The 71,569-nt window shown below is 41.8% G+C and overlaps 3 protein-coding genes and 2 pseudogenes across 3 annotated transcripts; 2 read left to right on the plus strand and 3 right to left on the minus strand.

Annotated features, from left to right (window-relative positions):
- Nucleotides 1–7,832: 7,832 nt before the first annotated feature.
- Nucleotides 7,833–8,140, plus strand: LOC118830676 (annotated as a pseudogene).
- Nucleotides 8,141–28,540: 20,400 nt separating this feature from the next.
- LOC118832001 (cathelicidin-1-like) lies at nt 28,541–35,396 on the plus strand. The gene is made up of 4 exons (XM_036739480.1): nt 28,541–28,752; nt 33,024–33,131; nt 33,776–33,859; nt 34,439–35,396. The coding sequence occupies exons 1-4, from the start codon at nt 28,567–28,569 to the stop codon at nt 34,574–34,576; spliced, it is 516 nt and encodes a 171-aa protein (XP_036595375.1). The 5' UTR covers nt 28,541–28,566; the 3' UTR covers nt 34,577–35,396.
- A 2,787-nt stretch (nt 35,397–38,183) lies between these two features.
- Nucleotides 38,184–43,630, minus strand: LOC118832206 (annotated as a pseudogene).
- A 1,496-nt stretch (nt 43,631–45,126) lies between these two features.
- On the minus strand, nt 45,127–48,371 carry LOC118832207 (cathelicidin-related peptide Bf-CRAMP-like). The gene is made up of 4 exons (XM_036739608.1): nt 48,186–48,371; nt 47,222–47,329; nt 45,753–45,836; nt 45,127–45,222 (listed from the first exon to the last, which is right to left on the minus strand). The coding sequence occupies exons 1-4, from the start codon at nt 48,369–48,371 to the stop codon at nt 45,127–45,129; spliced, it is 474 nt and encodes a 157-aa protein (XP_036595503.1).
- Nucleotides 48,372–57,897: 9,526 nt separating this feature from the next.
- On the minus strand, nt 57,898–61,167 carry LOC118832208 (cathelicidin-related peptide Bf-CRAMP-like). The gene is made up of 4 exons (XM_036739609.1): nt 60,966–61,167; nt 60,008–60,115; nt 58,548–58,631; nt 57,898–57,996 (listed from the first exon to the last, which is right to left on the minus strand). The coding sequence occupies exons 1-4, from the start codon at nt 61,149–61,151 to the stop codon at nt 57,898–57,900; spliced, it is 477 nt and encodes a 158-aa protein (XP_036595504.1). The 5' UTR covers nt 61,152–61,167.
- Between the last annotated feature and the right edge of the window lie 10,402 nt (nt 61,168–71,569).

A 71,569-nucleotide genomic window follows, 5' to 3' on the forward strand; every position in this document is an offset into this window, starting at 1 on the left:
TACAACACTCAGTTCCACAAGCTTTTGAGTTCCAAATTTTCTCTCCCTCCGTCTTCTTCCCTCTCCCTCCCAAAATGGCATGCAATCTGATACAGGTTCTACATATACCTTCACATTAAGCCTATTTTCACATTAGTCATATTGTGAAGAAGAATTGTAACCGATGGAATGAACCACGAGAAAGAAGAAACAAAACAACAACAAAAAAAGAGAGGGCAAATAGTTTCCTTCATTCTGCATTTCAGCCTCCATAATTCTTTCTCTGGATGTAGATGGCATTTTCCATCATGAGTCTTTTGGAGCTGTCATAGAACCTTGCATTGATGAGAAGAGCGAAGTCTAACAAAGTTAGTCATTGCACAATGTGCCTGTAATTGTGTACAATGTTCTCCTGGTTCTGCTCCCCTCACTTAGCCTCAGTTCATATAAGTCTTTCCAGGTTATTCTGAAATCTGTCTACTCAGCATTTCTTACAGCACAATAGTATTTCATTACATTCATATACCACAGAAAAAACTCTTTATCTTGTATCCTTAGCCTGACATTCAAGGCCTTCTGCCCTATAGCCTTCTTCCATCTTTCCTGCTAGATCACCTCAGTACTTTAGATAATCCATGATATTTTTTGATGTGAGAAGACCCTTATAGACACACTTTGAAGTTCCTCAGCCAATGAGTTACTATGGCAAGACAAAACAAAGAAAAGGCCACCCAAACTTCTCTTGGTGGTGAGTTTTTGCATATTTGGCTCACCTGGTATATGGATGTTAGACAAATTATTCATTGCCTGGCCACAACACTCAAAGTGTTTCCTGCTTGATAAGACCAGACCAACTTCTGTAGAAACACTAAGTGAGTCAAGCTCTTTGAACTTAGACATAGAGGCAGTAACCTTCAGGCTGAGAACTGAATCCAGCCCTTACCTTAATTTCATTCAATTCAGGGGCAAATATCAAGTGGTGACATCATCACCACTTCTATCTTTAGTTATGAATATTTATACCTGTAATTGTGAAAACAAAACACATAATTAAAAGTCTTTTTAGCTCCAACCAGTCAATCAATCAAAAAACATTTATTAAGTGCCTAGTGCATGTCAGGCACTGCGTAAGGCACTGGAAACCCAAAGACAAAAATGAAACTTCCTGCTTTCAAAGAGCTTCCATTCTATTGAAGGAGACCTTGGGCATTTCTCACAGAGGCTGTAGATATCATTATTGAAGAGCCAAAGAGAGTGCTGAGAAAAGCAGTCTGTGTTGGAAGTTTTGAAGGGACAGTTTTAAAATGTTTTGCTGTGAAGTGTGTCTTTGTATGGAGTCAAGAAGATTGTGTTAAAAACACTATGATCTAGGAAGATGTATGAAAAAATCTGTGGAGAAGACAGAAAGAAGGTGAGTACAAACTTCTTTCTTGTGAGAAGTGTCCTGAATGATATTTCATGAGGAAATCCTATAAAGAGAAATTTATAAAGATATTTTCATGAAGAGTTTGTGAAGAGCTGGCAAGTACAGTGAATTTTGGAAAGATTGTTCTCAATGACTACTGAAGAGGGAACAAAAGAAAGAAGACTGATCAGGCAGCTAGGTGGCACAGTGGATAGAAGGCTGGAATTGGAATCAGTTCAATTTTGGCTTTGACATTTATAAGCCGTGTGACCCAGGGCAAATCAATTAACTTCTGCCTGCCTCAGTTTCCTCCTCTGTAAAATGGGTATAATAACAGCATTATATTCCAGGGTTGTTGTGAGGACAAAGTGAGATTAAATTAATAAAGTGCTTTGCAAATCTTAAAGCACTACATAATTACTAGCTATGATAAATTTATTTTCTGAAAGAAAGTCTAGCTTATTTCTCCTAAAGAGAAATATGAAGACTGTTCATAAAAGATTTAAATCAGTATCTAGAGTGAAATGAATGATTTGAGACTGTTTCCAGACAATTAAAGAGAAGTCATACTGTTATATTGAGAATTTGAGGTGACTCTGATTATGAATTTTTATATAGCCAAATTAACATAGTTCTATATGAATTTATATTTATTATCAATCACTTTTGCTAATAAATTGTATATATTCTGAGTTCATTTATTTATTCCAATATATAATAATAATTATTATTATAGTGAAAGGGTTCTTCCCTCCACTGAGCTAGGGGCTCAAGCTAATCAATCAATGAAAATGATGATAATTTTATTCATGAGAAATAAATTATCACAACATATACTTGGCTCACTTTAAAGCCTGAAAGGATTAAGGTAAATGAAAGAATAAAGCAAGTGTTAGGCTAAGGGGTGACAGACAAATGAGCTGTGATCAATCCTATCCATTTGCCTTACTATTCATGGGTGTGTAGCTTTCAAACCTGCCACATATACATATTTAAGCATATACAGGATAATTTTTTTAAAAAGTAATTTGGATGAGGAGAAGGAAAGCACTAGTAGTAGAGGGATTAGGAGGGGTTTCATGTTGAACATATACTAAATGTAGATGGTCCTAAAGGAACACAAGATAGGAAATAGCCCTGTGAAAGACCGCCCCCCTTTCTCTCTCTTTCTCTCTCTCCTTCCAACCCTCCCCATCCTCTGTCTGTCTGTCTATCTGTCTCTATCTTTTTCTCTGCTCCATTCCTCAGTCTCTCTCCCTTAACTGATCATCAGCAATGATGCTCGCCTGCTCACAAATCCTCAGTGGCTCCCCGTTGCTTCTTGAATAAAATGCAAACTCAGCTTTTATGAATCTCTATGATCTGGATCCAACCTACCCTTTCAGACTTATTTTACATTTATAAATTCCATCCAGACTGAACTATCTGTTCTCTGAACTCAGGATTCCAAGTCCTGCCTGTCTTTTCTCACAAGCCATCCCTCATGCCTCTCAGTATCCTGATACTCTTCCACAGACCAGCTCATGTGCCACCTCCTCTGCAAAGCCTCTTCCGATCCCTCTGTTGTGAGTGCTCTCTGCCACATCCTCAAGTTAGCTAGCATTTACTTATGCGTATACAAGTCATGTCACCCCAGCAGAATATGGGGCAGAGATAGATTCAATTTTGTCTTACTATCCCCAAAGCCTATCCTAGTGCCATACATAAAAGAGGTGTTTAATAAATGCTTATTGAACTGAATCAGCCATTTGTGCAAGTATTAAAGCATTGTAAATGCCTAACAAGTAGAAAAATGGATAGTCTGAGTAGGGGTTCATAGGAAAAAGGAACCAAAATTGGCTGGGTCAATACAGGTTGACTTCATGGAGCAGTATAAGCTTGAGCTAGGCCTTGAGAGATAGATAAAATTTGCTATTAGGTAACATAAGATCAGAATTAACACATACCTGTAAGGACACAAGATTTGTAAGGAGGCAAACTATCCTGCCAGCCACTCCAATAGGTTTTTTTTATTTTTTTATTTAATACATTTAGTTTTCAGCATTCATTTTCACAAGCGTTTGAATTACAAATTTTCTCCCCTTTTCTACCCTCCTCCCCACTCCAAGATGGCATATATTCTGGTTGCTCTGTTCCCCAGTCAGCCCTCCCTTCTGTCATCCCACCCTTCTGTCACCCCTCCCATCCCCTTTTCCCTTCCTTTCTTGTAGGGCAAGATAAATTTCTACGCCCCATTGCCTGTGTATCTTATTTTCTAGTTGCATGTGAAAACTTTTTTTTTGGTTTTTGAACATCTGTTTTTAAAACTTTGAGTTCCAAATTCTCTCCCCTCTTCCCTTCCTACCCACCCTCCCTAAGAAGTCAAGCAATTCAACATAGGCCACATGTGTATCACTATGTATAACCCTTCCACAATACTCGTGTTGTGAAAGACTCACTATATTTTGCTCCTTCCCAACCCATCCTTCTTTATTGAATTTTTTCCCTTGACCGTGTCCCCTTTTGAAAGTGTTTGGTTTTGATTACCTCTACCCCCATCTGCCCTCCCCTCCATCATCCCCCCCCTTTTTTATCTTCTTCCCTCTTCTTTCCTGTGGGGTAAGATACCCAATTGAGTATGTATGATGTTCCCTCTTCAGGCCAAATCTGATGAGAGCAAGATTCACTCATTCCCCCCTCACCTGCCCTGTCCCCTCCTCCCACAGAACTGCTTCCTCTTGCCACCTTTATGCGAGATAATCCACCCCATTCTATCTCTCCCTACCTCCCTCTCTCAATATATTCCTCTCTCATCCCTTAATTTGATTTTATTTCTTTTAGATATCTTCCCTTCATCTTCAACTCACCCTGTGCACTCTCTCTCTCTCTCTCTCTCTCTCTTTATATATATATATATACACACACACACACACACACACATATATACATACATACACATTCACTTATATATATTCATAAACATATATATGTGTATATATATATATATATATATATATATGCATATTCCCTTCAGCTACCCTAATACTGAGGTCTCATGAATCATACATGTCATCTTTCCATGTAGGAATATAAACAAAACAGTTCAACTTTAGTAAGTCCCTTGCAATTTCTTTTTCTTGTTCTTTTTCTTGATTACCTTTTCATGCTTCTCTTGATTCTTGTGTTTGAAAGTCAAATTTTCTATTCAGCTCTGGTCTTTTCACTGAGAAAGCTTGAAAGTCTTCTATTTTATTGAAAATCCATATTTTGCCTTGGAGCATGATACTCAGTTTTGCTGGGTAGGTGATTCTTGGTTTTAATCCTAGCTCCATTGACCTCCGGAATATCGTATTCCAAGCCCTTCGATCTCAATGTAGAAGCTGCCACATCTTTGGTTATTCTGATTGTGTTTCCACAATACTCAAATTGTTTCTTTCTGGCTGCTTGCAGTATTTTCTCCTTGATCTGGGAGCTCTGGAATTTGGTGACAATATTCCGAGGAGATTTCTTTATGGGATCTATTTGAGGAGGTGATCGGTGGATTCTTTCAATTTCTATTTTGCCCTGTGGCTCTAGAATATCAGGGCAGTTCTCCTTGATAATTTCTTGAAAGATGGTATCTAGGCTCTTTTTTTGATCATGGCTTTCAGGTAGTCCAATAATTTTTAAATTCTCTCTCCTGGATCTATTTTCCAGGTCAGTGGTTTTTCCAATGAGATATTTCACATTGTCTTCCACTTTTTCATTCCTTTGGTTCTGTTTGATAATATCTTGATTTCTCATCAAGTCACTAGCTTCCACTTGCTCCAATCTAATTTTTAAGGTAATATTTTCTTCAGTGGTCCGTTGGACCTCCTTTTCCATTTGGGTAATTCTGCCTTTCAAGGCATTCTTCTCTTCATTGGCTTTTTGGAGCTCTTTTGCCATTTGAGTTTGTCTATTTTTTAAGGTGCTGTTTTCTTCAGTATATTTTTCAGTATTTTTTTGGGTCTCCTTTAGCAAGTCATTGATTTGTTTTTCATGGTTTTCTCACATCCTTCTCATTTCTCTTCCCAATTTTTCTTCTACTTCTCTAATTTGCTTTTCCAAATCCTTTTTGAGCTCTTCCATGGCCTGAGACCAGTTCATGTTTTTCTTGGAGGCTTTTGTTGTAGGCTCTTTGACTTTGTTAACTTCTTCTGGCTGTATGTTTTGTTCTTCTTTGTTACCAAAGAAAGATTCCAGAGTCTGAGACTGAATTTCGGTGCGTTTTTGCTGCCTGGCCATATTCCCAACCAACTAACTTGACACTTGAGTTTTTCAGTGGGGTAAGACTGCTTGTAGACTAAAGAGTTCTATGTTCCATGTTTGGGGGGGATGCGCCAGCTCTACCATACCAGCACTCCTCCTTCCCCAAGAACCCCCAACCAGGACTGGACTTAAATCTTCAGCAGGCTCTTCACTCCTGCTCTGATCTGCCACTTAATTCCTCCCACCAGGTGGGCCTGGGGCCGGAAGCAACTGCAGCTGTACTTCTGTGGCTGCCCCACCTCTGCTGCCCCGGGGGTGGTGGCCGAACCTCGAACTCCTTCCACTCTCGCAGCTTTTTCCACCAACCTTCTCCGCTGTCTTTGGTGTTTGTGGGTTGAGAAGTCTGGTAACTGCTGCAGCTCACTGATTCAGGGCGCTCGGGCACGCTCCCCCCCCAACTCCTGGTCTGGTTGGTCCACGCCACTCATGCTGGGCTCTGCTCCGCTCCGCTCTGCTCCCAGCTCCGTGCAGGATAGACTTCACCCAGAGACCATCCAGGCTGTCCTGGGATGGAGCCCTGCTTCCCTCTGCTGTTTTGTGGGTTCTGCAGTTCTAGAATTGGTTCAGAGACATTTTTTATAGGTTTTTGGAGGGACTCAGTGGGGAGCTCACGCTAGTCCCTGCTTTCTAGCCGCCATCTTGGCTCCACCCCCTTGTGTCCCGCTACTCCAATTGTAAGGCCAGATGTAAGGGGGCTGATCTGTTCTGCCCTGATATGCCAATTTTAGGGATGCAGACCATCTGAGAGAATACTTGAGATACTGAACAAAGAGGGGCCCGCGCTAGCTTGGTTGTATAATAGGTTTATTAGGATTTGCTAGGTTAATTCGGTTGTTTAAGGGAATTTACTCATGAGACCCAGTCCTTGGCAGCAGGAAGATAGAATGGTGTAATGGATCCTTGCACCAACCCTAGGCCAGGTCTATAATATAGAAGCAGAACAAAGATGGCAGAGTTCCAGGGATGTCCCAGGGTCATATGCAAGTGTTCCTATGGGATAGTTGGATCTTCTTTTGCTGTTTGCATTTACTCAAGGTAGTTTGTATTCTCTATGAGATTTGAGGTCACATTCCTAGGCTCTGGCCTACTCCCATATAGTATTTGACTTTGGAGGTCCAGGTGGATTAGAGAAGGTGGAGGTTCTTTTTCACCAGGGAGCAGAGGATACTTGTGCACTCGGATTTCTCTTAGAGTAGGGGCAGCAAGTTCCTAGTTATATGGAACCTCTGGGCCAGGTTGTGGTGTTTGCCCACAATCATGCTGTTCTTCTAAGACAAAAGATGGCCCTATACCACCTCATCTGGGGTGTGTTGGAGCAGGAAAGAGACTGCGCTGAGAGCTTTTTCTTTAGGAATGATGTTTGAATTGTGTGCCCCCCACTATACACTCTGGCACTATATCATCTTTGTTCTTCTTCTATGTAATATATAACATATATATGTATATATATACACATATATAATCTATATAATATCTGGACTTGGCATGTTGACTCTGGTCTTGTATAACCCAATAGCAAACTCTATTCATCTTTTGATGGCTTCAATGTGGAAAAGCAGGCCCAGGGAAGATGATAAAAAAGATGCTGAAGAGACTGGTTCAGGACTGAGAAGTGAAAGAAGCCAAAGTCTTACAGAGTGTGTAGAAACATCACCCATGTATGGCAAGAATAGCTCCTTCCAGAAAAAGTTGGAAGGCCTTGGACATGATGAAGTAAAATTGACAATAGTTTAACAGCAAGAAAACCAAGAAATAAGTAGTTATCAGGCTCGCAAAACAGTGCAGGCTTTATAAGCTCTGGAGTTCTTCATCCCAGCTCCTACTCTCATATACTCGTTGAATATAGGATAAGTCTCTCCCTGATAGTTCTAGGGATATGCCTGGAGGCATGCTTCTCTAAAGCTATTGGCTTAATTCTCCAATCCAGTGTGATCTTCCCCATGTCAGCTGCCAGTTATTAGCACACCAGTATTATGGGCTAAGTCCAAATTTGGTCTAGTTCATCAGGTTTTATTATGGCAGTTATGGAGGGCAGGGGAGTGTGTCTCCCTGACCAGCCAATGGCTACTCTAGCTGTTGCAACTCAAAAATGTGCTTGGGCTCTCTTATCGAATCTGGTCACCAGCTTCTAGGTCCCTTGAACTGAGACAAAAAACGAGAGAGCAAATCAGCGTCCACAATGTCTTCGTCTACTGACAAGAAAGTAAAGACCAGGGCCGTACACCCTCCTCAGATAAAAGCTGGTGGAACGAGAATCATATGCAGAAGCACCCTCATGGTGGAGATCCCAAAGAAGAGAGAGATAAAGATGAACAAGAATGGGAAAGTGCCACCCCAACTAAACCAACTGTGTACATCTTTGGTATTATTGCAAAGGGTGACAAAGACTTCCCCTCTGCTGCAGCTCAGGTGGCTCAACAAAAAACATACCTCTCCACGGAAAAACATCCTTCCCACAGGACAACACTGGACATCCAACAGCCCTGACAGTGAAGGTCCTGCCCCGATCCTATTAGTCTTGTTCTTGGAGAAGAGCGCATGATTTCTCTGAGGTTCGACAAGCAATAAGAGGTCATCCATTTTTTTTTCTACCTCTGGCTCTGTAGAGAAATTTAAGACAAAGCAAATCAGTAGCTTCCTTTGCCTTAAATTTCTTTGTTTATTGCCTGCAAATAGATCAGATACTCATGTATCTTGTTCACCTAAACTCAAAGAACACTTGAGTCTCATTTCCCCCCTGATCTAGGATTCTTCCTCAATTGAGACCCATCTGCAGTTTTGTACAGGGTGCAAGGGGTAGCGAACCTGTGGCTTCGAGGCCACATGTGGTCTTCTAGGTCCTCAAGCACAGGAGGGCACTTGCGCGGGTTCCCCACCCCTGGTTTAGGGAATACGATGATGTTTTTAAAAGTGAGTTTTAGTAGTTCTAAAGTTGTCTTTGGTTTGTACAATAAAGTTAAGTATGATATTTACAGATAGTTGTAAACAAATTTTTGGAAAGGCAAGATAAAAGGAAAAAATGGGTCATTTTATAATCTTGTTTTTATCAGACACTAGGGTCTAACCTTGTAGTCCAGAGCAAAATAGGGAAGTCCGTTAAAATTTCGTACTGTTCTTTCAATGAATAACCAGAACAGTTACTTTAAGAGTCTTGTTGTTGGAGAACGAGAATCCAAGAAGGCTTATTCAACATGAGGCATCTTGCTTAGAGTCACAAGGCTGGGGAGTTTGCTGCATCAGAGAAAGTCCTGGCTTGCGAAATAGGAAAACTTAGGCATTTCGAGAATCATCTCATTGGCTTAGGATTTGGCTGGACCCATATTGTGGTGGTGGGGAACATTGCAGAGGGGGCTGGAAAGGGGGAGGGGAAGACATATGGTTAACAGTTAGAAATGTAAGCAGAGGGGAATAATAGGTAAAAATCCACCAAGTTCACAAAGAGATCCAGTTTTCTTCCGAAGAGAGATTAATCCCTTTGTCAAGAAAAGGTAAACACATTCCTTTTAGTAGGACCACTATGTTTGCAGACCTCACAACTGTGGTCAGACTCCCCTTTGTCTTAATTACATAATTACTCCTACTAATGTTCAAGTGTATGATGTCATTCTGAGTAATTTTGAGTATGCTTCTTGCCAGTTGACATTTTTAAGGCCGCTGCTGGAATGATTACTATGCTATTTCCCTATCGGAAAATAGATGCATCCTGTTTATTTGCATATGAAAAAAATTGTCTCAAACAATACAGTTTTATGGGGAAAGTATGGCTTTGTTAGTTGGATACTAGCAGTCTGTTTTGAAGCTATTTATTACTGCAGGTGAGCAATGAAAGGCCTGCCTACAACACCAATCATTCTCATATAAAATGATTAAATTCACACCTGCCTATTGGTAGAAATACTTGTAGCCCTTCCTTCATCAATGTCTCTCAATCCTCTTCTCAAGAAAGAATGCACACAGTTCACTTCATTTTATATTTTCAAGAAAACTTAGGATTTTCTTCGCTCCAGATTAACAACAAGCCAGTTTCCTATGGCAGTGTATCATCGATACTGTTTCTTAATGTCAGAAGTATTAATGGGAACATTTTCTGCCTCTGAAAAACATGCGTTTTCTCATTATCACATGGTCATTTGATATTCCTATGGAACATTTGCCTAAAGACTTGGCATCTCCTCTGAGCTCTGTTCGGAAATAAACATTTCAAATAGGAAGGGGAGAGCTTTATGCCACTTGGGACAACAATTGGTGGTAGATTAGATCTAGCACAATCACGCCCTTTGCTATAAGAATAGTACAGGAAAATTGGGAAATGTCCGAACAAATTGCAGCATATGATTGTGATGGAGTGCTATAAGAAATGGCAAGGGGGAGTGGTTTCAGAAAAATGGCAAGATCTGTATGAACTGATGCGAAGTGAAGTGAGAAGAACCAGGAGATTATTGTGCATAGTAACAGCAATGTTGTTGTGACGACCAACTGTGAAAAACTTGGCTACTCTGGTAAATACAATGATCCAACACAATTCCAAAGGACTCAAGATGAAAAAATGCCATCCGCCTCCAGAGGGAGAACTGATGAACTGAGTGCAAATTGAAGTATAATTTTCTCACTTTCTATATTTTTCTTGCTTTTTTTTGAAACACAGCTAATGTGGAAATATGTTTTGTACATATTTGCACATATAATTGACATCATATTGTTTACTCTCTCAGTAAGTGGGGAAGGGAGCAGGAGGGAGGGAGAGAATTTGGAACTCGAAATCTAAAACGAATGTTTAAAATAACACATTAAATACACATAAAATAAATGCACATTAAAGTGTGAAGAAAAGAATAGTTTAGGAAATTTCTTCTATCCTGTTTCAAATCTCCACTGAGAGAGATCTGGAAATGATAGCCTATTATGTTTCCAGAAATTTCATTTTACATGTATCTGAGACGTCGTATGTATACACATATTCCAAATCATTGGAAGAAACAATTATATTGAATGTTTCCGTTATAGTTAATCATTTGTGTTTTTCAGCATTAAAAATTATGCCTGACCTTTGGAAAAAATAAATAAATGGCAGTTGTGAACCACAAAAAAGTCCAATTAAAATTATTATCTGAAGTTTGGAAACACATAATATCAGACTGAAAAGGAAATGAAACACAACTTCCCTTTCAAAAATGAGGAACCAAAAGAAGCACCCCATGGACAATTGAAATTCTGGAAAACAATTCTGACCCCCCCCCCTTCCTGCCCTGAAGTCAATCCTTTTTATAATTCATTATATCAGGCCTGAAAAACACCAGATAGGATTAAGCCAACGTTGTGGCACCACAAGAGTCCTGGCAGTTATATCAAATTCCTATTATTTCCAGTATCATTTAAGCAATGAACATCAATGATGTTTTACAAAGGGATATTTCCTGAAAAGATGAGCAAGAACAGGAGTTATCAAACATCCCTCTGAACATTCTTCCTAATATTACCTTAGTCCCTAAGAAGAGTGGGCTCAAACTTCAAACAGTTTCTACAAAGCATCTGTCCCACCCAGTTCACTTCCAAATACAGCAGCATAGTTGATGGATGAGTCTGTGTTTCTGCTACAGCCAGTCTGGGTAAAGTACATCACTCCTCCGAGGCTTCCCCATGTTCAGATTCCTGCAAATACTCCTGGACTTCTGACACTCACTATTCCAACCTTTGGAAGCTGTCATAAATACTCCTTTACCTAAAAGCAAGAAAAAACAAATTCAAAAGCGAACAGAGGCCCATATTCGTTGGCCAGGTGTCAGTTTGGGTAGGGAGGTCCCAAGGCTTCTTCAGTTCCAGAGGCTTATAGCATCCCTCTCTCACATGAGGCAGGAGAGAATGAGAGACTTGTTTTGGCTGGCTGGTGCTTTCTGAAAGCACTCCATTTCCATCTTAGCGGCCAACTAAAAGTCTGTCTCTTCACCACATTGTTAGTGGACAGTAACCAGTTATAGAATGCCGACACATGCTCCAAAGACTGTGTGGGGATTGCGTCAGCCGTGCACACTCATAAGGACTGGGCTTGCCTGGTCCCCTGTTATACCAGCAAAAAACAAAAACAAAAACCAGTGGAGGGGGAAAGAAGTCTGCAGAAAGTTGGGGAAGATACAATTAAGCCAGATGATAGTAAGAGCATTTATACATGAAATTGGCAGGAGGGCAACAAATAGACAGAAAAGAGATTAGATGTACCAGTATTTCTATTATGACCTATTCTTTTCACTGATGACATCAGAAACATTCTATTTGATCTTTTATATGTCATTATCTTCTATGTTATTTGAAAAAGCAGAAATGACACTTAAGAACATGGAAAACCTGATGAAATGCTCACAGAAGAAATATTTGCTGCAGGCAAAGATTTTCAAGATATCTGAAAGAGGGAAATTTATCATGCAATTGAAAAAGATCACAGATGTTACTAAAAAAGAAAAAAAAGATGACAGACAATAATAGTTAGTGGTTTGGTACTCACACACCTATTTTCTCATCTCTACAACATTTTTACGGGAATGATCTTCATGTGTCTCACGGGTACCCTTGAAAATACAAAATGGGAAGATTTTTTTTTTCAGATTTTCTACAGCAGACATCTTCACAATCACAGAGTGGGAAACACACAGAGAGTACATGAAATATGGTTGTGTTTATTTGTATCCCCAAGACTTGGTGGGAAGGGAAATGTGTTTGGAAGATGGCTCTCAGAGAGAATATTTTAACCAAAATGATAAAGATAACCAAAAGTGGGATCAGAGTAGCATTACACACTAAGGAGGTATGCTCATATGAAACAATCCAAGGAATGGAAAAGGGAAGCCAGGAGGAGGATGTGGTAGAACAAGGTAGGGAACAAGGGGTAGAAGATCAACAAAGGAAGAAGCAGAAACTGTATTGTAATAGGAATATACTACACACCACTTGGGCAGAAAGAAGAAATAGATGAAGTGTTCAGGAGACATGTCACAGAGGCATGATATAGTGATGATGGAAGATTTCAGTTATCTGGACATTTGTTAGAGCTTGCTCTCTTTCCGAAACAGAATAACTAATACTTATTGGCTTACAATTTGGATTCATTGCTGGGACTAAGAAGGTATTTGCAGAAGAATTAGATAAACCAGTCTGTACTTAAATTAATAGGCCAATTTATTTGATATGTTTAAGAAAAGTCCACACATGTGCAGACACAGGATGGACACAGACTGGGATACAGGGCAACAAGGGAAGGATATTAGGGCAGTCCTCTGACCAGTTGTTACCTCCAAGCTAAGGCAGTCTGTCTATATACCACAATGGGGTTAGGAATGATACCTTTCAAACTAGACCAAGGAAGTGTAATGAAAAGATACAAGCAGGAATATGATCAGGTAGTCTTAGATAGAAGAGTTTCCAGGTCATGGCAGGAGAGAGAAGGAAGTCCATTATGATCTTTTGAGAGTTTGTTACGCAGAATTGGTGTATTTTTACATTAAATTCTCACTGGGATTCCTGGCTCCATCTAATTTACTCCATCCTTCAGGGCAGCTCAGACAGCTTTGGAATCAGAGCATCTCCTGGATCAGAGATATCCAGGTGTTTTAGAGATACAGTGAGTTCCTGCTCAGGCAAGCCTAACCTTCCAGCCTAGCCCAAGGCCTGAGCTGAGACTGGAGTTTGCTAGTATGAGTTGGTAGAATTTTTAGTTCAGTGACATTCCAAGGCCCTCAAGACCCCAAGAATCAACAGTTGCTGCTGGCTCTGGGTAGGAAGGACCCTGGCCTGTTGAAACTGGGGCTATTCAGCTCAGTCCTTCAGCCTGCCTTTCTGAGTTTTCTAGAAAGAATGGATTTGTGGTTGTGGCAGGGATGGAGTTCAGGGAGCAGTAGAGGAGCACTAATTATTTAGGATTCAGGCTTCTCAAGATATTACCAAATTCAAGAAAAGTTATCTAAAAGCCTAAAGACCACCCTTTCTCTTTCAAAACAGGACAAGCATTGCAGGAATGGAAGATGGAATCTGGGTAACCCTTCTTGGTTATGACTTCCTTTGAAAGCTCAGATTATCCAAATTTCACCAACCTAGAGGCCATACTAGGGTAAATCCTCAAGGGCCCTGAGCCAGTGAATAGCAGCTAAGAGGAAGCATGCCTGGACAGGGCAGAGCGAGGAGGGAGGGGAGTGGGGGGGGAGGGAGAGACTGAAGAGGATTCCCTACTTCCTCAAAACAGGCACCCACTGGCATTATGGGTAGGGTGACTAATCTAGCTGTAGGTATTTTTCCTGACATGGCCCAGATTTCTGGGCACAGTTAGATTGGGCAATAATAGACATTGCTAAAAGGAAAAGGAACTATATGTACAAAAAAATTTATAGAAGCTGTTTTTGTGGTGGCCAAGAACTGGAAATTGAGGGGATGCCCATCAATTGGGAAATGGCTGAACAAGTTGTGGTATGTGAATGTAATGGAATATTATTGTGCTATAAGAAATAATGAGCAGATAGATTTCAGAAGAACCTGGAAAGACTTATATGAACTGATGCAAAGTGAAGTGAGCAGAACCAGGAGAACTTTGTACACAGTATCAGTAACATTACATGATAATCATCTATGAATGACTTAGCTATTCTCAGCAATACAGTTATCCAAGACAGCTCCAAAGGACTCATAATGTAAAATGACCGCATCCAGAGAAAGAACTGATGGAGTCTGAAGGCAGAGCAAAACATGTTATTTTTACTTTTTTTATTTTTTCATGTTTTTTTCCTTTTGGCCCTTTTTTTATAACATGATTAATATGGAAATATATTTTATATGATTGCATATATATATATATATAGCGAATATCAAATTGCTTACTATCTTAGGGAGGGTGGAGATGAGGGAGGGAGGGAGAAAATTTAGAATTCAAAATTTTTAAAAAATGAATGTTAAAAATTGTCTTTACATGTAATTGGAAAAAAATAAAATACTGTTCAAAAAGAAAAAAAAAATAGTGGACATTGCTGAGTAACTGCTACACTACAAACAAGTTTAGTCTTCATGGGAAAGCCAGGGCTAGAATAGACCTCTGTTCATTCATATATCTGTTTCTTCTGCTCCCTAGCACTTGTATTCAGTTCAGCACAACCTTTTTTGTAAATAGAGCCCTGCATCCCTGGATTTGCGCATGGTTATTCTGGGTTGTGGATATAAAAACTGCCATGCCAAAAAAATAAAAATAAAAAACCCTAGTAACTTCATCCATCAAAAAATAGATGAAACAAGAGAGAGAACTGCTATTTCTGGACCTGAGTCTCACCAATGAGGAGAAACCAGTTGGTAGGAACATTGAGAACCTTCAGGAAAAGTGGCCACTCCATTTTAGAATTTGTGAGACACAAAGAAAGCTGGGCATGATCTTATATGCATCCTAGATTTTGAGTGAGCATATTTCAAAGGGTTCAGAGAAAGGATAGGTAAGATCCCATGGACTATAACTTTATTGGGACAAGTCTGCCCCAGTGGGAAACTTTCAAGAATGAAATAGAGAAGAAGGACAACAGTTGTCCAAAGAGAACAAGGTACATGCACAAGGAATTCACTGAACTTAGATTTTATTTTTTATAACAAATTTTATTGAAATCTTTCATTTTTATATTATCTGCATCTCCCAATATAGCCCTCCTTCTAACCCCTCCCAGAGAGTTATCTTTAATAACAAAGAATTTTTTAAATGAAAAAGAAATTACTTCCCCCAAACTAACCAAAGTCTGATATTATCGGCGGTTTAACTTAGATTTTTTTTTTGTTCTGTATCTATTGGTGATTTTTCAGGTTTATTCACTTTTTTTTTTGAGCTGGTTGTTGGTTTTTTTTTTTTAATTTTTTTTTTATTTAGTTTTCAGTATTGATTTTCACAAGAGTTTGAATTACAAATTTTCTCCCCATTTCTACCCTCTCCCCCACTCCAAGATGGCATATATTCTGGTTGCCCTGTTCCCCAGTCAGCCCTCCCTTCTGTCACCCCACTCCCCTCCCATCCCCTTTTCCCTTCCTTTCTTGAAGGGCAAGATAAATTTCTATGCCCCATTGCCTGTGTATCTCACTTTCTAGTTGCATGAAAAAAACTTTTTTTTGTTTTTGAACATCTGTTTTTAAAACTTTGAGTTCCAAATTTTCTCCCCTCTTTCCTTCCCACCCACCCTCCCTAAGAAGTCAAGCAATTCAACATAGGCCACATCATTATCATTATGTATAACCCTTCCATAATACTCATGTTGTGAAAGACTAACTATATTTTGCTCCTTCCTAACCTATCCTTTATTGAATTTTCTCCCTTGGCCCTGTCCCCTTTTGAAAGTGTTTGTTTTTGATTACCTCCACCCCCATCTGCCCTCCCTTCTATCATACCCCCTTTTTTATCTTCTTCCTCCTTTTTTACTGTGGGGTAAGATACCCAAATGACTATGTATGGTATTCCCTCCTCAGGTCAAATCTGATGAGAGCAAGATTCACTCATTCCCCCTCACCTGCCTTCTCTTCTCTTCCTACAGAACTGCTTTTTCTTGCCACTTTTATGCGAGATAATTTACCTCATTCTATCTCTCCCTTTCTCCCTCTCTCAATATATTCCTCTCTCATCCCTTAATTTGATTTTATTTCTTTTAGATGTCTTCCTTTCATCTTCAACTCACCCTGTGCCCACTCTCTCTCTCTATATGTATATACACATACGTATATACATACATACACACTCACATACATATACATAAAGATATATATGTATACATATATGTATATATGCATATTCCCTTCAGCTACCCCAACACTGAGGTCTCATGAATCATACACGTCATCTTTCCATGTAGGGATGTAAACAAAACAGTTCAACTTTAGTAAGTCCCTTGCAATTTCTTTTTCTTGTTCTTTTTCTTGATTACCTTTTCATGCTTCTCTTGATTCTTGTGTTTGAAAGTCAAATTTTCCATTCAGCTCTGGTCTTTTCACTGAGAAAACTTGAAAGCCCTCTATTTTATTAAAAATCCATATTTTGCCCTGGAGCATGATACTCAGTTTTGCTGGGTAGGTGATTCTTGGTTTTAATCCTAGCTCCATTGACCTCCGGAATATTGTATTCCAAGCCCTTTGATCTCTTAATGTAGAAGCTGCCAGATCTTTGGTTATTCTGATTGTGTTTCCACAATACTCAAATTGTTTCTTTCTGGCTGCTTGCAGTATTTTCTCCTTGATCTGGGAGCTCTGGAATTTGGCAGCAATATTCCTAGGAGATTTCTTTTTGGGATCTATTTGAGGAGGTGATAGGTGGTGATTTGAGGAGACTGAATCTGGGTGCGTTTTCGCTGCCTGGCCATATTCCCAGCCAACTAACTTGACACTTGAGTTTTTCAGCGTGGTATGACTGCTTGTAGAGTTAAGAGAACTATGTTCCATGCCTGGGTAATGCGCCAGCTCTGCCACACCAGCACTCCTCCTTCCCCAAGAATCCCAACCCGGACTGGGCTTAGATCTTCAGCAGGTTGTGCACTCCTGCTCTAATCCGCCACTTAATTCCTCCCACCGGGTGCACCTGGGGCAGGAAGTAACTCCAGCTGTAGTTCTGTAGCTGCCACACTTCCACTACCCCCGGGGTAGAAGTCTGGTAACTGCTGCAGCTCACTGATTCAGGGCACTAGGGCACGCTCTGCCCGGCTCTTGGTCTGGTTGGTCTGCGCCACTCACGCTGGGCTCTGCTCCGCTCGGCTTCCCTCTGCTCCCCTCTGCTCCCAGCTCTGTGCGGGATAGACCTCACCCAGAGACCATCCAGGCTGTCCTGGGCTGGAGCCCTGCTTCTCTCCGCTATTTTCTGGGTTCTGCAGTTCTAGAATTTGTTCAGAGTCATTTTTTTATAGGTTTTTGGAGGGGCTCAGTGGGGAGCTCACGCTAATTCGTGCTTTCCAGCTGCCATCTTGGCTCTGCCCCTCTGAAAGAGCTTAACTTAGATTTCTAAAAGACATAAGCAGAAGATGAAAGCAAAATCATAGCTTTGTGTTGTAAGAATAGTTGCAGGACTGCTAAAGCTTAGCATGAGCTTGGAGTGATGACAGCTAAGGAAAACAAAAATGGTTTTAAAATGGATATATTAGGGAAAAGAGGAGGATGGCTTAGCATGGAGGGGACAATAATTATCTACTTGTGATGGAGAGGAGGCAAAATTATTTGTGGAATCAGAGCTCTGCACTTGTCTTTTTGTTGTTCTTCTGGAGTTTGATGTTACAGCAAAGGACTATGGGGTAGACTACACATTGTTGCCCATGAATTATTATGGAAAAAATTTCTTTCCCATCAGAGTTTTGCTGCTTCTAGGCAAAACAATTAAAAGTATGCCTCAATTTGTAGTCAATTATCCGTTCATATATTTTTAGGAACCCACCTCCCACAGGACTACTATTTCACTGGTTCCCCCAGTGCTATACACATATATCAATCTCCTAAGTTTGTCCCTCCTTGACTTTGTACCACCCACACTGGATTTTCTCCAACTATGTTAAATTGGTTCATTATACTCATCATGGATGACAAGTTTGGCTAAGGCAGCTAGGAAGAATTTGTATGCAATTGTATCTTCACTTGTGCAAGAAATAAAAAAGCCTCAATGAAGCTGAATGCTCTGAATTAATTACTTGATATGTTCAAATTTCATTTTGCTTCTGTTTTCTTTGGCAAGAATCATCTTTGTATTGGAACAGTTAGAATGGAATACTTAATAAGGACTTATAAACCAAGATAGGTAGGGAAGCACCTAGTTACTCTTAATGAGTTCAAGATAAAAGATTCAAATGAACTGCATCTCTACTCTGAGGGTTAGTGAATGTGATTGCTGGGCCAGCATCAGGAGTATTTGAAAGAATGGAGGAAGGTCAAGATCTGGCAAAACTGGAGATATGCAAATGTCTCAATTTTCTAAAAAGTTTTAAAAAAAAGTAAGAGGGAGAGGTTGGGGAGAGAATGATGACTGAAAAATATAGACCAATGAGCTTGACTTTGATTTCTTGAGCATTCTAGAATGCATTATTAAAAGGATGATTACTGAATACTGAAAAAGGGAAGTGGTGATCACAATATGATTTCCTCAAGACCCAGGTTCTTAAAGGAAGAGGCACAATCATCTTAGGAAGGAATCCTCATTGAAACTGATTAGGGTAATAATCAGACTAAGAAGGAACGTCTTTTAAAAAAAAATTAGTTCAGTTAGGAGAATCATCTCTTGAGTTCACCTTTGACCAAATTGAAAGGGAAGTCCTTAGAGGAAGCAGCTAAAAAGGGATTGAATGCTTTTAGGGAAGTGATTCTCCAGGGTGCACTGAAGTTACTATTGTTCAGTTTAAGGAAATAAAAAAAAATCTAACCTTGTATCCTTGTTTAATCTTGACTGTGGAAATTTTTCTTTATTCTTGAATGCTATAAATGGCAAGTAGAAAAGTGGCTTGGATTAGAGAGATTTTCAAAGGCATGGGGAGAGTCTATTTTACTTTTTTTCTTTTTTTAAGATTTCTCTCTCTAAGCTATCAAAACCAGAATTCAATTACTAATTTTGTTTCTGATGTGACAAAAACACAGAGTACGTTTTTCTTCTTCACTAAGAAGATTTAGCAAAGACGGGAAAGCTGAGTTCAAGTATCTAGAGGACTATGATGTGGAAGAGGGAATAAGTTTATTCTGACTGGCTCCAGAGAACAGGACAAGAGGCAAAGTTCAAGAGTTTCAAAGAGGCAAATTTAAGATTGGTATAAGAAGAAAGGTCCTAAAAATTAGCGCTATCCAAAATCTTTGAGAGTTCATGGGTTTCCCTTCCAACACTGAGCTTCAGCGGTATAGCAGCCTTTAATTTATATGCACCAAACATTTCTACAGTTAGATTTGTGAAAGAAAAATTAACAACATTACAAGAAGAAATAGATTAAAAATAAGGGGCCACTAGGTGGCACAGTGGATAGTGCACCAGCCTAGGAGTCAGGAAGACCAGAGTTCAAAATTGGCCTCAGATACCTGATACTTACTAGTTGTGTGATGCTGGGCAAATTACTTAACCCTGAGTGCCTGGCAAAAAAATAATAATAGTTGAGGCATTTAGCATTCCATAGTTAGAATATGATAAATCTAGTAAAAAAAATTAAGAACAGAAAACCATCGATATGAACTTATTTAGTGAGCAGTATGTAATAGATTTTTGTTGTTCAGTCATGTCCAACTCTTTTCGACCCCATTTGGGGTTTTCCTGGCAAAGATACTGGAGTGGTTTGCTATTTACTTCTTTAGTTCTTAGAGAGAATTATATTGGAAAAAAGTGGGGAATATACTTTTTTAGTCAACTAGATAGCACAGGGAAAAGTATTCAAATCCAGTCTAAGACCCTGGGCAAATCAAATAATCTCTGCCTGCCTTAGGTGATTAATTTCATTGGCAAAACAGGGACAATAGTAGCATTTACCATGCAGCATTGCTTTGAAGATAAAACGAGATCATATTTGTAAAGTGTTTTATGAAGCTTAACTTATCTATTATCTTAACTTAACTGTCATTAATGTTGTTATTATTTTATTGTGAATTTAATGAAAATCAAAAAGAATGTTTCCATATGCAAAATAGAATAGAAAAACAGGATTATACGTGAAAACATGAACCTCTATTACACACAGCTCATTTTTTAAAAAAGTATATGATAAATTCAACATGTCAACATGCTTCTCCCTTTACTTATGAACTCTCTTTAGTTTTCTTCTGTGTGTTTAAAAAATGCTTGAATAACCCTCTTTTCTCTCTCTCTCTTCTTCTCCTCCCCAGCTGCATCCAACTCTTCATGACCCCATGGACTTATCCATGGGATTTTCTAGGCAAAGACATGGAAGTGGTTTGTCATTTCCTTCTCCAGTGCATCACCATTTTACACTTGAGGAACTGAGGCAAATAGGGGTTAAGTGTCAGGGTCACGCAGCTAGTAAATGTTTGAGGCAGGATTTGAGCTCAGGTCTTCTTGATTCTAAGCCTAGTGCTCTATCTACTTTACCACCTAGTTGCTCCCAAGTTTAACTCTTATAATCATTGATCACATCTGGGGCCTAAAAAAACCCTGGCTCAATTAAAAAAAAATAATACTCTATTTATAGACCATGATATACAAAACTAGAAATAAGTAATACAAATTTAAAAAAAAGGATATGAAAGCAAAATTCAATCTATTAAGCAATCACTGGGTTTCAGGAAGAGATTAGAAATACTATAACAAACTATTTAAACAATGTTGGTGATCAAAATTTATCAAACCCTGCAGAGCACAACCAAAGTGGTTTTTAGAGATAAATCTACAATACTGAATGCCTACCTTAATTTTTAAATAGACAAAGAAGGTCTAGATTAATTATGTCTGTGACTAAGAACATGGACAAAGTCCTAGCTAGTGTTATTAGTTACAACTGTAAGATCCTACAGCCCAGATTAGAAGTCAGGCCTGTGGGTTTTTAAACCAGCCAACCTTCCTATACCCCCCAGGGACAATTTCCTCCAAATTTTCACATGAGTTTGTCAGAAAAACTGCTACGTGAAATTTCACCAATTCAATATGCATTCATAAGGAGTCATTTCGATAAAGGAGGGGCAGAGCTAAGATGGCGGCTGGAAAGCAGGGACTTGTGTGAGCTCCCTGCCAGGTCCCTCCAAAAACCTATAAAAAACAGCTCTGAACAAATTCTAGAACTACAGAACCCACAAAATAGCAGAGGGAAGCAGGGATCCAGCCCAGGACAGCCTGGATGGTCACTGGATGAGGTCTATCAAGCACGGAGCAGAGGGGAGCAGAGACCAGAGCTGGCACGTCAGGACTAACCAGACCAGGAGCCAGGCAGAACAAGCCCTAGTGCCCTGAATCAGTGAGCTGTGGCAGTTAGCAGACTTCTCAACCCACAAACACCAAAGACAACAGAGAAGGTTAGTGGGAAAAGCTGCAGGGGACAGAGTGAAAAGAGTTTGCAGTTCGGCCACTGCCGGGGGTGAGGGGGAGAGGGGGGGTGCAGTTACAGAACTAGAGCGGCAGATGCTTCTGGCCCCAGGCCCACCTGGTGGGAGGAATTAAGTGGTGGATCAGAGCAGGAGTGCAGAGCCTGCTTAAGATTTTCACCAGGTATGGGCTGGCAGTTCTTGAGGAAGGAGGAGTGCTGGTGTGGCAGAGCTGGCTGTATAGAAATAGCTCTGAAATTAACTGCACATCCCCTCAAACTTGGAACAAAGTACTCTTTACTCTACAAGCAGTCATACCACGCTGAAAAACTCAAGAGTCAAGTAAGTTGACTGGGAATATCGCCAGACAGCGAAAATGCACTCAGATTCGGTCTCAGACTTTGGAATCTTTCTTTTGTGACAAAGAAGACCAAAACATACAGCCAGAAGAAGTCAACAAAGTCAAAGAGCCTACATCAAAAGCTTCCAAGAAAAACATGAACTGGTCTCAGGCCATGGAAGAGCTCAAAAAGGATTTGGAAAAGCAAGTTAGAGAAGTAGAGGAAAAATTGGGAAGAGAAATGAGAAGGATGTGAGAAAACCATGAAAAACAAGTCAATGACTTGCTAAAGGACAACCAAAAATATACTTAAAAAAATATTGAAGAAAACAACACCTTAAAAAATAGACTAAGTCAAATGGCAAAAAAGCTCCAAAAAGCCAATGAGGAGAAGAATGCCTTGAAAGGCAGAATTAGCCAAATGGAAAAGGAGGTCCAAAAGACCACTGAAGAAAATACTACCTTAAAAATTAGATTGGAGCAAGTGTAAGCTAGTGACTTGATGAGAAATCAAGATATTATCAAACAGAACCAAAGGAATGAAAAAGTGGAAGACAATGTGAAATATCTCCTTGGAAAAACCACTGACCTGGAAAATAGATCCAGGAAAGATAATTTAAAAATTATTGGACTACCTGAAAGCCATGATCAAAAAAAGAGCCTAGATATCCTCTTTCAAGAAATTATCAAGGAGAACTGCCCTGATATTCTAGAGCCACAGGGCAAAATAGAAATTGAAAGAATCCACCGATCGCCTCCTCAAAAAGATCCCAAAAAGAAAACTCCTAGGAATATTGTTGCCAAATTCCAGAGCTCCCAGGTCAAGGAGAAAATACTACAAGCAGCCAGAAAGAAACAATTTGAGTATTGTGGGAAAATAATCAGGATAACACAGGATCTGGCAGCTTCCACATTAAGAGATTGAAGGGCTTGGAATATGATATTCTGGAGGTCAATGGAGCTAGGATTAAAACCAAGAATCACCTACCCAGCAAAACTGAGTATCATGTTCCAAGGCAAAATATGGACTTTCAAGAAAACAGAGGACTTTCAAGCTTTCTCAGTGAAAAGACCAGAGCTGAATAGAAAATTTGACTTTCAAACACAAGAATCAAGAGAAGCATGAAAAGGTAAACAAGAAAGAGAAATCATAAGGGACTTACTAAAGTTGAACTGTTTTGTTTACATTCCTATATGGAAAGATGATGTGTATGATTCATGAGACCTCAGTATCATAGTAGCTGAAAGGAATATGCATATATGTGTATATATATGTGTATGTATATATATACACATATGTGTGTGTTAATGTATGTATATATGTAGGTGTGCATATATATACATATATATGTATATATATATACACACACACACACAGAGGGCACAGGGTGAGTTGAATATGAAGGGATGATATCTAAAAAAATAAAATCAAATTAAGGGATAAGGGATAAGAGAGGAAGATATTGAGAGAGGGAGAAAGGGAGAGATAGAATGGGGTAAATTATCTCACGTAAAAGTGGCAAGAAAAAGCGGTTCTGTAGGAAGGGAAGAGGGGGCAGGTGAGGAGGAATGAGTAAATCTTGCTCACATCGGATTTGACCTGAGGAGGGAATACTATACACACTCAATTGGGTATCTTACCCCACAGGAAAGAAGGAGGAAGAAGATAAAAAAGGGGGGATGATAGAAGGGAGGGCAGACAGGGGGAGGAGGTAATCAAAAACAAACACTTGCGAAAAGGGACAGGGTCAAGGGAACAAATTCAATAAAGGGGAATAGGTTAGGAAAGAGCAAAACATAGTTAATCTTTCACAACATGAGTATTGCGGAAGGGATTTACGTAATGATACACATGTGGCCTATGTTGAATTGCTTGCCTTCTTAGGGAGGGTGGGTGGGGAGGGAAGAGGGGAGAGAATTTGGAACTCAAAGTTTTAAAAACAGACGTTCAAAAACAAAAAAAAGTTTTTGCATACAACTAGGAAATAAGATACACAGGCAATGGGGCCTAGAAATTTGTCTTGCCCTACAAGAGAAGACGGGAAAGGGGGATGGTAGGGGAAGTGGGGTAACAGAAGGGAAGGCTCACTGGGGAATGGGGCAACCAGAATATACACCATCTTGGAGTGGGCGGGAGGGTAGAAACGGGGAGAAAATTTGTAATTCAAACTCTTGTGAAAATTGATTCTGAAAACTAAATACATTAAATAAATTAAATTAAAAAAAAGAAAAAAACTAAAAAATGTCATAAAGGAAAAAAAATAAGGGTTCAGTTCGTGTCTTATGTTCTTATTAGACTCCAAGCTTCTTGAGGGCAGGGGCTGTGCCATTTTTCATATTTTTTATATAACATCAAACACAGCCTTTGTGGCTGTGTAGCCACAAACAGAAGAATGCTCCTGATCAGCTTCATCTGGGCTCATAGTTACAGACACAAGAAGGGGCATTTTGAGTTCACTCAGAGAGCAAGGCAAAGCATGTCTGTTATGGCAGAACATGCAAAGCATTATGGTAGGTTGTGCTCAGAGTGGGCCAAAATGTCTCTCCTGATTGGCCAATCTGTGTTTTAGGTCCTTCTCAGGTTTTGGGAGTTCAAAATGGTTTGGGGAGTGGTCTACATAAGTTAAGTCTAATATATCATTAATAAATAAGTCCGGTAAGTATTTGGAGATGCAAATTTGGAGTTCAGGAGAGAGGACTGGATGATAAATCTAAGAGTCATTAGCATAGATATGGTAGTTGAATCCATGGGAATTGATGAGATCACCAAGTGAAATTGTATATAGAGAGCAGAGCCTTGGGGGACATCCTAATATGCATGACCTGGTTGAGGATCCAACAAAAGAGACTGAGAAGGAGCAGTCAGATAGGTAGGAGGAGAACCAAGAGAGAGCAGGAAAACCTAAAGAGAAGAGAATGACCAGGGAAAAGAGGGTGATTGATCATCTAATCCTCCTATAGATTTGGAAGTCTTCAGGCAGCCAGTGGCTGGATGACCTCTTGTGACTATGGGCCAAAGAAAACGTTTGTTTTCAGGCATGGGTTAGACTATCTGGTCCCTAAAGTTCCTTCCAAACCCAAAATTGTTCGATTTACTTGGTACTACGCTTAATACATAACACAAATATTGACTGCAATAGAGAGGTGTGAAGAAAGTTTCAGGTGAGCTCTAAGAAGGAAATACCTGTCCACACCTTGGAGTGAATCCTTTCAATTAAATTGCTTTTGCCTTAACATGCAATTGAGAGAGCCTCACCAAAGGGTGTGGACAAAGTAAAAAGCAGGTGTCTAGGATCTGGGCCCATTTTACCTTGGTTGGGGTGGTTTTCCTTAAAGGAAATAAGGAAGCTGCCTTCCAGATGTGGCTGCCTTCCAGATGCCCTCCAGAGAACTGGGGGTATAAAAAGCCCTACCTCTGGGAATTTGTCTTTGTTGAGGCTTGGCTCCACTGCCCGGTCAGATGTGACTCAGTGTTGCTGCCCTGAAGGTGGAGGATAACAACTTCTATTTTGAGTGAAATGTATCCTTTTAATCTTATTAAGAGTAAATTTATTGGTATTGTATTTTATGGTCCACAGTTGTATTCTACTTCAAAGTCTAAATCACTGCATTGGCCTGAAGGCCTGGCTCAGGACAAAGACTCTGGGAGAGCTATTTTTAAATTCAGGACCCCGAAATGTGAGGAGCCAGGTCTGAGCATTGGTCTAGGACTCAAGGGTGGGGAACCTGAGGCCACAAGGCCACGTGTGGCCCTCTAGAATAGACCCTCAAGTGTGGCCCTTTGACTGAATCCAAACTTCCCAGAACAAAGGCCGCAGGTTCCCCACCCCTGGGAAGAGATTGGGCAGCCAGGGGAGAGTCTGTGAGCATGGACTGGCACGAAAAGGGAGGTGGGAGTTGGGAGACATCAAAGATAAACTTCTTTGACTCTGCAGTTTGCCAGAGCTTAGGGTGGATTCTAGGGCAGCTAGGTGGCATAGGGGATAGTACACTGGGCCTGGAGTTCAAATCTGTCCTCAAGCACTTACTAGCTGTGTGATGTTGGGCAAGTCACTTCACCCTGTTTGCCTGAGTTTCCTCATCCGTCAAACAAGCTGGAGAAGAAAACGGCAAATCACTCCAGTATCTTTGCCAAAAAAACCCCAAATGGGGTCATGAAGAGTCAGACACAATTCTGCCCATCTGTTGAGACTCCTGAAACTTCCCTAAAGCTGACTCATGAACCTTACAAAAACCATTTCCCCATTCACATGGCCAGCCATCTGTGGAATACCCTGGGGTGGGGAGGTCACATGAAAGAGTAAGGAATTTTACCCCTAAGAGATTGTGAGGCTGAGAACATAAATGAATAGGCCAATTTTATATTCCTTAATGGACTACTGAGAAGCTATAGCCAATGCGGGGATCCACCCCAACCCCTGTACGGCGATCACTCTCGTTTTATTAAATGACATTTTGGGGTCATGCCCTGTGCTTTCTTCTGGGGGTGCTAAAAAGGACACAGTCTGTCTTCATGGAGTTCATTGTCTAGCAGGGGAGTAAGACGTACCCAGACTGCTGTAATGTAAGAGCGGATGTGTTCAATATAGAGACTGTCCATAAAAATTAGAGAATCACGCATCTCTGTTGGAAAAGGCCTTGGTGATCATCTCATCTAATTCCAATCTAATTTGGAAAGCCCTTGACATCCTCCATTACAACCCTGTTCATCCAACTTTCTCCAGTTGACCTCAAAAGAAGACGGGGAGCTCACTACCTCCCCAAGGCAGTCCATTCCACTCTGGGACAGTCCATGTTGTTAGGAAGTTTTCCCAACACTGAACAGAAGTCTGCTTTTCTTCAGCTCTACCCCACGGTTCTGGCTCTGCCTTCTGAAGTCAAGTGAAATAATTTCCCTTTTCTCTGACAGCCTTCAATTTACTTGAATACAGCTGCACATTCTTTCCCAAGTCTCCTCTTCTCCAGGTTGAACACAGCAGTGCCTTAAATCAGTCCTTGTGTGGCATGATCCCTGGTCCCCTTCCAGCCTTGTTGCCTACCTTGGAGCTGACTCCTATTGGGCTTACAATCCACTAAAACTCACGTCATTTTTACAGGAGCCGTTTGCTAAGTAGGTCTCCATGCTGATTTTGTATACTGAATTTGTATACCTGAGAGAGAAGTTTTACATTTATCCCAACTGCATTTAATCTTTTTTTTTTCTCTTTCATCAGTCAACCATCAACAAGGATGGAAGAATAAACCACAACAAGGAGATCCCAGAACAAGTCAGTTAACAAGCGTTTATTAAGCACTCACTATGCACCAGGCACTGTGCTAAGTGCTAGGGATATGAAGAAAGAAAAAAAGCTTGAACAATTCTTGCTTGCAGGGAGCTAATGGGTGGAAGACAACAGGCAAACAACTATGTACAAATGATAAATACAGGGTAAATTGGAGGTAGTTTCAGATGAGGTCAAGGAGGACTGGGAAAGGTTTCTTGAAGAAGGGATTTTAGGTGAAACTTGGAGGAAGCCCAGGAAGCTAGGAGGCAGAGATGAGGAGGGAGGCCATTCCAGACGTGAGGGGCAGCCAACGAAATGCTAATGCTTGGAATCGGGTAATGGCGTGTTTCCTGGGTAAATGTTGAGGAGGTTGGTATCACTGGATCAGAGATTGTGTAGGGCATAAGGTTTAAGAAGACAAAAAGGTAGGGAGTGAGGAGAACTAGGTTATAAAGAACTTTTAATGGCAAACAGAGGATTTCATATTTGACCCTGCAGGTAACAGGGAGATTCAGAAGCATCCAATCATTGAAGTATAAATAAATTTCATGTTATTAAGTCCATCTTTCCAATCTGTCCAAATCTTTTTCAACCCTCGTTCTGCCATTTTACTTTCCTTTGGAGGCAGAGGTCAGAAAACTCTCTGAGGCAGCCCGTAGAGTAGAACTACCAGTGGGTGTTTGCGAAGAGAAGGGACCACTGCTCATAGGCTCTTGACTTGGAGGAGCCCTAGCCCTGCCTCCAAACACACAGGGCTCTTGAGCATGGGACCCTGAGGATGCAGAGTCTGGCAGAGTTAGGGAGGGGTGGTCCTGTGTTTCAGGTCCTATTCCTTCTGCTCCTGCTCTTCTGATGGCACGGAACCCCAGATCATCTTAGTTGCAAGGGACCTGTCCTTTATGTCTCTCTTTCTTTTGCCAAAGCCCAATGTAGTGGCTAGAGATGGAGAAGCCACGACCAAAATTGGGGCTATTGGGAATGCAGGGAATATGTTGCAATGATCTGATTTGCCCCCACTCTCTGGGCCCAGCACTTGGCTCCCATTTCCCTGTTTGTTTAGTTCCCTCTTCAAGGGACACCTTTGAGCAAGAGGGTGAAGGCTTGGGCTCATTGTTGACCCAAACTGGGGCAGCTCAGCCCCTCCCTTGTTTCTGACACTGGATGGGAAATCGTTTCACAATGTCAGCTTCCCTCAGACCCTCCTTCTCTGCCCCTGCCATACAACAGGATGAAGCCCTAGAAACTGGATAAACATGTTGAGAACTCATATTGCGCAATAACACAGGGGAGACCAGACATATAAGGGGCTGGCTGAGAGTGAGTGAGGCAGAAGAAGGAACATGGAGCACCTCAAGAGGGTCCTACTGTTGGCCAGTGTGGCCATTCTCATCCCTGCACAGGCTTTACCCCCATCCAGCCTGAGTTATGAGCAGGCCCTCTCCACAGCCATTCATTTCTACAATGAGGTCCACAGAGGAGAGAATGCCTTCCGGCTTCTCCAAATCTACTCTACTTCACCCAATCAGGTGAGTGCTAGTTCTGTCCTCTTCCTGTAGAGGAAAGACAAGAATGACTTGGATCTTGTCCATCTTCCTTTTCCTTCCCTTCAGAATTAGTTCCAGTGTCTTGCTGGGAATAAACCAATCCTTTGCTCAGGAACTCAGGCTCTTGGGCCTATGGGTGACTTATGTCTCAAAGGTGTGGGGGTCACTCTCTCTTTTAGATTCCAGAGCAGGGGCAGGGTTACATGACAGGCTTGAACTGAATAGGTATTTGCTGTTGGCAAAAGGCTTTGCCTTAAATCCTTACGATTTAGGTACTACACCCTTCCCCTTTCTTAACTCAAATCTGTTTAAAAATATTATGACAACTCTCTATATGATTGCTTTCCTTTGTAATCCTATGTATTTTATTCTCAGAAGGGGCTTGTAGTGTCACAAGACTAACAAAGTTGTCACACAAAAAGGTGAAGAATCCCGCTCTAGGGGAAGTTCCAGGTGGGTATTCCACCTGACAGGAGGCAACCAGGTGGCACAGGGGATAGATCTCTGGTCCTGGAGTCAGGAAGATGAGTTCAAATCCAACCTCTGACATTTACCAGCTGTGTGACCTTGGGCAAGTCACTTAGGGGCTGCCTTGCCTCAACTATAAAATGGGGATAAAAAAGCACCCACCTCCCCAGGGTTGTTGTGAGGATCCCATAGGCATTTAATTAATTCTTGTTTCTTTCCTTTCTCTCATGGAAAACTTTTGGGCAGATAAAGAATCATAGGATTTAGACCTAGAGAGAAGGCTAGAGATTCGATTCATTCATATCATGGATCGTGAAACTGAGGCCCCAAGAAATGAGATAACTACACCTAGTTGGTAGCTAAGTGAAGATTTGATTTTAGATATTCAGATTTCCAAGCTACTCTTCTTGCTACCATGCCATATAATTCAATGCCATGCCATGCCATACCATACCATACCATACCATGCCATGCCACACCATATCATACTATGCCATACCATGCCACACCATATCATACCATGCCATGCCATGCCATACCATACCATGCCACATCATATCATACCATGCCATGCCATGCCATATCATATCATGCCACACCATATCATATGATGCCATGCCATGCCATACCATACCATGCCATACCATACCATGCTACACCATATTATATCATACCATACTAGTAGACTGAGTACACAAGTGCAGCTTCAGGGATCCCAAAGAGATGTTTATCTCAGGCTTTTGACTGGCTTTGAGTCCAGGGAGAGAATGGCATACAAACTATTTAAGTCTTCAGGTCACACCCTTTCCCACTGATTGCCTTCCAGTGCCTCTTGACCAGAAAAAGAACTGGTCTGCTATGGATGAAAGAGTCCCATGTAGGCTGGGAGGGCTTTGGTATGAAAGGTCAATGATAATACAGAGAGGAAACAGAATCCACTCACAGGCAGACCACTGACGTGAGTTTCCCAAGTTGGCTGTCCTGCAATGTTTCCCCTAGAATCCTTCACTACACATCATTGCAGACCAGAGGCCTCAAACACACTTCCTGCTGCCCCCTGGCCACTTTGTAGTGGGACAACATTCTTCAGTGTAGCCTGAACTAAGTTAAACTAGGTTAAATGTAAGTGTAAACTAGGTTAAAATGTAATTGGGAAATATTTAACAAAATAAATAAAAATACAATAGAACATAGATAATGTTAATATATGGTTTTCTAAGTCAGTATGCAGGCTGCAGGAATCCTCATAAACAATTTAGTTTCTGTTTGAGTTTGATATTGCTACTATAGCCTACCCTTTAGGAGCTGCTGTTCTCCCAGGCAGAGGAAGAAGCTGAAAGCAGTGCCAAAGGAGAGGAGACTAGCTTCAAGGCTTCTTTTCTCACCCAAGTCTCCTTTGCCAACTGAATTCCACAGATAAAGGAATTAATGGATTTGCTTGAGAGGGTCCTGGAATAAAGGAAGCTTTTTAGGGATCCAGGAGAATCTAGAAATGCAAAGGAAGATCATGACATTTGTGGAGCCCTGGAAGGTCATTGAAAAGTCTAATTTTATTGAAATTCAATTCAACAAACAATTATTTAGTGCTTACTCCATGCAGGGCGTGATTTCTCAGATGCAATCTAGCCTGTTATCTTCCTATTCAGTTCTGGGACCACCCCACTGCCTGGTTGCAATGACTGTCCAGGAGAGTAAATATTGCTGTTCTGGTTCAGTGAACTGGACATCCATCTTCATGATCTGTACAACAGGCACTGTTCATCCATTTGGTTTTTCCAACATGGGTTGTTAGGCTGATTTCTTTTGAGTAATCACGAATGTCAGGAATCTCCTTGAGGAGACCCTGTAATGGTCTGGGGTTTAATGCTATCAGCACGGTGTTGTCCAGAGGCAGGAGCGTAGGGAGGTCCTCACCATCTCTAACTAGGGAACCTTATTTCTCTTTGGATCCTGTGTGGAGCATTATCTATGGAAGCTGCAAAACCTTTTTGGAGAACCCGGATTTATGTCCTGTGTGGCGTGACGTGATGTGACGTGACATGATATGATGTTAATTAATCAGTTGGTAATCAAAGCTATCACTGAGATTGCATTCATGAAGGTATCCTGACAAAAGTGGAATGGATGATACCTAGGCAAATCACATTGTGCTTTTAACAATTCTGGGCTGACCTGGACACACTACAATTCCCTTGGTGACACTGTATCATTGCAAATCTTGGAAGAACACAAACTCTGAAAATCAAAGTTGATGCTGATCCAAATGGCAAAGGAGAGAGAAAGACTCCTGGAGAAGGAAAAGGAATGAATACGATTACCATGTGCCAGACCCTGTGCTAAGCACTTCATAAACACTATCTCATTCATTCTTCCTTAGCAAATCTGCAAGGTAGGGTGCTGTTTTTATCTTCATTTTACAGTTGAAGAAACTGAGGCAAACAGGTTAGTGAATTGCCCAGGGTCACATAGCTAGTAAGCATCTGCAGCAGGTTTTCTTGACTCCATGTCCAGTGCTCTTTCTATCCACATCCATACCCAGCTGCCCACTGAATGGATGTATCAGGTGTGGAAGGAGAAGGAAGAGTCCAAAATTACTGTGACAGTCCCTAGCTGGGGTGACTGTTGGCAAACGTGGAGAACTTGGGGTGAATTTGAAGAAGATGAGCTTAGTTTTGAACATGTCAAATCTGAGGGGATGGTGGGACAGTGAGGTACCACCTCACACCTCTCAGAAACAACAAATGCTGGAGGTGATGGGGGAAAACAGGTACACTAACGAACTGCTGGTAGAGTTGTGAACTTGTCCAATCAATATGGAGAACAATTTGGAACTAGTAGTATTCATCAGGCAGTTGGAGATCATACGGTTGTAGATTTAGAGCCGGGAAGAATCTTACAAGTCACTGAGTTCAACACTCATTTTACTTACGAGAAAACTGAAGTTCAGAGAGGTTAAGAGACTTGCCTAGGGTCACACGGCTAATGAATGTCGGAGGTGGGATTCAAACCCAGGTTTCCCTGACTCCTGGTCCACTATTGTGCCTTGTTGCTTCTCTGCCAGAATGGAGTTCAAAATGAAGGTAGTGATTTAGGAGCCATCCCAAAGAGCTCATAATGGGAGCCAGAGGAATGAATGAAGATTGTCAAAGGAGAGAGTGCCAGAAGAGAAGGCAGGGAGGAAGGCAAGGCTCAGAGCCTTGAAGGATGGTCACGGGTGGGGGGGGGGGCGGCGGCGAAGAAGAACCAAGAAAGGAGAGTAAAAAGGAGTGAATGGTCAGAGAGGTAAGAGATCTTAGGATCATAGTTGGAGACTTGGAATGGACCTCACAGATCCTCTATTTCAGTCTTTCTTATTTTTACAGATAAAGAAAATGAGGCACAAGGAAATTAAGTGACTTGTTCAAAGTAGTAGGTGGCAAAGCCACGACGTGAACCCAGGTCCACCTGACACCACAGACAGCATTCTTTCAACTATACACCATGCTGTCATAAGACATATATAATGGGACATGTCCTGTTATCTCTCCCTTGCTGGATAAGGAGTTTGAGGCTCAGATGAGTAAAATGACCTACTCAAGTCACACAGTCAATTACAGCCGAGTAGGACCTAGGCCCCAAGACTCTCCTCTGTTTAAAGGACCCTCATTTTTCTACACTGTAGGAAACACTTGTTCCCATTGGCCCAAGCCTTGAAGACAATGGAGGTGATTTCTCCTCCAACTAGGGTCCTTAGTCCACCTCCCTTGAGCAGCCCCATTCCATCTAACCTCACCTTGCCTTTTCAGGGCCCCCACGAGCAAACTCTGAAGCGTATGAACTTTACCTTGAAGGAAACTGTGTGCCCAATGACTGAAGAGCTCCTGCTGGACCAATGTGACTTCAAAACTGATGGGGTAAACAGTCAGTGGGAGGGTGGGCTTGGAGGCGCATGGAGGAACTGGACGGGCTTGTTAGAGAGAGCTTTGATTGCCTCTGCTTGGCTCACTCCTACCTTTCATCAAGGCAGTACCAAGATTTCTGTTTACCTGAAACTTTGGGAGGTTGATAGTTGTAACAGTTATTTTCTCATTTAACCCATGAAGAAACAAAGGGTCCAAAGGAGGGGAGGGCCACATAAGGACAGTCTGCTGGTTGTGAAAACAGGAATAGAACTCAGGTCCCCTAGATCCAAGCTTAACTGCTCTCTGACCTGGAAGGGACTCTGTGACATTAAGACATAACCATACTTCTAGCTCTCACAGACCTAAACCCTCTGGGACTCTTAAAAGAAGAGCAAATTGGACTTTTCTCAATTTTTTCCTCCCTTTTCTTCCTTCTTTTTCTCATCCTCCATTTTCTTTCCTTTGTTCCTCCTCCTCCTCCTCCTTCTCCTCTCTCTCTCTCTCTCTCTCTCTCTCTCTCTCTCTCTCTCTCTCTCTCTCTCTCCATCTGTCTCTCTCTGTGTCTCTGTCTGTCTCTCTTTATCTCTGTCTGTCTCTGTCTCTCTCTCTGTCTCTGTCTCTCTGTCTTGCTCTCATTGTGGATGTCCCCTACACAGCTGGTGAAAGAATGTCAAGGCTTGGTATCCAATGAACAGGGCATTGCGGCCATCATCCTCACCTGTGACCCAGTGGCCCCAGAGGTGAGCTTTCTGCCCTTCCCTCACTCTTTGCCCCACCCTCTCATATTTTATCCTTCAGGGCTGATACTGTTAGCTACAGGGGTGGAGTAGGGGATGGAGTATAGAGGAACTGGCACAGGAAGATTCCATCCTGCCCTCCCTGCCCTGGCCTATTTCTCTTATCACCTGAGCAGTAGAGACACCTGAGGGAGGGCTGGCCACAGAAGGGAGACCATGGCGCACACCCAGGCTGCTGTGGGCTTTCCAGGCCCTGTGGCCACCTTCCAAGGTTTGAACCTCTTCTGAGTAGGCTTGCCTTGGGTAGGCTTACCCCAGGTAGGCTTACCTTGCACTTTAACTTAAATCAGAAAATGCAACTTCCCCCTAAGCCTACTGCAAGCCAGTTGTCCTCATGCATTCTGGGAATCCTACACCTGAAGGATGGGTAAAGGACCAGGGATTAAGCATGACCTAAACTGACTATCCTCAGGAGTGAGCAAAGAACCTATGTCCATCCCCTACTCCAAGGGCCATGACACGGATGTCTCTAGCTCTATTACCGGAATCAGCCATTTACCCTCCGTTCTAATTTCTTTTCAGCTCCTTCGCTCCAGAAGAAGCCCACTTCCCAGACGAAAGAAAGGGTCAAAGAAAAACAGCTACAAAACTGGGGGATACTCTGTGATTGCCCTTGGAAAGTCCAATGTGCATAAGGCCCCATATATGGAGGCTCTCTAGGCTCAAACCAATATAACCAGAGCTTGCTTTCTCCCTTACATTTTACTCTTTTTCAATTTCCACTCCCCTAATGACATATAGACACACACAGACACAGACACAGACACAGACCCACACATACACACACCCTATATTATCTATAGGTATGTATTTTTCTCTGTGTGGTACACATATACAATATAATATAGGGGGTACATATATAATTTGTATGGGTTATACATACATATGACGTGTGCGTCTGTTTGTATATATATGGCCTGGTCTTCAAGACTCGAGCATTTGTGTAAGATTTTCTTCCTTGGTGGAGAAAACAATGTCTTGTTACTACAAGCCTGTCTGTGTGAAAGGTGGAGCTGGTGGAATGGCTTTGGAGATGAGAGATATTATTCCTCTTTCCTGCTTCAAGGGAGGACGCACATTTCTAGACATTATTTTTAAAGAGACCCATGGAGAGAGAGAGAGACAGAGAGAGACAGAGAGATGGAGAGACAGAGACAGAGAGACAGAGACAGGGACAGAGAGAGAAACACAGAGAGACAGAGACAGAGACAGAGACAGAGACACTTTGGAAGGTAGACATGCAGGAGAAAGCTAGTTCCTCACATGTGTCCCAGATTTCCAGTTGGCCTTCCTAGAGTCTTTGGGGAATTGCCCGTTGGATGAGACCTAAGTGCTTCTCTCTTGGTTGACCTGAAATATCTCATGCTCCATGGGAGAGCTTGTTGATTCTGTGCATTTTCTGGCATATTCTAACCTATGTAACTTGTCTGATTTCTGTTTGCTATGTGCTCAGATAAATGGATTTACTCATCCTTCAGTATTTGTGATGGTCTTTTATGCAATTAGAATTTGGTGGGCAAGAGTCAAGGCTCCAGTGTAATCTTTGGCTATCCTTCCTTCTCGGTCCTTTTGCTGGCTCATCAGTAATAGTATGCCCTTAACCGTGAGTGTACCTCAATATTCTTGGGGTACACTCATTGGGCCTTCTTTCTCAATACTCTCTCTCTTAGAATCATCAGTTTCCATAGATTTAAGTATCATCTTTATACAGATGACTATATATTCTATATATTAATATCCTAGCCTCTCTATTGAGTCCAAATAAGGCATCTCCAACTTCCTGATGGACATCTGAAACCAGATATCCTATTAGATATCTCAGACTCAGCATTCCCTCTCTCAGCAAGACAGTCCTTTATCTTGCACCCCAAACCTACCCCTTCTCTCAATTTCCATATTTTCAATGAGGACACCACCATTCTTCCAAAATCCCAGGTTTGCAAGCTCAGGATTATCCTAGATTCTTTACTCTCCCTCACCCCACTATCCAGTCACCTGCCAGCATCTCTCATATCCATTCCCTTCTCCCTAGATCCACAGCCACCACTTGAGATCAGCACCTCATCACCTCTCACTTGCACTTTGTCTCCTGATTTGGTTCCTAATTGGTTTCCCTGCCTCAAGTCTCTCCTTGCTGTAATCAATCATCCATGTAACTGGTTTTCCTTAATTGCATGTCTGATCATGCCATCCCCCTAATTAATAAACATCAGTGGCTTCTTATTGCCTCTAGGAGAGAATACCAACTCCTCTGGCTTTTAAGTTTGCCTTTTACCACTTGTCCCCAGCCTGAGTTCATTAGACATCACTCCCCTTTTTATTTATACCAAAGGGATCCAGTCAAACTGGTTTCCTCCTTGTTCCTCACACATGATACTGCATGTCATCTCTGTGCCTTTCTGGCCAGCCCCCATACCTGGAATGCATGCCCTTCTTACCTTGGCCTCATAGAATCCTTCACAAAACCGTGACTCAGCACAAGCAAAACTTCCGTGTAAAGCTTTTCTTGAGCAGCTCGATTGCTACTGTCTTCCTGTCCTAGACTACCTTACATTTAATTTTGATTTAGTCTCTACATGATTATACATACACATTAGGTTCTCCTTTTCCCACCCTACCTCAAACTCCCCTCTACTTTACCCACTTATAGAATATATAGTCCTTGAGAGCAGGAATTGTTTTATTTTATTTTGTTTTTTGTATCTTCAGCAACTAAGCCGAACCTGGAACACAGTAGGTGCTTAATAAATGCTTGTTAATTAACTGACTGTTGATGGTGCTGGAATGACAGGTTGAGGTTATCAGTTCAGTGTTTCTGCAAAAGTAACTTCTTCAAATATTACTGTAGCTGCCATTCCAGGCCTGCCCTGACCTGGGCCCCTTCTAATGTTACACCCACCTCTCAAAGGCTGAAGAAGACAATGTCCTTCTTTGGCCTATGTGAGCCAGGCCATTTTGGTGACTGAGCAGCTGTAGTGGCAACCACACTGGCATACTAGTGCAGGTTCTTTTATCTGCTTTACTAGGAAAGACAGCTGTTTCAGGGGTCAACAATCTTCTTTAATTAAACAGAAAAAATACAGAGAAGAGACATAAAAACCAACAGACACGGCTCTACCGCTCAAATCAAAGCAAAACTACACTCTCTCTCTCTCTCTCTCTCTCTCTCTCTGTATATGTATATATATATATATATATGTACACATACATACACACATATGTATGTATGTATGTATGTATTACATTCACCATTGGATCAAGAGAGCCTTTACCTCTGAGTAGTCAGGGAGCTCTGAATATATAGCCACTCAGAGTCCCTACCAGTGAATCACAACATTTTTCTCATAAGTGAACCTCCAAAGCAAAAAGCTCACCTCTCAGAATATATTCTCTTTCAGCTAATAGGCTCAATGCCTAATTAGAAATTACCAAAGGTGTGTAAGCCTTCCTACCAGCAAGCAAGCTTTCTTTAATGGGCTTCACATGAGGCCTATTGATGGGCAGGGAAGATCTCATTTCCCATTAAATTTACAGCAGCTTAGGTTGGCTTTTGTGATAGGGAAATTGAGGGGTAATACTGGAGTACAGGAGAGAGGCCACTTGCTATGGAAATATCAGCAGTCCAAGAAAAGGTATTTACATGGTGGAGGGGAACAGGAAGGGAGAATATTGTTGGCATGGAGCCTACATCCTCCAGGCCCCAAATTTCACTTTCAGGTTGGGGCCCCTGATAGATAGATATCTTCCTGACCCAGCTTTCCTGCCCGGTCAAGCTGCAATGAAAATATAGAGATAGAGGAGGGTTTGGGAGGGGGAAGCTTCTATTTTTAGTGAATTGGGTTTTTTGTCTTTTTTTTTATTCTGAGAATCAAATTCTTTTTATTACTACTGAGAAAAAGCATATATTGGAGACTGTGCTCCACCTATTAATGAATTATTATGACAGAGCACCCCAATGAGGGGAATCTCCCATTTCCAAGAGATGTTTCTTTATTATTTCTTCCGCCTCCATTTCTTCTTAATGGATGAAAAGATCAGTCCCACCACTGGCAATAACTCCCACATTTAGGAGGTGAAGCCAAGACCAGGATAAAGATAGATGCATGTTGGCAGGGAGGGAGCTGCTGCCCTTAAGGACCTTGGAAATTACCCTCATTGGATCCTCGCCTCAAGGATGGTGAGGCCACTGCTGCTCCAATGGTGAAAGCAGTGGGTGTAAATCAACACTGTGTGGTGAGGCAAAGCACGGAGGAGAGCTGAAGGGCTCTCACAGCTCAGCATGATGGGCTTCAGTCTGAAGCAGCTCACTGGGCTTCATAAAGATGCCTTCCATGGCTCTCCAATAGCTGTTCTAGCTCTGCTGGGCCATGCCATGCACCTCTGTCTGGCCACCGATGGGCCAGCCATACTGCTATCCCATGACAGAGAGCAGCACATCAGTAGAAACATGTTTGAACCGAACCTCATCATCCCTCACCCAGAGTGACCCGCTGCAGAGGACTGTCCTGTCATCCAGATAGTCCCGTTCACCCTTTTCCCCAAATGCACTCGCTCGAAGAGAAGTGGTGACTGTGAAGACTGCGTCCAGTATTGACATGAGTCAGCCACATGTCACTGGGGTTCCTCTCTCACATACTGTAGAGGAACTGTTGCTGTCATCCACATCTGACACACCTATAACTGACTGCTGCTGCCGTTGTACTGTAGTGTATATCATATGAGCACAACTGGACACTGTGGTGGGTGTTGAGGAGCTTCATGACAGAGCTGCAGGTAATGAGGGGCAGATCAGAAGCCCCAGCCAGGCCCAGCAGCTCCGCAAACAGCAGCAGTGGCCAGGACCACTACCCCAGTCGTTTTCTTTTTTATTGTAAGAAGGCCTGTTTTTACTGCATTTTCAGCTACATGGTTACTGCATTGGTTCCAGTTCTGAGCCTGAATCCCTGCAGTGACCTAAGCAAGGTCTGACTCAGGACAAGAGGTCAGGGTTTCATGCTCTAGCTCAGGACACTGAGATGAGAGGAGAAGGCCAGAACAGTGGTCAAAGTGGCGGGAATGAACATCTGCACTGTATAATACAACTTCTCTGTTCAATGCTTGACTGTTCACCCCCACTACTCCTTAGCTGGAGAAAATTCTCCTTCTGACTGCAACTTAGTACAGATAGGCTCTTTCAATTTACCATCAATCATAAAAGGACCGTTAGAAAGTGTTATCTTTTAGTGTGCATAGGAGGTTCCTTCTCTCTCTTAAAGCCCAAAGTGTTGGCTAGAGATGGAGAAGCCATGGTCAATATTGGAGCTGCTTGTCTGGGTCTGGCTCTATCGTCAGAAAAATCCTAATTTTTATCAAAGAAGGTAAACGCTCAGGCTCCTTCCCCAAGAAATTGTGGGCAGAAAGGCCCCTTCCTTGTCTCTCACATTAGTCCATCTATGAATGGGAAATCATTTCACAATCACTTCCTTCAGAGCCCAGCACTGCCCCAGGCATAACCCCTGTACTGCGGCTCTGGTCCGAACCCATCCAGATGGCTCTTTAGTCTTCTACATGTATACTGGGCATGGTGCAGAGGGCACTGCCAGGGTCCATCTCAGCACCTTGCTACTCTGCTCTGTCCCAGGCTCAGCCAAGGAAACTGCCCCAGGCACTGCCTTAAAGTGGGGTGCTGGTGATGGTGTTTCTCTTGCTCTCCTCCCAAACACACCCAGGTTCCCCAGTACTGGGGAAAGTAGCAGCAATGGACTCCCAGGTATGTGGGACCCTAAGATACGGAGGAAAAGAGAGGCATCCCATCTTCCTAAGTGGGGATTTAAGGACCATTACAAGAAGGGGAGAGGCTCTGACAATCCTAGCCAGGCTACAAAGCGTGAGGTGTGGTTGAATATGTGTGGTGTTCACGCACAGGGATAGAGCCACAGACATTCTTGTTTATGCTCACTTTTTCCTGTCATTTTTTTTTTGTCTCCCAGGGTGCAAATAGCTATGGGCAACTCAGCCTTGACCATAAAGAGAATGTGCTTGAGTCCCAACAGCTGAATGACTTCTGTGGCCCAAACTCATGAGGATGTTGACAGGAGGAGGGGGACACTCGTCTGTGGTCACAGGACCCTCACTGTGGTCCTTCGCTGAAGACCAAGTGCAATCACACTCGCAGTATTTAGAACTGGAAAAGGCACCTCAGTGATCATCTTGTTCAGGTCCCTCATTTTACAAATGAGGAAACCGAGACTCAGAGGAGAAAATGACTTACCTTTAATGACACAAGCATTCTGATAATTTTAATTCTCTTTCATAAATTAGAATAACTCTCCTCCCCACCATGATTTTTGCAGAAGTTAACCTTTTTTTTTGGGTCATGGATTCCTTGGGCAGCCTGGTAAAGCCTATGTATCCAAAATAATATTTTTAAATGCATCAAATAAAATACACAGGACTACAAAGGAAACCAATTATATTGAGGTATAGTTATCAAAATATTTTTATTGTTTTGGGTTTTTTTTTGGAGGCATGGTTAAGTAACTTGCCACACAGCTAATAAGTGTCTGAAGCCAAATGTGAACTCAGGTCCTCCTGACTCCTTGGTCGGAGCTCTATCAGGGTCACACACAGCCAGTAAATATCAGGCCTTATTAGAACTCATGTCTTCCGGACACCACCCCCTGTGCTCTGTGCACTATGGCGCTACCTAGTGGCTAGAAAATACCAACAGACATAACCCACCAAAACCAAAGGAAGTTCTTTGTGGCAGGCGCAGGGGTGGAGGGTGGGGGGGAGGTTGGGAGAAGTCTTCGATAATTTTTAAGAGTGTAAAAGGTTCCTGAGGCCAAACATTTTGAGAATCAGTGCTCTAGCATTATAAGGTCCATAAAATGTTTTCCTACCTTGAGAAGTAGGCAAGACAAGTATTATTAGTCTCGTTTTTACAGATGGGGAGACTGAGGTAAACAGCTAAAGTGACTTGCCCAGGGTCACACAGCTACAGTCAGAGCCCAGTTGGTACAGGGGAAAGAAGAGAGCATTTGAAGTAGTCGGAGAACATGGAATCACATCCTGGATCTGCACCTATCATCACATCATTCACTATGTGACCTTCAGAAAATGCAACTTCTCTTCTGGCCCTTAATCTGTGATTCGAAGATCAAAATTCTTCTCTTTTTGAAAAAATTTTAACTTTAAATTTAAATGCAAAATAAGAAAAAAATTGTAAACTTAAATATTGAAACTTAAATACAAAATAAGAGAAGAAAAAAAAGCATTGCCATGTGCACAGCAGAATGTAAGAGAGGATTCAAGTGATACAGCAATAAATTTCCATTTCAAGAAAGCCTACATAATATGTACTACGCACTGTGTTCAGAGCTGTCCATCTTTACTTTGCTTCCTTGTAAGTTTTCTTTTGTTCTCTGCCATGAACTTTATACTTCATTCCTTACTCCCCCTTCCTCACCCCTGCACCCCCACAAAGAAGGCTATAATTAAGTGTGGATATATTTATATATACATATGTGTATATACATACATACACCCATACCTATATATATACACATACATACATATGTATAATATGCAAACACATATATACACAAAGATATACACATACATATTCACTTACACATACATATGTTTAGATATCTATAATCATTATATGTAGAAATATATATTCATATGAATCTATGCAAGACTGTACTTTATTTATTTGTCCTCTGTTTCTCTGAGGGGAGACAACCTCTTCCTTCATAAGTCCAAGTCTTTCCGTATTTTTCCAAATCCATGAACTCATCATTTGCTACATCATAGCAATATTACAACCTTATGCTGTCTAGTTATTTTAAATAGCCCAAAATAGCACTGATGAATATGGATGACGCATAGTGTAGTTTCCCTATTTTTCTCTTTTGATTAAATCAATTTCAGCCTTAACTTTGTCCAAGATCACGATTATCACCCCTGATCTTTTTTCCCTAACAAATTCTACTCCTGCTCTTTATTTTATGTTTGTGTATATCTCCTATTCTCTATCTCTCCTGACTCCTCTACTTTACTTCTACCTGCTATCTTGCCCTCCTATTACTTAACCTAACCCCTCCACCAAGGATCCCTCTCTTATCCTCTTATTCCCACAAATCTAAACACCCTTCTATAGCACCCCTTATCCTATTCCCTCACCCTCCCCTCTAAAAATCCCTCCCTTATCCTCTCCCCTCTCCCTATCCCCTTAGACTTTTATTTCTTTCTGAATTTAGAAGACTTTTATACCCTTCTAGATATAGATGTCTTGTTCCCTCTTAAACCTATTCCCAATGAAAGTAGGTTTCCAGAACTATCAGGCCTGCTCTCCAACTAATTCCTCTGTGTCACTTTTTCATCTTGCACCTCATTTGTATAAGATAATGACTCTTTTTACCTGGTCCTAAATGGTTTTACCTTTTAAAGTCATATCATACTCAGGACTGCCCCAATTTTTCTTACAAATACCCAATTACTAATAATACTCCTAGACATACATTTTACATTTCCTAAGATAAAAGGTGAACAGTCTGTCCTTATTGAGTCCCTTGTAATTAGTCTTTGATATGTACCTTTTATTTCTCTTGGCTCTTGTATGCTAAATCTTTTATTAAGTTCAGGTTTTTTTTTAACAAAACCCTAAAAGTCTGAGAATTCATTAAATATCAATTTTTTTCCCTTCAGGATTACACTTAACTTTTCTGGGGATGATATTTTTGGCCACAGCCCCAGTTCTATTGCTCTTTGATAAATACTGCTGCTAGGTCTTGTGTGATTCCAACTGTGGTGCCACCACATTTAATTTTTTTTCTTGTTGCTCTTAATATTTTATCCTTTAGCTGGGGGTTTTAGAATTTGACTATGATATTCCTGTAGGTTTTCCTCATAGAATCTCTTTCAGGTGGTGTTTGGTGGATTTTTTCTATTTCTACTTTTGCCTCTTGTTCTAATGCTTCGGGACAATTTCCTTTAATGGTTTCCCATATCAACGTATCAAGATTTTTTTTTGATTGTAGCTTTCAAGTAGTCAGATCATTTTAATGTTTTCTCTTCTTGATCTGTTCTCCAGGTCACTTGTTTTTCTTATGAAATATTTCATATTCTCTTCTATTTGTTTATTCTTTATATTTTGTTTTATTATTTCTTAGGATCTTATGACTTCCCTGGTTTCCCCTTGCTCAATTCTAATTTTCAAGGAGTTTTTTCTTCCTTAAGATTCTGGATCTCCTTTTCTAATTGGTTGACTTTCTTTTCCAAATCTTCTTGATTTTTTGGATTGTTCTTATTTTAAAATTTTTTTCCTCAATCTCTTTCATTTGATTTTTAAAGTCTTTTTAAAGTTCTTCTATGAATTCTTTTTGGGCACTTTACCATCTGGTGTTGCTTTTTTCACTTCACTATCCTCCTCTAAAGATGAACCCTAGTCTTCTCTATTCCTTAGTAACTTTCTATGGTTGGATCTTTCTCCTTGGCCTGCTCATTTTTAAAAAAATTAGAGAGCTTATTTTTTTGTAATCACTTCTAGTCCTTGAGTATGGGGGATGCTGCCTCTGGCCTCAGATTCTCCTTCAGTTCTCTTTTCTACCTGGAACAGAAACCAAGACCTCCAGCCCCCTGACAGTGTCCACAGCTAGCAGCATCCTGCCCCACTGCTTCTGCACTCACCAGGCAGGCATGTGGCTGGTCGCATCTTACCCAGGGACGCATCTCTGCAACACAGCTTGGTCTGGCATTCCTTATTAGCAGAGGTTCCCTCAATCTTCCCCAGATCAGACACCCAACCCTCCTCACTGTACTGGAGGTGAAAGTTCCTGTGGCTGGGACTGAGGCCACCTCCCAACCCAGCAGGACCCCGGGCTTGCCACTTGCCATTTCAGAGAAACTAGCCTGGAGGTGTTTACTCCTCAGAGGGACCAAACCTTTGGATCTTCTCTGGTTGTCCCAGGAGGACCACTGTTCTGCCCCACCTCTTATTTATTTTTAACTGCTCTGTGTTCACCATGAGGGGCTATTTTATGTGGTTAGTGGGAGAAATCTGGAGAGCCTGGCTTTTTCTGACATGCTCTGCCATCTTCAGATCAATATGCTTTTCACATTGCCTCTGCACACCTTTATATCATTGTGTGTTCCCTATCCCTGTGACAACCCAAAACCTCTGAGGAGGTCATTTGGAACTGCTGCCATTCAATTCTTTGGGTGTGCATGTGTCCAGTCTGTTGTCATCATTCCTCCCTTCCTAGCCAACCCTGCAAAAATGCCCACCCAACTGGGGCCAGAAATAAACTATCATATTTTATGTGTAAATCAATAAATGTATATGAATGCACATGTGTACCATATGCAGATAAACATATATGGATGCATACATATGCAATGTTTATGTGTCTATGTGTGTAGGCTTGGTAGTCTGAATGCAGCCATCTCTGAAATCTTGCCCACCCTTCAAAGAGTGACTTTGATTCCTGCCTAGAGGAGAGAAGGAGAAGGGGCCATGAGGCTAGAGGCTTTGCTCTCTTTAGAGAGGGGTACTGTCCTAGAGTCACACCTTATCTGTCCCATGCCCCTCCAAATAATGCTAAGCTGGAATAACTTGTTTTTTCTTAGGATCAAGCCACCCATTAAAGAGGAAGAAGTCTCCAAAGCTTATTTCCAAAGGCTTCACTCCACTCCCACCAAATTCTAGTTACACAAAGACCATCACAAATAGTGAATATCAAATAAGCTCTTTTATCCAATCAGATAGCAAACAGAAATCAGAGCAGTGATACAGGTTACAATATGTCAGTCAGATTGAATGAGCTCTCCCACTGGGAGTGAGAGATCTTAGCTCAACCAAGAGAGAGAAGCTGAAGAAAAATTGCAGAGGCTAAGGCCTTTGGAAGTCATTCCCAGCTCCAGATGCATAGCCAATTACAAAAGCTCCTCTTAACCAGATGACTCAGCAGTCCACAAACAATAACAATATATCTATACACCTCCATAGGTACTCTAAGGCATTTACATCACAAGTCAACACAAACCTCTAGGACAGGTGCCCCAACCCTTTCAACATGGGGAGACACTTTCTGTGGTGTTTGCCCATGGGCCAGTCCCCATTACTCATATGTGTGCTTTGCTGGGATAGGGAAATGGAAAATAAGATAAATAATGCCAGGGAGAAGACATATGCTGACTGTACCAGGCATACAGCAGGTCATGATAAGCTAGATCCATTTGCCCTTTAGTGATGGCCTTAAAAGTATGCGTCGAGGGTTGCATTTCCTTGTCAGTAGGCAACGTTTTCTTTTGAAGCAAAGGGGCTACAGAGAAAGGAGATGGTCTAACTCAGACAACAGTAATGGAGAGTAAGGGGTTTCCATCAAAATCCTGGTCATTGCAATGGAGGCTAGACCTGGATTCTATGCTCACTCTTAAGAATACCTAGCTTAGGCCATACTTACTCCCTTGTCTTTGTCTCACCCTTCAGTTCTAAGACTCCCAGAGAGCATAAGGACAGCTGGGATGGAGTGGGAGGATACCTTTTCTAATTTAAGTTAAAATACAAAATCTCCTCCAGGGTAAGCCTATCCAGAAGAGGTACAAACTTTGAAGGTGGTCACAGGGGCTGGGAAGCCCACAGCAGCCTGGGTGTGCCCCACAGTCTCCCTGCTGTGGCCAGCCCTCCCTCAGGTGTCTCACCTGCTCAGGTGATAGGAGCAGTAGGCCAGGGCAGGGAGGGCAGGAGGAATCTCCCTGTACCAGTTCCTCTATCCCCCATCCCCTACTCTGCTCCTGTAGGATAAAATATGAGAGGGTGGGGCAGAGAGTGAGGGGAGAGCAGAAAGCTCACCTCTGGGTCCACTGGGTCACAAGTGAGGATTATGACAGCCATGTCCTGTTCATTGGATACTGAACCTTGACATTCTTTCACCAGCTAAGAGTGAGGCAGACAGTCACAGAGAGAGACAGATGAAAATAAGGATGAGGAGGAAGAAGAAGAGGAAGAGGAGGAGGAGGAGGAAGAGAAGAAAAAGAAAGAACAAAGGAAATTTAGAAATAGGGAGAGAGTATCAGAAACAATCGTCTTACCAAAAACTCCATATAGTGGTTAATGAATTCAAGAAAAAAGACTTTTCTTTATTATTCTCTTACAAAAGACCGCAAAATACCTGGTGACCCAGAAGGAGGCACCCCAATTGCTGGCTGCAGCCAGCTTTTTAATTCTCAAACACAAAGTCCCTCCACTGTTCCCCATTGGTGGGATACAACTTCCTGAACTGCATATTCCATGTACTTCTCCTAGATGTGGCACTCCTCGCTTGTCATGCATTGCATGTGACTTCAACTTAGCTTGCTTCACCCTCACGGGGTGGTGGTTAATATTAAGCAGCTCGATAAGCATGGAATACAACCTTCTGACCTTTGACTCCATCAGAAGCCTGGTTCTCATAGGTCATAGCTCTGGTTGGAACTACTTACATCCTGTGATCTTTCCTACAAGGCTGGGAGTGTGGACCTGTCACTCCTGTGGAAACACAACTCCTCCCTCTGTTTCTCACAAGAGCAAAAAGGAAGAAATGAAAGGAGGAAAAACTGAGAAAAGTCCAATTTGCTCATCTTGTCAGGAACCCTTGTCAGGTTTAGGTCTGTGAGAGCCAGAAGTGCAGTTATGTCCTACTGACACACTGAATCTCCTCCAGGGCAAGAGAGCAAGGGAGGAAATAAGCATTTATGAAGTGTTTACCATGTGCCAGGCACTGTGCTAATGCTTTACAAATAGTTCCTTGTTTGACTCTCATTGTAACTGGAAGGCAGATGCTGTTATGATCCCCATTTTATGATTGAGTAAATTCAGGCAAACAGAGGTTAAATGACTTGCCCAAGGTCACATAGCTAATAAGGGTTTAAGGTCCCATTGGAAGTCAGGTCTTCCTGACTTCAGGCCCAGTATGCTCTATCTACTGCACTATTTCCTATCTACTAAACTATGTGCTATGTACTGCACCTCCTAGCTGCTCTGAGACAGTGCTTAAGCTTGGACCCAGGACACCTGGATCTTATTCCTGGCTTCAGAACCAGCAGGCTGTGTCCTTATGTGGAGATCACTTCCTTTGGACCTTTTGCTTCTCCAAGGGTTAAATGGGCATATACCTGCTATGCTACCTACCTGCAAGGGTTTCAAGGTAAACTGAGATTCTAGGTCACAGAGCCCTGCATTGATGCAAGGCTATATGTCTAGAGGACACATAGACTCCAGTGAGAACTCTCTCACCCCAGCCCTTCTGTCTTCAGGCCCATCCTGACCCACAAACGGCTTACCCCATCTGTTTTAAAATCACACTGGTCCAGGGGGAGCTCCTCAATCATTGGGCACACGGTTTCCTTCAAGGTAAAACTCAGAAGCTTCTGGGTTTGCTCTTGGGAAGGCTGAAAAGACAAGTTAAAGCTACATGGCAGGGGGTTGGTTAAGGGAAGTGAATAGAGGACCAGAGTCCTGGTCCTATCCTGAATTCAAAAGGTATCATCAACTTCATTGTCTTCAAGGCATTGGGCCAATGGGAATAACCATTTTCTATGGAGTGGAAGAGACAACAGAGCCCTAGAAAGAGGGAAGGGGGACCCCTCTGCCAGTGATTGCTTGTGTGACTTGGAGGAGGTTGCTTCATGAGTCTGGGCCTCAGTTTCCTTATCTGCAGAGGAGTGATGCCCAGCAGGGCAGGTCTTGTGAGAGTGTGGTGAGGATTTCTTCCATGCTCTTGCATCCTTCCTTCCTTCTTAGCTTCCTCCAGTGGCTCCTGCTCTTCCTCCTGCCCTCTATTTATGCTTCTCTCTCAAGGTTCTGTATAGACCCTCTCCTCTTCTCTTTCTATAACCTCCCCCTTGGCAATTGCATTTGTGCCCGTGGTTTCAATGATCATTTCTATGGGCATCAGTCCCAAATGGACATCTTTATCATGACCTCTCCCCAACTCCAGTCTGGCCAACAGGCAGCATGGACAACATGAGACAGTGGATAGACTGCAGCACAAGGAGTCAGGAAGACTTGGCTTCCAGCTTCAGACACTTGCTATCTGTGGGAACCTGGGCAAATCCCATCTTCTCTCTGAGTCTGACTTTCCTCATCTCTAAAGTGGGAACTAGGATGACTCTAGCTCTTGGTCTTCAAAGCTGGCCTTTCCCAATCAAGGCATTAGAATGGATTTTAAAGGAAGAGGGAGAGATGAAGAAGAATGAGGTCAGTCTGGGTTTTACCCTAGGGGAAGAGGGCAGAGGCAGCACTCACCTGACCAGATGGAGGAGAGTGGACTTGCCATATCCGGAATGCATTGTCCCTCCCGTGTACCTGGTTGTAGAAATAAATGCCTGCAGAGAGGGCCTTCTCATAGCTTAGGGAGGACTGAGGCCAAACTTGTGCAGGAAGGAGAGCAGCCACACCAGCCAACAGCAGCAGCATCCCGAGTGGCTCCATTCTCCTTCCTCGGGCTCGCTGACCCTCAGCCAGTTCCTTTTATGTCCTCTCTTCTCTGTTCTGTTGTGCAACAGGGGTTCTTGTCCTTGTGCATCATCTGGGCCTCTCTACTGGATATCAGTCTGTTGTAGGGCAGGCACAGGGAGGGTACGAAGGAAGCTAAGATTGTGAGATACTTTCCTATCCACAGATGTGCTAATATCAGGGCCAAGGGAGGAACCTAGCAGCCTCAGGTCAGCTGGGGAAGGAGCCTGAGTGTTTACCCTCTTTGATGAAAGTTAATGTTCCTGGAGGAGGGGCCAGACCAGACAAACAAGCCCAACTTTGGCCCTGGGTTCCATCTCCAGCAATCACTTTGGCCTTTAAGAGAGAGGAACCATGAGGAAATGAGATCCTGGAACCATGAGGAAATGAGAGCCTTCCAGGGAGGGGGCCAGGGGACTCAGCACCAAAGCACAGGACCACCTCAGCCACATTTGGCCAGGCCATGTGACCTAAGGGCCCAATGCACAGGGCACTGGGCCTACAGGCAGGGACACCTGAGTTCAAGTCCACTTGAACTTGAGTTCAAATAACTGTGTGACCCTGGGTAGGTCACTTCACTTCTATTGGCTTCAGTTTTCTCGACTGTAAAGTGGGAAGGATAACAGCACCTCCCATGAAGGTCTGTTCTGAGGATTAAATGAGATTATTATTGGTAATGTGCTAAGCACAGTGCCCGTCACTGATTGGTGCTGCATAAATATTGCATTCCTTTCCTTCCTCCTGTTTCTCTCATTTCCCCTCCTCTAGAGCCCCCAGTGTGTTTGGAGGCTGAGGAAAGGCCCTGGGTCCTTAGGAGGCAATTAACATGGAATTATCCCAGGGGCACCAGGAGAATCCCTCTTACAAAACAATTGGAAGACTCTAGAGAGACTTGCTGCTGTCACTCAAGAAAGTGATGATGCTGTCAGCCATGGAGGAATGAAGAGAGAAGCTCAGCATTGGATGGAACCTCATTGGCCATCTAGGCAGCTCATTCCCCAAACAAATCCCTACTATACACAGCTGATGAATGGCTATCCAGTCTGTGCCTGAAGACCTTGGGAGAGGAAGAATTATCAGCTAGCGGGAAGAGTTGTCCAGGCTGGCTGCCTTGTGAGACAGCCACAAGAAAAAGAAACTCCTACCTGGAAGCTCCATTTTGGTCCACTTGCTCTTTAAGGGCCAAGTTCTATGGTTATTGCCCTTAAGTCAATCTGAGACATCTTTTACTGATGTGTGATCCATAGCCTTGTCATGTTCTAGAAGCTCTGGGCTGGTTGTCTTTAACCACAGAGAGTTAAAAAATTTTTTAAAAGGATTTCCATCCCAAGTGCTCTCCCTTCTTCCCTCCCTTCACTACAACATTGAGAAGGCAAGAAATACAATACTCATTATACATATGAAATCATGCCAAACATTTCCAAGACAGGGTTTTGAGTTTACCTAGATCTTGTCTATTTTTACAACCCATGCTTCCTTCCCTTCCCTGCCTCCCCACACAGGCCTGACCATCTCAAAGTGCCCATATCTTTGGTCCAGTGATGGTGAAAAATAGAGTGACTGTATTTAGGAAAGTATTTAATTCTTTTAGAGACTGTGAGGTGTAGAAAACCAGAGTCCTCTCTCATACCTAACTACCAATTAGTTCAACTGGCCTCAATGCTATATTTTTAGGTAATCCTAATTTATAAATAGAATTAAGCCTCTATTTCCATGGATGGTCTCTATTCATAGACTTTGCAAGAACCACAAATGAAATGGCCAAAAACTTAATTGAGAGGGTATAGCAAAGTGACTCCTGCAAGAAAATAAACAGCTAACAGAACCATTCTCAGCCCTTGGGCCCCCACTATCCCCTAATATTACACATTATGTGTGCAAGCTTCTCCAGGCATTCATGGGAAGTCACAGCTTCCAGGGAAACTCACATAGGAATGGGACAGCTATCTCTCCTTTCTACAAATTATGGGGTGATGAAAGACTCAGCCATCCTCCTTCACATCTCTGGTCAGCCTGGTCGCAGTAGATAGCCTGAGGATCAGTGGGTTACTCTTGGGTGCAATCATTTACATGGTAAGACACAGAATCATCACAAAATGTTGTTAGGACTCCTTACTTCAGGGAATGTCATTATAGATTTTATTCTTTTTTTGCCCTTCCTCCACCCTCCAAGACTACAGCTGAGTGCAGATATATTACTATATAAATATTCATATATACATACTCATATACACATATATACATACATACATAGACGTATACTTTCCCTAACAATTTGATCTTTGTTTTTATGTTTGTGCATATCTTTTGTTTCTTATCCTTCCGTACTCCCCTACTTTACTTCTACCCACTACCTTGCCCTTCTATTGTTTAGTCTGCCCCCCTCCACAGATCCCTCCCCTTTCCTTCCTATTCTCATAAAACTAAGCACCCTTCTGTAGCCCCTTATAACGTATTGCCTTACCCTCCCCTGTAGAGATCTCTCCCTTATCCTCTCCCTCCTCCCTATCCCCTTATTTCTTCTGAATTTAGAAGATGTTTATACTCTTCTAGATAGACATGTATTGTTCCCACTTCAACCCATTCCCGCGGGTCTTGGAACACTATATGTAGAAGAGCAAGAGGACTGGGGGTCTGGCCAAAAATATCATGTTCAACAAAAAAAAAGTGTAATCCTGAATAAAAAAATGGATATTTGATCAAGTGTCAGACTTTCAAGACTTTGTTAAATAGTTCCAAGACCAGCGGTCCTTTGGGGTCTCAGTTGCTAGGTCTTGTGCGATTCTAATTGTGGCACCATCATATTTAAATTGATTTTCTTCTTGTTGCTTTTAATATTTTATCCTTGAGCTGGGGGTTTTGGAATTCAACTATAATATCCCTAGGAGTTTTCCTCTTAGGATCTCTTTCAAGTGGTATTGAATGGATATTTTCTATTTCTACTTTCTCCCCTCGTCCTAATGCTTCAGGGCAATTTTCTTTAATTATTTCTTGTATTACTATACCAAGATTCTTTTTTGATCCAATTTTATTCCTCTATATTGATTCTTCCTCTTGTACCTCATTTGTGTAAAAGAATTATTTTTAGCTCTTCCTAAATAGTTTTACTTTTTAAAGTCATATCAACACCAATAAGATATTTTTTTAAAAGTTTTTAACCTGGGCAACTGGCCGAATTGTGCTCAATAATAAATATTACCAATGTAATTAACTAATATATTAATAAAATTTAAATTTTAACAATTAATATTGTAAATCATGAAACCTGGACACTTAGGCAAGTTGACCAGTCCCTAGTTGTCTCAAATCATGTCTTCACTACTGATCAGCCCCTTGCCAGGTGAGAATGAGGGAGGTGAAGATTGCTACAGGGAGTTACAACAGGATGGAAATTTAGTCATGAACTCATCAGGGTAGAACAGGAAAACTTTAGAAACTACCTTCCTTTCTGGGAAGGGGGTGGTGGGAATGTTGAAATGATTGTCATCAAAAGATGGCTTCAGAACCTAGACCCCAGCAATCCAAACCCCTGTAAAACATCATGCAATAAATACACTACAATAAGCATTTAAGCAGCAATGATGAGCAGAGCAGATAGAGACTTTAGCTAAGACAGTCCTTGCCCTCAAGGAGTACCCAATCCAGTGGGGGTGGGGTAGGGAGAGCAGAATACACAAGCAGAGCTAATTATAACATCCATAATAAGTGCAGTGGAGGCTCTATTGGTGCCATGAACACTTTGGCACATCCTACCATGATTGAATGACTTCATGTATGACTATGGCAATATATAATACAGGTTTTCTGAGCACCAGTCTAATTCAGTATAGAGAGGTTTAGTACCAGAAGGTAAGCTGCTTGACAATGGAATTTTGGCCTTGGAAACCAATGAAACAAAGAAAAATTACAAAATGGCCCTTAGTCCTGTGCCTATAGTGCTCTATTTCTTCAATGATGGAGGCAGAAAACGGCACAGAGGGTGCCAAGAAGCACAGTTATTTTTTATCTCTTCTACAAATATTAACTTAGTCTGACTTAATTCTAAGGTGAGATTCCTTATCTAGCAAACAATTAGTGGACACAATGCAGGAAGAAATGATAGGGATTAATCTTGACATTTGTGTTACAAATGAAAACAGAAGAAATTGGTCAAATCACCATGGAAAACAACTTCGGAACTGTTTGTATCCTTTGACTCAGAGCTCCCTTGGGCTATATAACCCAAGCAAGTCAAAGACAGAAAGAAAGCTCTCTCTATACAAAAATATATATGGCAGTCCTTTAGGTGGTAGCAGAAAAATGGAAACAAAGTGGGTGCTTTGCTTCTAATCTCAGAATCATCTTTGAGGGTTTCCTTTCTTTCACCTTCCACATCTTTGGGCTATATGGATAGTAGTGGTATTGCTGGGTCAAAGGATATGCATACTCATGATTTTTATTTAGTGTAGTTTTGCTTTCCAGAATGGCAGGACCAATTCACAGGCCAACCAACAGTGCCTCATTTTCTCTATCCTTCCACATTCCCTCTAACAACTGTCATTTTCTGTTTTTGTTATCTTTGCCAATCTGATGACCATGGGTTAGAACTTCAGAGTTGTCTTCATTTGGACTTCTCTTATTTTTAGCTAGTTGGGGTGTTTTTTCATATAGTTATTTATAGAAGCCTGAAGAATCAGGAGTGGAGCCAAGGGAGATCTCCAGGACATAAAGCCTTGGCAAGAAGTGACTAGGACTAGTACTATAGTAGGGATAGCTAGAGTGAATAGAAAAAAGAAGGCTCTGAGAGATGTTGCAGAGGCTGAATCAACAGATCCTGGGAACAGATATCTTAATAACACTAATAGCTCTGAATTCTGTACCATTTTAAGCTATGTTTTCTGCTAACCACAACCATGTGAGAAAGACCTCACAATTACTAGGATCTTGGTTTGAAAAATGAGGAAATAGGCTCAGTAAGTGAAGTCACTTAGTCATGGTTACACAGCTAGAAAGTGCCTGAGGAGGTACTCAAAGCCAGATTCCTTGTCTCTGGATGTTGTACTGTATTCGTCACATCACTCCTGCTGTGTGCCAAGGGCTGCCTTCTCTGTTGAGGGTGCCAGGATATACCCTAATGTCCAGGGCCAACATCTATTTCTACCCTCACCCTCTAATTCCTTCAGATGGTTATAACTAGCTTGTTAATCAGACTGGAGCAAAAATGCTAGGAGACAGCGTCCTGAGACCAGTGATATAGAATAGTGGAATAGATTTTTTTCTTCTTTCCTATCTAGCCTTCTCGTTCCACTCTCATTATCCCTCCCCTAGCTTAAGCCCTCATCACTTCAGCTCTGGACGACTACAATAGCTTCCAATAGTGTCCTTGACCTTCTCCCTCTCCTCATCCATCAGCATGCACAGTGAAGAAATCAGCCTAGGCTTTATACTTCTTCGGTTGGCAACTGCTCCTTGGAACATGTTTAGGGATATGTCGCTGTTGACTTAGAACTTCATTCTCTACTGAATTCTAAGACGAATTCACCTCTAAATCCAAGATAGAGCACCTTAAACCTCTTGCCCACTTGATGTTTGTTTTTCACCTAAGTTCAGAGATGTGCCACCTTCAAATGCCTAAGTACCTTTCTGCCACTATCGCCATCACCAAGTGCTCAGTCACTCAACAATTAATAGGTGTCTGATGTGAGCAGAGCATTGGCTAGTCCCTGGGGAAGATACAAAACCTAGATATAACTTCCTTCTTGGAGTTTCTTGGAGCTCAGCTTGGCAAGGGCAGTAAAGCTACCAACACAGTCTGGTAAAATACTCAATTTTGTACAGTAAGGCCAAAGCAGCACTGATGAATATGGATGACACATAGTGTAGTTTCCCTGTTCTTCTCTTTTGATTAAATCAATTTCAGCCTTAACTTTGTCCAATATCATGATTACCACCCCTGATCCTTTTTCCCTAACAAATTCTACTCCTGCTCTTTATTTTATGTTTGTGTATATCTCCTATTCTCTATCTCTCCTGACTCCTCTACTTTACTTCTACCTGCTACCTTGCCCTCCTATTACTTAACCTAGCCTCCCTCCAAGGATCCCTCCCTTATCCTCCTATTCCCACAAATCTAAACACCCCTTATCTATAGCACCCCTTATCCTATTCCCTCACCCTCCCCTCTAAAAATCCCTCCCTTATCCTCTCCCCTCTCCCTATCCCCTTAGCCTTTTATTTCTTTCTGAATTTAGAAGACTTTTATACCCTTCTAGATATAGATGTCTTGTTCCCTCTTAAACCTATTCCCAATGAAATTAGGTTTCCAGAACTACCAGGCCTGCTCTCCACCTAATTCCTCTGTGTCACTTTTTCCTCTTGCCCCTCATTTGTATAAGATAATGACTCTTTTTACCTGGTCCTAAATGGTTTTACTTTTTAAAGTCATATCATACTCAGGTCTGCCCCAATCTTTCTTACAAATACCCAATTACTAATAACACTCCTAGACATATGTTTTACATTTCCTAAGATAAAAGGTGAACAGTCTGTCCTTATTGAGTTCCTTGTAATTAGTCTTTGATATGTACCTTTTATTTCTCTTGGCTCTTGTATGCCAAATCTTCTATTAAGTTCAGGTTTGTTATTTTTTTAACAAAACTTTAAAAGTCTGACAATTCATTAAATGTCAATTTCTTTTTTCCCTTCAGGATTACCCTTAACTTTTCTGGGGATGATATTTTTGGCCACAGCCCCACCCAGTTCTTTTGCTCTTTGATATGTAATGTTACAAGACCTGTGGTCTTTTAGTGTCGCCACTGCTAGGTCTTGTGTGATTCTAATTGTGGCCCTACCACGTTTAATGTTTTTCTTTTTGCTTTTAATATTTTATCTTTTTTTAAGAATTTGACTATGATATTCCTGTAGGTTTTCCTCGTAGAATCTCTCATGTGGTGTTTGGTGAATTTTTTGTATTTCTGTTCTCCCCTGTTACTCTAATGATTCATGACAATTTCATTTATTTCTTCTATCAATGTTTTAAGATTCTTTTTTTGATTGTAGCTTTTAGGTAGTCTGATCTTTCTTATATTTTCTCTTCTTGAGTTGTTCTGCAGGTCAGTTGTTTTTCTTACGAGATTTTTCGGATACTCTTCTATTCATTCATTCTTTATATTTTGTTTTACTATTTCTTAGACTCTTATGAATTCTCTGACTTCCTCTTTGTTCAATTCTTATTTTCTTTTTTTTTTCTTGCAGTGGGGAAGGCAGGGCAATTGGGTTAAATGACTTGCCCAAGGTCACACAGCTAGTGAGAGTGTCAAGCGTCTGAGGCTGGATTTGAACACAGGTCCTCCTGACTCCAGGGTCAGTGCTGTACTTACTGCGCCACCTAGCCAGCCCTCAATTCTAATTTTCAAGGAGTCATTTTCTTCCTTAAGATTCTGGATCTCCTTTTATAATTGGTTGACTTTCTTTCCATAATCTTCTTGGGTTTTTTGATTGTTCTTATTTTTAAAAATTTTTCCTCAATATTTCTCATTTGACTTTTAAAGTCTTTTTTGAGCTTTTCTATGAATTATTTTTGAACAGGTGACCATTTGAGGTTATTCTTTAGGGTAGTGGAAGTTTTCTTTGCTTCAGTATCCTCCTTTGAAGATGAAGCCCAGACTTCTCTATTCTAACAGTAATTTTCTATGTTTAAAATCTTTCTCTTTTGCCTACTCATTTTAAAAATTTTTTTAAAAGTTATAGCAGCTTATTTTTTGTAATCAGTTCTAGTCCTGGGATATGCGGGATGGTGCCTCTGGCCGCATATTCTCCTTCAGTTCTCCTCTCTGTCAGGAACAGAAACCAAGACCACCAGCCTCCTGAAAGTGTCCACAGCCAGCAGCATCCTACCCCACTGCTTCTGCACTCACCAGGCAGGCATGTGACTGGTCGCATCTTACCCAAGGATGCATCTCTGCAGCACAGTTTGGTCTGGCATTCCTTATCAGCAGAGGTTCCCTCAATCTTCCCCAGATCAGACACCCAACTCTCCTCACTGTCCTGGAGGTGAAAGTTCCTGTGGCTGGGACTGAGGCCACCTCCCAACCCAGCAGGACCCCAGGCTTGCCACTTGCCATTTCAGAGAAACTAACCTGGAGGTGTTTACTCTTCACAGGGACCAAACCTTTGGATCTTCTCTGGTTGTCCCAGGAGGACTACTGTTCTTCCCCACCTCTTATTTATTTTTAACTGCTCTGTGTTCACCATGAGGGGCTATTTTATGTGGTTAGTGGGGGAAATCTGGAGAGCTTGGCATTTTCTGACCTGTCTGCCATCTTCAGATCAATATGCATTTCACATTGCCTCTGCACACCTTTATATCATTGTGTGTTCCCTATCCCTGTGACAACCCAAAATCTCTGAGGAGGTCATTTGGAACTGCTGCCATTCAATTCCTTGGGTCTGCATGTGTCTTGTCTGTTGTCATCATTCCTCCCTTCCTAGCCAACCCTGCAAAAATGCCCACCCAACTGGGGCCAGAAATAAAGTGACTACATTTAGATAAGTTTCTTTTCCATAAGAATGATCATATTTTATGTGTAAATCAATAAATGTATATGAATGCATATACATATACATATACAAATGTATATGAATGCATATACATATATATATGGATGCATACATATGCAATGTTTATGTGTCTATGTGTGTGGGCTTGGTAGTCTGAATGCAGCTATCTCTGAAATCATGCCCACACTTCAAAGAGTAACTTTCATTCCTCCCTAGAGGAGAGAAGGAGAAGGGGTCATGAGACTGGTGGCTTTGCTATCTTTAGAGATGGGTACTGTCCTAGAGTCACACCTTATCTGTCCCCATGCCCCTCCAAATAATGCTAAGCTGGAATAACTTGTTTTTAATTAGGTTCAAGCCACCCATTAAAGAGGAAGAAGTCTCCAAAGCTTATTTCCAAAGGCTTCACTCCACTCCCACCAAATTCTAGTTACACAAAGACCATCACAAATAGTGAATATCAAATAAGCTCTTTTATCCAATCAGATAGCAAACAGAAATCAGAGCAGTGATACAGGTTACAATATACCAGACAGACTGAATGAGCTCTCCCACTGGGAGTGAGATATCTTAGCTCAACCAAGACATAGAGACTGAAAAAAAATGGCAGAGGCTAAGGCCTTTGGAAGTCATTCCCAGCTCCAGATGCATAGCCAATTACAAAAGCTCCTCTTAACCAGATGACTCAGCAGTCCACAAACAATAACAATATATCTATACACCTCCATAGGTACTCTAAGGCATTTACATCACAAGTCAACACAAACCTCTAGGACAGGTACCCCAACCCTTTCAACATGGGGAGACACTTTCTGCGGTGTTTGCCCATGGTCCAGTCCCCATTACTCATATGTGTGCTTTGCTGGGATAGGGAAATGGAAAATAAGATAAATAATGCCAGGGAGAAGACATATGCTGACTGCACTAGGCATACAGCAGGTCATGATGACTAGATAAGCTAGGTTCACTTGCCCTTTGGTAGACTGAAGGTTATGCGTCGAATGATTCCAAAAGGGTTGCATTTCCTTGTCAGTAGGCAACGTTTTCTTTTGAAGCGAAGGGGCTACAGAGAAAGGAGATGGTCTAACTCAGACAACAGTAATGGAGAGTAAGCGGTTTCCATCAAAATCCTGGTCATTGCAATGGAGGCTAGACCTGGATTCTATGCTCACTCTTAAGAATACCTAGCTTAGGCCATGCTTACTCCCTTGTCTTTGTCTCACCCTTCAGTTCTAAGACTCCCAGAGAGCATAAGGACAGCTGGGATGGGGTGGGAGGATACCTTTTCTGATTTAAGTTAAAATGCAAAATCTCCTCCAGGGTAAGCCTATCCAGAAGAGGTACAAACTTTGAAGGTGGTCACAGGGGCTGGGAAGCCCACAGCAGCCTGGGTGTGCCCCACAGTCTCCCTGCTGTGGCCAGCCCTCCCTCAGGTGTCTCACCTGCTCAGGTGATAGGAGCAGTAGGCCAGGGCAGGGAGGGCAGGAGGAGTCTTCCTGTACCAGTTCCTCTATCCCCCATCCCCTACTCTGCTCCTGTAGCTAACAGAATCAACCCTGAAGAATAAAATATGAGAGGGTGGGGCAGAGAGTGAGGGAAGGGCAGAAAGCTCACCTCTGGGGCCACTGGTTCGCAGTTGAGGATTATGACAGCCATGTCCTGTTCATTGGATACCGAGCCTTGACATTCTTTCACCAGCTGAGAGTGAGGCAGAGAGATAGAGAAGGACGAGGAGGAAAAAGAAGAGGAGGAGGAGGAAGAGAAAGAGCAGGAAGAGGAGGAGAAGAAAGAACAAAGGAAATTTAAAAAGAGGGAGAGAGTGTCAGAAACAATCTTCTTACCAAAAACTCCATATAGTGGTTAATGAATTCAAGAAAAAAGACTTTTCTTTATTATTCTCTTACAAAAGAACGCAAAAAACCTGGTGACCCATAAGGAGGCACCCCAATTGCTGGCTGCAGCCAGCTTTTTAATTCTCAAACACAAAGTCCCTCCACTGTTCCCCATTGGTGGGATACAACTTCCTGAACTGCATATTCCATGTTTTTCTCCTAGATGTGGCACTCCTCGCTTGTCATGCATTGCATGTGACTTCTACTTAACTTGCTTCACCCCTGAGGGGGTGGGGGTTAATATTAAGCAGCTTGGTAAGCATTGGGTACAACCTTCTGACCTTTGACTCCATCAGAAGCCTGGTTCTGGTAGGTCATAGCTCTGGTTGGAACTACTTACCTCCTGTGATCTTTCCTACAAGGCTGGGAGTGTGGACCTGTCACTCCTGTGGAAACACAACTCCTTCCACTATTTCTCACAAGAGCAAAAAGGAAGACATAAAGGGAGGAAACATTGAGAAAAGTCCAATTTGCTCATCTTGTCAGGAACCCTTGTCAGGTTTAGGTCTGTGAGAGCCAGAAGTGCAGTTATGTCCTAATGCCACACTGAGTCTCCTCCAGGGCAAGAGAGCAAGGGAGGAAATAAGCATTTATGAAGTGTTTACCATGTGCCAGGCACTGTGCTAATGCTTTACAAATAGTTCCTTGTTTGACTCTCATTGTAACTCTGGGAGGTAGGTGCTGTTATGATTCCCATTTTATGATTGAGTAAACTCAGGCAAACATAGGTTTGATGACTTGCCCAAGGTCACACAGCTAATAAGGGTCTAAGGCCCCATTGGAAGTCATATCTTCCTGACTTCAGGCCCAGTATGCTCTATCTACTGCACTATTTCCTATCTACTGAACTACGTGCTATGTACTGCACCTCCCAGCTGCTCTGAAACAGTGCTTATGCTTGGACCCAGGAGACCTGGATCTTATTCCTGGCTTCAGAACCAGCAGGCTGTGTCCTTATGTGGAGATCACTTCCTTTGGACCTTTTACTTCTCCAAGGGTTAAATGGGCATATACCTGCTATGCTACCTACCTGCAAGGGTTTCAAGGTAAACTGAGATTCCAGGTCACAGAGCCCTGCATTGATGCAAGGCTATATGTCTAGAGGACACACAGACTCCAGTGAGAACTCTCCCACCCCAGCCAATCTGTCTTCAGGCCCATCATGACCCACAAATTGCTTACCCCATCTGTTTTAAAATCACACTGGTCCAGGGGGAGCTCCTCAATCATTGGGCACACGGTTTCCTTCAAGGTAAAACTCAGAAGCTTCTGGGTTTGCTCTTGGGAAGGCTGAAAAGACAAGTTAAAGCTACATGGCAGGGGGTTGGTTAAGGGAAGTGAATAGAGGACCAGAGTCCTGGTCCTATCCTGAATTCAAAAGGTATCATCAACTTCATTGTCTTCAAGGCATTGGGCCAATGGAAACAATCATTTTCTATGGAGTGGAAGAGACAACAGAGCCCTAGAAAGAGGGAAGGGGGACCCCTCTGCCAGTGATTGCTTGTGTGACTTGGAAGAGTCATGAGTCTGGACCTCAGTTTCCTTATCTGCAGAGGAGTGATGCCCAGCAGGGCAGGTCTTGTGAGAGTGTGGTGAGGATTTCTTCCATGCTCTTGCATCCTTCCTTCCTTCTTAGCTTCCTCCAGTGGCTCCTGCTCTTCCTACTGACCTCTATTTATGCTTCTCTCTCAAGGTTCTGTATAGACCCTCTCCTCTTCTCTTTCTATAACCTCCCCCTTGGCAATTTCATTTATGCCCCTGGTTTCAATGATCATTTCTATGGGCATCAGTCCCAAATGGACATCTTTATCATGACCTCTCCCCAACTCCAGTCTGGCCAACAGGCAGCATGGACAACATGAGACAGTGGATAGACTGCAGCACAAGGAGTCAGGAAGACTTGGCTTCCAGCTTCAGACACTTGCTATCTGTGGGAACCTGGGCAAATCCCATCTTCTCTCTGAGTCTGACTTTCCTCATCTCTAAAGTGGGAACTAGGATGACTCTAGCTCTTGATCTTCAAAGCTGGCCTTTCCCAATCAAGGCATTAGAATGGATGTTGAAGGAAAAGTGAAAGATGAAGAAGAATGAGGTCAGTCTGGGTTTTACCCTAGGGGAAGAGGGCAGAGGGAGCACTCACCTGACCAGATGGAGGAGAGTGGACTTGCCATATCCGGAATGCATTGTCCCTCCCATGTACCTGGTTGTAGAAATAAATGCCTGCAGAGAGGGCCTTCTCATAGCTTAGGGAGGACTGAGGCCAAACTTGTGCAGGAAGGAGAGCAGCCACACCAGCCAGCAGCATCAGCCTCCCAAGCGGCTCCATTCTCCTTCCTCGGGCTCGCTGACCCTCAGCCAGTTCCTTTTATGTCCTCTCTTCTCTGTTCTCTTGTGCAACAGGGGTCCTTGTCCTTGTGCATCATCTGGGCCTCTCTACTGGATATCAGTCTGTTGTAGGGCAGGCACAGGGAGGGTACGAAGGAAGCTAAGATTGTGAGATACTTTCCTATCCACAGATGTGCTAATATCAGGGCCAAGGGAGGAACCTAGCAGCCTCAGGTCAGCTGGGGAAGGAGCCTGAGTGTTTACCCTCTTTCATGAAAGTTAATGTTTCTCGAGGAGGGAGCCAGACCACACAAATAGCCCCAACTTTGTGTCCATCTCCAGCAACCACTTTGGCCTTTAAGAGAGAGGAACCATGAGGAAGTGAGGTTGCATTCCAGGGTGGGGGTCAGGGGACTCAGCACTAAAGAATAGGACCACCACTGCCACATTTGGCCATGCCATGTGACCTAAGGGCTGTCTCATATGGCCCAATTCACAGGGCACTGGGCCTAGAGTCAGGGAAATCTGAGTTCAAGTCCACTTGAACTTGTGTTCAAATACCTGTGTGACCCTGGGTAGTTCACTTCACTTCTGTTGGCTTCAGTTTCCTCCACTGTAAAATGGACAGAATAGCAGCACCTCCCTTGAAGTTCTTTTTGAGAATTAAATGAGATTATTATTGGTGATGTGCTAAGCACAGTGCCCGTCACTGATTGGTGCTGTAGAAATATTGCATTCCTTTCCTTCCTCCTGTTTCTCTCATTTTGCCCTCCTCTAGAGCCCGCAGTGTGTTTGGAGGCTGAGGGAAGGCCCTGGGTCCTTAGGAGGCAATAAACATGGAATTATCCCAGGGGCACCAGGAGAGTCCCTCTCACAAGACAATTGGAAGACTCTAGAGAGACTTGCTGCTGTCACTCAAGAAAGTGATGATGCTGTCAGCCATGGAGGAATCAAGAGAGAAGCTCAGCATTGGAAGGAACCTCATTGGCCATCTAGGCAGCTCATTCCCCAAACAAATCCCTACTATACACAGCTGATGAATGGCGATCCAGTCTGTGCCTGAAGACCTTGAGAGAGGAAGAATTATCAACTAGTGGGGAGAGCTGGCTATGCTGGCTGCCTTGTGAGACAGCCACAAGAAAAAGAAACTCCTACCTGAAAGCTCCATTTTGGTCCAGTTGCTCTTTAAGGGCCAAGCTCTATCGTTTTTGCCCTAATGTCAATGTGAGACATCGTTTACCGATGTGCGATCCATAGCCTTGCCATGTTCTAGAAGCTCTGGGAAGGTTGTCTTTAACCACAGAGAGTTAAAACTTTTTTTAAAAAATTTCCATCCCAACTGCTCCCCCTTCTTCCATCCCTTCACTACCACATTGAGAAGGCAAGAAATACAATACTCATTATACTTATGAAATCATGCGAAACATTTCCAAGACAGTGTTTTGAGTTTACGTAGATCTTGTCTATTTCTACAACTCATGCTTCCTTCCCTTCCCTGCCTCCCCACACGGGCCTGACCATCTCGAAGTGCCCATGTCCTTGGTCCAGTGATGGCCAAAAATAGAGTGACTGCATTTAGGAAAGTATTTAATTCTTTCAGAGACTGTGAGGCATAGAAAACCAGAGTCTTCTCTCATACCTAAGAACCGATTAGCTCAACTGGCCTTAATGGTATATTTTTACGTCGTCCTAATTTATAAAGAGAATCAAGCCTCTATTTCCATGGATGCTCTCTATTCATAGATTTTACAAGAACCACAAATGAAGTGGCCGGAAATTTAATTGAGAGAGTATAGCAAAGTAACTCTCACAAGAAAATAAACAGCTAACAGAACCATTCTCAGCCCTTGGGCCCCCACTATCCCTTATGTGTGCAGCCTTCTCCAGGCATTCATGGGAAGTCACAGCTTCCAGGGAAACTCACATAGGAATGGGACAGCTATCTCTCCTTTCTACAAATTATGGGGTGATGAAAGACTCAGCCATCCTCCTTCCCATCTCTGGTCAGCCTGGCTGCAGTAGATAGCCTGAGGATCAGTGGGTTACTCTTGGGTGCAGTCATTTACATGGTAAGACACAGAATCATCACAAAATGTTGTTAGGACTCCTTACTTCAGGGAATGTCATTATAGACTTTGTTCTTTGTTTGCCCTTCCCCCCCCAGACTACAAATGAGTGCAGATATGTTACTATATAAATATTGATATATACATACCCATGTACACATATATACATATATACATATGTACATAGACATATACTTTCCCTAACAATTTGATCTTTGTTTTTATGTTTGTGCATATCTTTTGTTTCTTATCCTTACTTACTCCTCTACTTTACTTTTACCCATTACCTTGCCCTTCTATTGCTTAGTCTGACCCCCTCCACAGATCCCTCCCCTTTCCTTCCTATTCTCATAAAACTAAGCACACTTCTGTAGCCCCCTATACTCTATTGCCTTACCCTCCCCTGGAGAGATCTCTCCCTTACCTCTCCCTTCTCCCTATCCCCTTATTTCTTCTGAATTTAGAAGATGTTTATACTCTTCTACATATATATATATTGTTCCCACTTCAACCCATTCCCACTGGTCTTGGAACACTATATATAGAAGAGCAAGAGGACTGGAGGTCTTTCCAAAAATATCATATTCAGCAAAAAAAAAAAAGTGTAATCCTGAATAAAAAAAAATGGATATTTGATCAAGTGTCAGACTTTCAAGACTTTGTTAAATAGTTCCAAGACAAGTGGTCCTTTTGGGTCTCAGCTGCTAGGTCTTGTGCAATTCTAAATGTGGCGCCATCATATTTAAATTAATTTTTTCTTGTTGTTTTTAATCTTTTATCCTTGAGCTGGAGTTTTTGGAATTTAACTATAATATCCCTATGAGTTTTCCTCATAGGAGCTCTTTCAAGTCGTTTTCAATGGATATTCTCTATTTCTACTTTGTCCCCTAATGCCCTAAATGTCCTAATGCTGCAGGACAATGTTCTTTAATTATTTCTTGTATTATTATGTCAAGATTGTTTTTGATCCAATTTTATTGCTCTGTATTGATTCTTCCTCTTGCACCTCATTTGTATAAAAGAATTATTCTTTTTAGCTCTTCCTAAATAGTTTTACTTTTTAAAGTCATATCATATTTAGGTCTACCCCAATCTGTCTTACAAACTACCCAATTACTAATAACAATCTTAGACATATATACATATACATACATACCCATACATACATACGTGATATATATCCATATATATGCAAATACGTGCATGCATACCCACATATATGTTTATATATACATACATATACATATGTACACATACACATACCTACATACCTATATGCATGCATACATACATACATACATACATATATACTTCCCTGGCTTCACTTTGCCCAATTCCAATTTTCAAGGTGTCATTTTCTTCCTTAAGATTCCGAATCTCCTTTTCTGATTTGACTTTCTTTTCATAATATTCTTGTTTTTCTTAGATTTTTCTTTTCTTTTTCATTTTTTAGTTTTCCCTCCATCTCTCTCATTTGATTTTTAAAGTCTTTTTTAAGTTCTTCTATGAGTTCTTTTTGGGCAGGTGGCTATTTGACATTACTCTTTGGGGTTGGAGAGGGTTTCTTTACTTCAATATCCTCCTCTGAAGATGAACCCCAGTCTTCTCTATTCCTTTAATATCTTTCTGTGGTTGGATTCTTTCTCCTTTGCCTGTGCACTTTTTTTAGTAATAGCTTAATTTGTGTAATCACCTCTAGCCCTAGGGTATAGGGAATGGTGCCTCTTGCCCCAGATCTTCTAGCCAGAAACCAAAGCCAAACCTCCAGCCTCCTGTAAGTGCCCACAACCGGGGGTGTCTTGCTCCACTGCTTCTGCACTCACCAGATGTATGCTGCTTTTATTCTCTTCAAAGCACAGCTGGGTCTGGTGGTCCTTCTCAGCAAAGGTTCCCTTGATCTTCCCCTGTCACAAATGCCCACCTGCCATCACTATCCCCGGGGTCAAAGTTAGGGTGGCTGGGGTGGAGGCAGTTTCCCAACCCAGCTATGCCCAGGGCCTGAGGCTTGTTGATAAAGCTGACCCTAGTCTGGAAGTGTTTACTCTTCACAGGAACCAAACCTCATCCTGGTAATTCCCTCTTGTGCCCCTATTCTTATTTCTTTTTACCCCACACTCTGTGTGCTCTCAGGTGCTATTTTATCTCTTTTGTGGGGGAAAATCTTGAGAGCTTAGAATTTTCTGACCTACTTTGCCATCTTCCCAGAATTCATGGTGGAGAAATGCAAATTAAAGCAACTTTGAGGTTGTGAACTGATCTATTCTTGAGGGCAATTCAGAATGAGGTCCAAAGACCTATCAAACTGTGCATATCCTTTGACCCAGCAACACCACTACTAGGTCCGTACCCTAAGACGATCAAAGAAAAAGGAAAAGGACCTGTAGGCCCAAAAGTATGTCAAGTCTTTTTGTGGTGGCAAAGAATTGGAAATTGAGGGGATACCTTGTGGTCCTTCATTCTCAAAGACGACCAATGACATCAGGAGGGTGATATCTTGACTTGTAGGCGAATGGGATTTCAGTGAGGCAGAGCTGTGCAAAGTCATCAGCCTCACTCTGTCTTCCAGAGTCATCAGAGTCCAGTGGCAAGATACAAGTCAGGACAACTGGTGATGTGGGTAACTATCAATTGAGGAATGCCTAAAAACAAGTGGCAGCATATGACTGCGATGGAGATACTATTGTGCTATTAAGAAATGATGAGGGGGATGGTTTCAGAAAATCCTGGGAAGATTTATAAGAACTTATGCAAAGGGAAGTGAGCAGAACCAGGAGAGCATTGAACAGAGTAACAGCAATACTGTCATAATGACCAACTGTCAGACACTTAGCTGCTCTGCTCAAGACAATAATCCAAGAAAATTACAAAGGCTCCATGATGAAAAACACTATCCACCTCCAGAGGGAGAACTGATGAACTCTGAGTACAAATAGAAGTATAATTTTCTCAGTTTATTTTTGCTCTTTTTTTGCAATATGGTTAATATGAAAATATATTTTGCATGATTTCACATGTATAATTGATATCATATAGCTTGCCTTCTCAGTGGATGGAGGAGGTGTGGGAGGGAGGAAGAGAATTTGAAACTCATAATGAAAAAAAAGCAAAAAAATAAATAATAAGTATATATACATATATTTAAGGGGGTGGGGAGAAGACCTTCAGTCTTCAAGGGGGAAGCCTACTACTTCCACAAGAAATCATTCCATTTTGGACAACTCTCATTGTTAGGAATTCTTCTTGAAACTAAGCAGAAATCTGCCTCCCACTTGTTATAAATATACTCACATTGTCTAGAAATAAGCAATACTTGTTGGGAAGTCAGGAACGTTTTAATTGTATTTTACGTTTATTTGGTCTGAATGGGTACATCCCCTGAGCAGAGTAAGGGAAGTACAAGAACTCAGATGGATGCCAGTCCTTTTATTCATTCTCAATTCAAATCTCCCATCAGGCTCTTCATTGGCCAGATGCTACCCCCTGACTGCCTACATAATGCCTTCCTCAAGTGGCTTGTTTAAGCATGAGTACAAGCCTCTAACTTTTCACTGGACCAGAAGCCTGGTCTTTGCTAGATCACAGCTCTGATTAGAGCTAGTTCTGATCAGTCACCTGACTTACATTCTCCTAAAGCTGGGGGGAAGATGGGGGGAAGATACTTTGAACTCTGTGGAAACAAAACTGCCCCCACCATTTCTCACAAGCTGCTCCTGGTTCTGCTGTCTCGAACTAACCAGGGCATGCCTAATCACTTTTCTTTCTTTTCTTCTTTCTTTCCTTTTGTCTTTCTTTCTTTCTCTGGTAAATAGTATTTTTTCCAATTACACATAAAGATAGTTTTCAACATTCATTTTTTTATATGATTTTGAGTTCCAAATTTTTTCCCCTGCCTCCCACACAAGCAAGCAATCTGTTATAGGCTATACATGTATCATCATTTTAAATGTATTTCACGCTAGTCGTGTTGTGAAAGAAGAATCAGGACAAAAGGGAAAAATCATGAAAAAAACAAGTGAAAATAGTACATTTCAATTTGCTTTCAGACTCTTCCGTTCTTTCTCTGGATGTGGACAGCATTTTCTGTCATGAGTCTTTTGGAGTTGTCTTAGATCATTGTATTGCTGAGAAGAGCTAAGTCTATCAAAGCTGATCATAGCACGATGTTGCTGTTACAGTGTATAATGTTGTCCTGGTTCTACTCACTTCACTCACCATCAGTTCATGTAAGTAAATCTTTCAAGTTTTTCTGAAATCTGGGTGCTCACCACTTCTTATAGCACAATGGCATTTTATTACATTCACATACCACAACTTCTTCAGCAATTCCCCAATACATGGGCATTCTCTCAATTTCCAATTCTGTGCCACCACCAAAAGAGCCGTTATAAATATTTTTGTATATGTGTGTCCTTTTCCCTTTTGTATGATCTCTTTGGGATACAGACCTAGTAGTGGGATTGTTGGGTCAAAAGGTATACATGATGGTTGTCTTTTTCCTCCTAATTGCTCACGAATTCATTCGATCTGGCAGATAAATGAAAACACACTGAAAAGAAGAGAAGAAGACATTTTGTCTTCACCCACCCCCCTTTTTAAAGTGTTCTTTCTTGCTTTCCCCCCTCACTTAATGGTATTCTATTTTTTCCAATTACATGTAAAGAAAGTTTTCAACATTCACTTTTATAAGATTTTGAATTCCAATTTTTTCTCTCTCCCTCCCATTCCCTCTTGCTCCCATTCCCACTCCCTGAGACACTGTGCCGTCTGATATAGGTTATATGTGTACAATCATATCACATATTTCCACATTAGTCACATTGTGAAATAAGAATCAGAACAAAAGGGGAAAACCACAAGAAAGAAACAAAGAGAGATGTCGGGGTCCGGCTGGCGGACCCCAACCAGTCACCAGGAAATGAAGACATGGGTCGGGTGGGTACTGGAACACAGCACGTTTATTGAAAGCCAAGTAAGTTCTTATATAGTGTTTCTATTGCTTTGAAATCTATGTGTCAGTCGTATGCCAAGAATGTTGCCTGTGTTTCTTCAATGTTATCACTTGTTTTTTTCTCACACCAAACCTTGTTTTTTCCCATACTGTATCTCCATGTTCCATCTCGGTCCAGGAGCGCGGAGGCCCTGTTTGGAGCATTCCTTGGAGCCTTTTCTCAAAACATGAAGAGTTCACCTCGAGGTCAGACTCAGCTCTGAGCCTCTACAGAGAGAAAATGGCATGCTTCGATTGGCATCCAGACTCCATACTTCTTTCTCTGGATGTGGATAGCATTTTCCATTACAAGTCTTTAGGAATTGTCTTCACCCACAGTATTGCTGAGAAGAGCCACATCTATCAAAGTTGGCTCTGCACAATGTTGCTGTTACTGTGTACAGTGTTCTCCTGGTTGTGCTCACTTTATTCAGCATCGCTTCATGTAATTCTTTCCAGGTTTTTCTGAAATGTGGGTGCTCATAACTTCTTATAAAAAATAGTATTCCATTACATTCATATACCACAACTTGTTCAGCCATTCCCCTCAATTTCTAGTTCTTTGCTACCACAAAAAAAGTTGTTATAAATATTTTTGTACATGTGAGTGCTGTTGCATTTTTTATGATCTCTGTGGGATACAGACCTAGTAGTGATATTGCTGGATCAAAGAGTATGCAGAGTGTTATAACCCTTTGGGCACAGTTCCAAATTGCTCTCCAGAATGGATGGATCAGTTCACAATTCTACCAACAATGCATTAGTGTCCTAATTTTCCCACATCTTCTCCAACATTTGTCATTTTCCTTTTTCGTCATATTAGCCAATCTGATAGGTATGAGGTGGTACCTCTGTGTTGTTTTAATTGGCATTTCTCTAATCAATAGTGTCCTAAAGGATTTTATCATATTTTCATATGAGTATAGATAGCTTTAATTACTTTATCTGAAAAGTGCCTGTTCATAGCCTTTGACCATTTATCAATTGGAGAATGACTTGCATTCCTATAATTTTGACTCAGTTCTCTATATATTTTAAAATGAGGCCTTTATCAGAGACACTGAATATAAAAATTGTTTCCCAGCTTTATATTTCCTTTCTAATCTTGGTCTCATTGGCTTTCTTTGTGCAAAAACTTTTTAATTTAATGTAATCAAAATTACCCATTTTGCATTTCATAATATTCTCTATCTCATTTGGTCATAAATTCTTCCTGTCTCCGTAGATCTGACAGATAAACTGTTCCTTGCTCTCCTAATTTGCTTATGGTATCACCCTTTATGTTTAAATCATGTACCCATTTTGATTTTATCTTGGTACACAGTATGACACATTGGTCTATGCCTAGTTTCTGCCATAGTATTTTCCAGTTTCCCCAGCAGTTTTTGTTGAATGTTGAGTTCGTATCTCAGAAGCTGAAGTCTTTGGGCTTACCAAACAATGGATTACTATACTCATTTACTACTGTGTCTTGTGTACCTAATGTAGTCCACTGATCCACCCCTCTATCTCTTAGCCAGTACCAAATAGTTTTAATGATTGCTGCTGTATAACATAATTTGAGATTTGGTATGGCTAGGCCACCTACCTTTGTGTTTTTTTTTCATTAATTCCCCTTGATGTCCTTGAGATTTTGTTCTTCCAGATGAATTTTGTTATCATTTTTTTCTAGCTGTAGAATATAATTTTGGGGAGTTTGATTGGTATGGCACTGAATAAGTGAATTAATTCAGGTAGAACTGTCATTTTTATCATATTATCACCCATGAGCAACAGATATTTTTCCATTTCTTTAGATCTGATTTTATTTGTGTGGGTGCCTTATCACTTCTCTATGTGTCTATCCTCTAATTACTTGAACACAGTTTATTATTCTTCCCCCTAAGTCTTCTTTTCCCCAAGCTAAACAGACAGGTGCTCATCCAGCTTCCCCTTATGGATTCTTCTTCCCTGTTTTCCTGTCCCAGTTCCCCCAAGTGACTCTCATATGACCTGGTCTCCAGTCCCCTCACCATTATGGTCTCCCTCCTCTGGACAGGCTTCTGCTTATCAATGTCCTTTTTAGAATGTGATGACCGGAACTGAACATGATATTCCAGAGAGGGTCTGACCAGGAGATGACCACAAGGGAATTATCTCCTCTCTCCTTCCTGACCCAGTACTTCTCTCAGTATAGCCCAAAAAAATACCACGAGCTTTTTTTTTCCTGCCCCATGACCCTGCTCACTCATTTAGTTTGAAGTTCACTAAAACCCTCAGGTCTTTTTCATATAATTGATTGTGTAGCCTTACCTCCATACCCTATTTCTCCTATTGAATAAAAAATGTATTCCACCTTAATACATGTTAGATGTGTCAAGCTAATGAATCATCTCCATTGGAGGCAAAGACATTGGCAAAGGACAGTGTGACCACTGTCTAGCAGTATAAAACAAGGCAAAATAAATGCTGTAAAAAGGCATGGTGCATACTCATTTGGGAGACGGGAGCATGCCACAGTTCCTGCAAATTCATTAGAAAAGTGAATCTTCTAGTGTACAACAACATAAACAGGAATGCCATCATAGGCATATCCTTTACCGTTTGTATGTTTACACATAGGTGGCTCTACTTAGAGTCAGGAAGACTTCAGCTAGGATCCTGCCTCAGAGTCTTATTAGCCATATGGACCATTAACGGTCAACACAAAACACAGCCTCTGTCTGCCACAGTTTACCCATCTGTGAAATGGGGGTGATACTAGTAGCAGCTGCCTCCTAAGGGCTCGTGTGAGAATAAAGTGAGATAATATATGTAAAGTGCTTTTGAAACCTTAAAATGCCATGTAAATGTTAACGCTTTTTATTGTTACATATACATATTTGTGTGGGGGGGACCAGTCCAGATCTATGATTTCATTGGTATATGGGGGTCCCATTCTGGAAACTCCTCTTCTTGATACAAATAGAAAACTTGTCTGTGAGAGAAACTATTGTTAATGACCCATTAATATAAGAGAATCCAAGGTTTTTTTTTCCTTTTCTATTTCCTCATTCAAAGTCCAGCCTCTCAGGGGCATTTCTGACCCTGACCAAAGAACCCCACCTCACCTAGGGAAAGGGGTGCTGGGAATGTTGAAGTGATTGTCATCAAAAGAAGGCTTTAGAACCTGAACCCCAGCAATCCAAACCCCTGTAAAACATCATGCAGGAAATATACTACAATAAGCATTTAAGCAGCAATGGTGAGCAGAGCAGATAGAGACTTTAGCTAAGACAGTCCTTGCCCTCAAGGAGTACCCAATCCAGTGGGGGTGGGGCAGGGAGGGCAGAATAAACAAGCAGAGCTAATTATAACATGCATGATAAGTGCAGTGGAGGCTTTGTT

Source organism: Trichosurus vulpecula, chromosome 9 (assembly GCF_011100635.1).
Source record: "Trichosurus vulpecula isolate mTriVul1 chromosome 9, mTriVul1.pri, whole genome shotgun sequence".
NCBI classification, from domain to species: Eukaryota; Metazoa; Chordata; class Mammalia; order Diprotodontia; family Phalangeridae; genus Trichosurus; species Trichosurus vulpecula.

Bases quoted from the DNA above. Each gene is read 5' to 3' on its own strand.
- LOC118832001 (XM_036739480.1), top strand. From the start codon at position 28,567: ATGGAGCACCTCAAGAGGGTCCTACTGTTGGCCAGTGTGGCCATTCTC. The intron at 28,753-33,023 runs GTGAGTGCTAGT...TTGCCTTTTCAG, and splicing joins ACTCTACTTCACCCAATCAG to GGCCCCCACGAGCAAACTCT. The intron at 33,132-33,775 runs GTAAACAGTCAG...TCCCCTACACAG, and splicing joins GTGACTTCAAAACTGATGGG to CTGGTGAAAGAATGTCAAGG.
- LOC118832207 (XM_036739608.1), bottom strand. From the start codon at position 48,371: ATGGAGCCACTCGGGATGCTGCTGCTGTTGGCTGGTGTGGCTGCTCTC. The intron at 47,330-48,185 runs GTGAGTGCTGCC...TTGTCTTTTCAG, and splicing joins ACTCTCCTCCATCTGGTCAG to CCTTCCCAAGAGCAAACCCA. The intron at 45,837-47,221 runs GTAAGCCGTTTG...CCTCACTCTTAG, and splicing joins GTGATTTTAAAACAGATGGG to CTGGTGAAAGAATGTCAAGG.
- LOC118832208 (XM_036739609.1), bottom strand. From the start codon at position 61,151: ATGGAGCCGCTTGGGAGGCTGATGCTGCTGGCTGGTGTGGCTGCTCTC. The intron at 60,116-60,965 runs GTGAGTGCTCCC...TTGTCTTTTCAG, and splicing joins ACTCTCCTCCATCTGGTCAG to CCTTCCCAAGAGCAAACCCA. The intron at 57,997-58,547 runs GTGAGCTTTCTG...CTTTCTCTGTAG, and splicing joins GCGAACCAGTGGCCCCAGAG to CCCCTTCGCTTCAAAAGAAA.